At 40.5% G+C, this 72,089-nt stretch overlaps 1 protein-coding gene across 1 annotated transcript; it reads left to right on the top strand.

Moving 5' to 3' along the window:
* Positions 1 to 29,824: 29,824 nt before the first annotated feature.
* LOC131997059 (uncharacterized) lies at positions 29,825 to 71,834 on the top strand. Its single transcript, XM_059367331.1, has 6 exons — positions 29,825 to 29,845; positions 30,052 to 30,242; positions 32,495 to 32,611; positions 57,836 to 57,922; positions 63,230 to 63,316; positions 71,693 to 71,834. The coding sequence occupies exons 1-6, from the start codon at positions 29,825 to 29,827 to the stop codon at positions 71,832 to 71,834; spliced, it is 645 nt and encodes a 214-aa protein (XP_059223314.1).
* The last annotated feature ends 255 nt before the right edge of the window (positions 71,835 to 72,089 follow it).

Genomic DNA, 72,089 nt, shown 5'->3' with positions numbered 1-72,089 from the left:
GATGAAGAAAACCTGATCAAATAAAATCCCTCAGTTAACACACAAATGTCATTAGGGACAAATTGAACAAAGGCTAAACCAAAGAGCGAACAAATCACACACACACACACATAAATACACACTGGTACATATAGGGGCCTTCACACGCACTCGCTTAAAAGTTCAAAATGTTTAAGATATTATTATTTATTCAATGTCAAATGTCAGTGCAAATGAATTTAAAGGATTTTACATTTAAGGGATCCTACGACTTTTGGTAATATCCCTCCCTTTTCCACCTAGTTGTCTGATAACAAAATCAATTTAAAATGCCTGCTTGTATTCAAATACAGCAATAATGTCTGCTCTCCCACATGCGGGACAATTTTACTAAGGTTCACATTAAAAAAATGTAGACAGAAGGACAGACAGAGAGGGCAGAATGTTTTCTTCTTGTCAATATGAAGCACTTAGTGATGTGTAGGCATTATTGTTGTTGTTGGTGGTGTTGTGCAGCCTGCCCTCTCTGGCTCTCATTCTTTGCTTTAATTTGTGTCAACAACAGTAGCAGCAAGCAGCACAACAGCAGTCACAAAGCAAGTTGTCAAATGTATTTGTTTAGGTTTTTTTTTTTCATTTCTCCCTTTCTCTCTTCTCTCTTGCTCTGTTGCCTTCGGCGCCTTCTCTCTTTCGTATGAATAGCCATTTTATCTTTTATCAATTATTGCAACGAAAAGTTTATTGAGTTTTCTCTTCAACCATGACATGACCAATGGAACATGGCAAAATAATTGAAATGACAACCTTATCGATAACAGTGTGTGATGTATGGTTGAGCGGGCGTCTATGTTGTATGTGGATTAGGTCATCCGTTACAGACAAGAGTAATTTTGCAAAGCAAGAAACTTCGTTAAAGTGGATATCACAGCACATCATTGCAAAGATTTGGAAAATGTCAAAATGTCATTTAATGTTAGCAAAATTTATCATGGTGACATGTACGAACCACCAGGAAGCCATTATCCGTATTAAATTTGTATAGCCTTAAACATTGAATAAGGAGAGGGTTTATTAACTTGGTCAGTCCCTTCGATTTAACATTCTATAAAAAAAAACAATCTCGATAGCCATGAATTCAAAGTCCATGTGATACTGCACAGTGTTTCGAAAGGCAAAAACTAGAAATTTGTTCACAACTTTTGATATGATGTTCTGAGTAGCATAAAATTTTCTAGACATTTGTAAAGAAGAACAAAGGATACTCTCAGGCACTTTCAAGGCGAGCACATTTAAGACAATCTTACCAGGCCAGACCACTGCATGGTGTAACATTCTATTAAAAGAAAAATATCGATGACCATGAATTTCAAAGTCTATGTGATACCACACAGTGCTTCAAAAGGCAAAAACTAGGAATTCGTATACATCTTTTGATATATTCTTCTGAGCAGCGCAAAATTTTCCAGACATTTGTAAAGGAGGACAAAGCAAACTCTCAGGGACATTCTGTTAATTATAAGGTGAGCATATTTGTGTAAAAATTTACTATCTTCGACCCCTCGAACCTTCTGGAGACAAGGTCAGACCTTACTTCATTGTCTCTACAAGGACATTCGGCCGGGCCGAATCTTATATACCCTCCACCATGGATCACATTTGTCGAATTCTTTTCCCGGCATCTTTTCTTAGGCAAAACAAGTAAAAAGGCGTTAAGTTCGGCCGGGCCGAACTTTGGATACCCACCACCTCGGGAATATACGTAAACCATCTTTCAACAAAATCCGGTGAAAATTGTATACCTTTTGTCCCATAGCAGTTATATCAAAATATGATCCGATTTGGGCCAAATACTTATAAGTACAAGTCATTGTTCAAATGTGTATAAGAAAATATTGGTCTTTTAAGTAGCTTTATCTAAAAATAGACCGATCTGAGCTACGCACGACACGGATTTCGAAAAACCTACCATAAGTAACTGTGTCAAATTTCAGTGAAATCGGATTAAAAATGCACCTTTTATGGGGCCAAAACTTTAAATCGAGATATCGGTCTATATGGCAGCTATATCCAAATCTGAACCGATTTGGCCCAAGTTTCAGAAAAATTTTGAAGGGCCTTATTCAACTCACTGTCCCAAAATTCGGCGAAATCGGGCAATAAATGCGCCTTTTATGGACCCAAAACCTTATATCGAGAGATCGGTCTATATGGCAGCTATATTCAAATCTGGACTAATCTGGGCCATATTGCAGAAGGAAGTCGAAGGGCTTAACCTCACTCACTGTCAAGAATTTCGGCGACATCGCACAATAAATGCACCTTTTATGGGCCCAAAACCTTAAATAGAGAGTTCGGTCTATATGGCAGCTATATCCAAATCTTAACCGATTTGTGGCATATTGCAGGATTCTGTCGAGGGGCTTAACTTAACTCACTGTCCCAAATTCCGGCGAGATCGGGCAATAAATGAGCATTTTATGGGCTCAAAACCTTAAATGGAGAGATCGGTCTATATGGCAGCTATATCCAAATCTGGACCGATCTGAGCCAAATTGACGAAGAATGTCGAGGGGTCTAACACAACCCACTGTCCCAAATTTCATCAAAATCGGATAATAAATGTGGCATTTATGGGCCTAAGACCCTAAATCGGCCGATCGGTCTATATGGCAGCTATATGAAGATAAGGTCCGATATAGCCCATCTTCGAACTTAACCTGCTTATGGACAAACAAAGAGCCTGTGCAAAATTTCAGCTCAATATCTCTATTTTTAAAGACTGTAGCGTGATTTCAACAGACAGACGGACGGACATGTCTAGATCGTCTTAGATTTTTACGCTGATCAAGAATATATATACTTTATAGGGTCGGAAATGGATATTTCGATGTGTTGCACACGGAATGATAAAATGAATATACCCCCATCCTTCGGTGGTGGGTATAAAAACGATAAAAGAAAAGATTTGCTCTCCTATTAGAGCGATATCAAGATATGGTCGGCCCACAATTAAATTATATGTTGGAGACCTGTGTAAAATGTCAGCCAATTCGAATAAGAATTGCGCCCTTTGGGGGCTCAAGAAGTAAAATAGAGAGATCGATTTATATGGGAGCTGCATCAGGCTATAAACCGATTCAGACCGTAATAAACACGTACGTTGATGGGCATGAGAGGATCCGTCGTATAAAATTTCAGGCAAATCGGATAATAATTGCGACTTTTAGAGGCTCAAGAAATCAAGATCTAAGATCGGTTTATATGGCAGCTATATCAGGTTATGAACCGATTTGAACCTTATTCGACACAGTTGTTGAAAGTAAGAATAAAATACGTCTTGCAAAATTTCAGCTAAATCGCATAGGAATTGCGCCCTCTGGAAGCTCAAGAAGTCAAGCCCCCCGATCGGTTTATATGATAGCTATATCAGGTTATGGACCGATTTGAACCATACTCGGCACAGTTGTTGGATATCATAACAAAATACTTCGTGCAAAATTTCATTCCAATCGGATGAGAACTGCGCCCTCTAATCGGTCAAGAAGTCAAGATTAAAGATCGGTTTATATGGCAGCTATATCAGGTCATTGGCCGATTTGAACCATATTTAGCACAGTTGTCGGAAGTAATGGCGAAACAAGTCGTGCAAAATTATTGAGTGGTTATTGACCGATACGGACCTTACTTAACATAGTTCTTGAAAGTCATAACAGAACATCACATGGAAAATTTCAGCCAAGTCGGATAAAAAATGCGCCTACCAGGGAGTCAAGAAGTAAAATCGACAGATCGGTTTATATTGGAGCTATATCTTAATCTGAGCCGATATGGCCCATTTGCAATCTATAATGACCTACATCAATATCTGTGCAAAATTTCAAGCGGCTAGCTTTACGCGTTCGACAGCTATAGTAATTTCGACAGACGGACGGACGGACACGGCTAGATCAAATCAGAAGGTCGAGGCGATCACTTTATGGGGTCTTACACAAATATTTCGAGGTGTAACAAACGGAATGACTAGATTTGTATACCCCCAGCCTGTGGTGGAGGAGTATAAAAAGTGATGGATAGCAGCACTGGTTGATAATTGTGTTCAAACATCATCTGAGAAAGTGAAAAGTGTCCTCTCTACTCTGCCATTTCACCACAGAGAAACCCCGTAAGTGTGCAGCAACTGGAAATCAATAAAATTTATAATTTTCGTGCGCTGTGAGAAAGTTGATATTCAAACAAATCAAAGCGTACTAAGTTCGGCTGGGCCGAATCTTATATACCCTCCACTATGGATAGCATTTGTCGAGTTCTTTTCCCGGTATGTCTCTTTAATCAAAGAATGAACGCAAATAATTGCTATGCAATAGAGCTATATCAAGTTATTGTCCGATTCGGACAATAATTGATTGGAATGTTGGAGGCCATAGTAGAAGGCATTGCGTAAAATTTCATCCAAATTGAATAGGAATTGCGCACTTTAGGGTCTCAAGAAGTAAAATAGGAAGATCAGTTTATATGGGAGCTGTATCAGGCGGTAGGCAGATTCAAATCATATTTGAAACGTATGTTGAAGGTCATGGGAGAAGACATGACCTTACAAAATTTCAGCCAATTCGGATAATTATTTCGCACTTTAGAGGCTCAAGAAGACAATATCCCAGATCGGTTTATATGGCAGCTATATCAGGTTATGGACCGATTTTAAGCAGTTGTTCGAAGTCATAACGAAATACGTCATGAACATTTTCAGCCAAATCGGATACGAATTGTGTCCTCTAGTGGCTCAAGAAGTCAAGATTCAAAATCGGTTTATATGGCAGCTATATCGGGGTATGTCCCGATTTAAACAATACTTAGCACAGTTGTTGGAAGTCATAATGAAACACGTCCTGCAAAATTTTAGCCACATAAGATAATAATTGCGTCCCTAGAGGCTCAAGAAGTCAAGATCAAAGATCAGTTTATATGTCAGCTATATCAGGTTATGGACCGATTTGTACCATATTTCGCAGAGTTGTTAGAAGTCACGTCATGAAAATGTCCAACCTAATCGGATAGGAATTGCGCCCTCTAGAGTCTCAAGAAGTCAAGACAAATATCGATTTATATGACAGCTATACGAGATTACAGACCGATTTCAACCATACATAGCGCAGTTATCGGAAATCATAAAAAAAACACCTTATGCAACATTTCAGCCAAATCGGAAAAAAAATTGCGCCCTCTAGTGGCTCAAATAGTCAAGATCCACAATTGGTTTATATGGCAGCTATATCAGGGTATGTGGAGGCCACCGTAGCGCAGAGGTTAGCATCTCTGCCTATGACACTGAACGCCTGGGTTCAAATCCTGGCGAGACCATTATACAATTTTTAGCGGTGGTTTTCCCCTCCTAATGCTGGCGACATTCGTGAGGTACTATGTCATGTAAAAACTTCTCCACAAAAGAGATGTCGCACTGCTGCACGCCCTTCGGACTCGACATAAAATGTCACGACGATCAAGAATATATATACTTTATGGGGTTTCAGACGCATATTTCGAGATGTTACAAACAAAATGACGAAATTAGTATACCCCCATCCTAACGTGGAGGGTATAAAAGGAAAAAAACACATAAAATTCAGAAAAATGCTTGAAATCTTTATTTAAATCGATTGTACGGGCCATATAATTTAATGCTTGAAGATTATTTCATGCAAATGTTAACGGTGAATGCGCTTCAAATGATCCATCAACTTTGTCCAATTTTGGCATATCTTTCCAACATTTTGGCCGGTATCTCATGAATAAATGCTTCAATGTTGTCCTCCATTGACGCATTGGAAGCGGGCTTGTTTGTATAGACATGAACTTTAACATAGCCACACAAAAAATAGTCTAAATACGTTAAATCGCGCGATCTAGGCGTCCAATTGACTGGTACCGAACTTGAAACGAAATGTTCACCGAATTCGCCTCTCAAGAAGTATTGGGTTGCCCAAAAAGTAATTACGGATTTTTCATATAGTCGGCGTTGACAAATTTTTTCACAGCTTGTGACTCTGTAATTGCATTACGATTCGCATCATCTTTGAGGAAGTACGATCCAATGATGCCACCACCCCATAAACCGCACCAAACTGTGACTTTTTGTGACATACTAATTGATCCAATAATGGGCTTTGTTGCTGAAGAAGAAGCGCGCGATGATATTTCTAAGCGTTGTTCGTTTATAAGACAATTCATGGTTAAATATTGAGTTGCCCAAAAAGTAATTGCGGATTTTTCATATAGTCGGCGTTGACAAATTTTTTCACAGCTTGTGACTCTGTAATTGCATTACGATTCGCATCATCTTTGAGGAAGTACGATCCAATGATGCCACCACCCCATAAACCGCACCAAACTGTGACTTTTTGTGACATACTTATTGATCCAAAAATGGGCTTTGTTGCTGAAGAAGAAGCGCACGATGATATTTCTAAGCGTTGTTCGTTTATAAGACAATTCATTGTTAAATATCGAGTTGCCCAAAAAGTAATTGCGGATTTTTCATATAGTCGGCGTTGACAATTTTTTTCACGGCTTGTGACTCTGTAATTGCATTCTTTCTTCTGTCAGTTATCAGCTGTTATTTTTAGCTTCCTTTAGAAAAAAAGTGTAAAAAAGTGAATTTGATTAAAGTTCATTCAAAGATTTATAAAAAATGCATTTACTTTCCGCAATTACTTTTTGGGCAACCCAATAGTAGACCAAACTGAAGATGTTTGACAGTGAAACAAAACACGAAACGTGCGTGGGCTGTGTTTCCAAAAAGATAATAGCTAAAAAATTACCCTTCACTTTATAGGGTCTTATAAATAGAAAGACGCAGAATGACCAGTGTTAACCAAAAAGACAATAGCTTAAAAATCACCCTTTAGTTTATAGGGTCCTACAAACAGAATGACGCAGTTGGTGTATCCATATTCTACGGTAGAGGCTATAAAAAATCATGTATATTGGCCTTAAAATGGCATCTGCGTCAGTTCTGCTCAACAAAAACAAGGGAAAGTGTTTTCCCTGCTTCGCATTTCGTATTTTTATAATTCTTGGAATTTTCTGTTAGCATAACACCAAAATAGTGCCAACGAAAGTGCAATTTCAATATCAAGCAAATTTGCACTATCAGCTCTTTTGGTGGAAGTGGCACTTTCAATGGCTGGCAATCAAGGAAATATGCATTCGCCCAATGCTAGAAAACAATCCAAACAAAGGAGAAGCTTTCCAACAGGGATTCCACGAATACGTTTGCATTGTAATATTCTCTTCCGCAAATGGCATCAAATCATAGAAAAGACTATAGAATGCAAGAATTGCAGACAAAAAAAGTCCTTCAATAGAATCCTTGCAATGTATTCTTTGAACAGCTATAGCAACAATGTTTTAGCTGGGGCAGGCAAAAGCATTTCGATTATTCCATGGCACATTGCAATATTTACAATTTGAAAAATTCATATACCTATGCTCACACTTTTCCTTTCCCACCGCCCCCATGCCCGTGCCCCGATACTAGATTCCGTGTAGTAAAAGGAAATCCCATTGCACTATTTGTCCAAATGCTTTTGGTATTTCAATTTACCATCTGTCATTCTTTTATGGGAGAAAGAGATGGATGGCCATAGGAATACTCTGGGGAAGTGCCGATACAGAAATTTAATAAAAATTTCCTCAGAGCCTGCATTTGTCAGCAAAAATTGACCCAAAACTGAATGACCTGAATACAATTTTTGTGCTGGCTTGGCTTGTTTTCCTCAACATGGACTGACTGTTTGGTGCTCAAATTAAAGTTGTACATTCAATACATGTGTTTGATTGTATTTGTGTGAGTGTGTTTGCGTGTGTGTGTTTACCCATCAACTCGTTTAGTGGAACATTGGAAAATATTTGCTCAAATCCGATCCAAATCGATGGCAATCAAAGCTATTGATTTGATTGATGATGACAACAACAAGAACAAGAACCCAGAGAAACCCCATTCTCAGCTCATTGGTTCGTTCATTCATTCATTCAATCATTGCGAGCCCATAAGCTATTGGCTTAAAGGCAAAGTATTGGGGAAGTGACCAACATTCCATATCGCAACATGTTGCCAAAATCTATGTAAGCAAAAAATTTTCATTTTATTGTGCTTTAACATATTCGGCATTCGATATCTGACATCGTTGCATTGCGCTGCGTTGACTGCGTTCTCTGTTAGTTATCGTCATTGGCATTTTAGTTGGAAATATTTATTTTGAGCTTCCATTTATCACTTGGGTAATGTTTACCTTACTTTTTTATTATACCCTCCACCATAGGATGGGGGGTATACTAATTTCGTCAGTCTGTTTGAAACTACTCGAAATATTCGTCTGAGACCCCATAAAGTATATATATTCTTGATCGTCGCGACATTTTATGTCGATCTAGCCATGTCCGTCCGTCCGTCCGTCTGTCCGACCGTCTGTCTGTCGAAAGCACGTTAACTTTCGAAGGAGAGAAGCTAACCGCTTGAAATTTTGCACAAATACTTCTTATTAATGTAGGTCGGTTGGTATTGTAAATGGGCCATATCGGTCCATGTTTTGATATAGCTGCCATATAAACCGATCTTGGGTCTTGACTTCTTGAGCCTCTAGAGGGCGCAATTCTTATCCGATTGGAATGAAATTTTGCACGACGTGTTTTGTTATGATATCCAAAAACTATGTCAAGTATGGTTCAAATCGGTTCAAAACCTGATATAGCTGTCATATAAACCGATCTTGGGCCTTGACGTCTGTAGCCTCTAGAGTGCGCAATTCTTATCCGATTTGAATGAATTTTTCCACGAAGTATTTTGTTATGATATCCAAAAACTATGTTAAGTATGGTTCAAATCGGTTCAAAACCTGATATAGCTGTCATATAAACCGATCTGGGGTCTTGACTTCTTGAGCCTCTAGAGTGCGCAATTCTTAACCGATTTGGCTGAAATTTTGAACAACGTGTTTTGTTATGATATCCAACAACTGTGCCAAGTATGGTTCAAATCGGTTTATAACCTGATATAGCTGCCATATAAACCGATATTTGGTCTTGACTTCTTGACCCTCTAGAGGGCGCAATTCTTATCCGATTTGAATGAATTTTTCCACGAAGTATTTTGTTATGATATCCAACAACTGTTCTAAGTATGGTTCAAATCGGTTCATAACCTGATATAGCTGTCATATAAACCGATATTGGGTCTTGACTTCTTGAGCTTTTAGAGGGCGCAATTCTTATCCGATTTGAATGAATTTTTCCACGAAGTATTTTGTTATGATATCCAACAACTGTTCTAAGTATGGTTCAAATCGGTTCATAACCTGATATAGCTGTCATATAAACCGATATTGGGTCTTGACTTCTTGAGCTTTTAGAGGGCGCAATTCTTATCCGATTTGAATGAATTTTTCCACGAAGTATTTTGTTATGATATCCAACAACTGTGCCAAGTATGGTTCAAATCGGTTCATAACCTGATATAGCTGCCATATAAACAGATCTGGGAACTTGACTTCTTGAGCTTCTAGAGGGCGCAATTCCTATCCGATTTGGCTGAAATTTTGCATGACGTAGTTTATTCTTACTTTCAACAACTGCGTCGAATAAGGTTCAAATTGGTTCATAACCTGATATAGCTGTCATATAAACCGATCTTGGGTCTTGACTTCTTGAGCCTCTAGAGGTCGCAATTATTATCGATTTACCTGAAATTTTGTACGACGGATCCTCTCATGACCATCAACATACGTGTTTATTATGGTCTGAATCGGTCTATAGCCCGATACAGCTCCCATTTAAATCGATCTCTCTATTTTACTTCTTGAGCCCCCAAAGAGCACATTTCTTATTCGAATTGGTTGACACAAGGTCTCCAACATATAATTTAATTGTGGTCCAAACCGGACCCTATCTCAATATCGCGCTAATAGCAGAGCAAATATTTTCTTATATCCTTTTTTTGCCTAAGAAGAGATGCCGGGAAAATAACTCGACAAATGCGATCCATGGTGGAGGGTATATAAGATTCGGCCCGGCCGAACTTAGCACGCTTCTACTTGTTATCACTCGCCTTTGTTTCGAAATGTGGGAATAAAAATTGTGTTAGCAAAGGCTTTTTATGGCTTACGTGTGTATGTGTGTGTGTGTGTTGTTTGCCAATATTTACGAATATTTGCCTTTTGCCTTGATGTATAAATAAAACTAGTTTTTATGTAACAAATAAACATGGATGTTAATTCCAGCAAGCATTTTTATATAGCCAATACCATAGGATTATGGTTGTGTGCATTTTAATAGGGTGGCCAGGTGTCTTTTATCTACACCGCCATAGGATAGGGGGTGTATTCATTTTGTCATTTCATTTGCAACATAAATCCTAAGACGATTTTGCTATGTCCGTCCGTATTTCCGATTTATTGAAATCTTGTACAAACTACCGATTAAATAGGGTGGCCAGGTGTCTTTTATATATTTTTTTTGTCATTTCATTTGCAACATAAATCCTAAATCGATTTTGCTATATCCGTCCGTCTTTCCGGTTTATTGAAATCTTGTACAAACTACCGATTAAACTTCTTGAGCTCCGTAGAGGGGTATTTTTGTTCCGATTTTGTCAAAATTTAGTACAGTCGGTTGTTTTGGCACCCTATAAACACATGAAGATGGATATAGCTGCCATATAGACGAGGTGAATCTTTTAAGTTACTGTAAACGACACAAACAGCGCTCTTATGTCAAAACTTTGTGAGTACGGCAGATTACGACACAAGGGTTGTCCAATCCCGAAATATTTTATGTTCGGGGAGTTCGTACTCGAACTCCCGTATACCTATGGAACCTCTATAGAGCGCAAATCTTATCCGAGTTTTGTAAAATTTTGCACAGCGACTTCTATTTCGACCTTCAACTTACGTGTCGTATATGGGTGGAATCTGTTAATAGCCTGATATCTTATATATAAAAATTAATTTGTGTTTGTTTGTAGGTTTGTTTGTTTGTTTGTGTGTTCCTTAAAGACTCAGAAACGGCTGAACCGATTTTCTTGAAATTTTCACAGATGGTGCATAATGACCCCGTGGTGAAAATAGGGTACTAAATTTTTTTTGATATTTGAAGGGGGGCGGACCCTCCCCCTCACCCTAATTTTTAGAAACGCCAGATCTCGGAGATGGGTGGTGCGATTTAAGCGAAATTTTGTGTGCTCTCATATAGTACCCTAAAAATAAAAATTTGGTATCCAAATTTCGGATGGGATACCTAGGGGGGCTGCCCCACCCTAAAACCTACCAAACATATATTTACACCAATCACGACAATATGGGATTTGAATCCCATATTGTCGTGATATCCTATCCTATATCCTAAAGGTATTTAGGATAAGAAAACGTATCTGATATCCAATTGTCGGACCAATTGTTAGGGGGACCACCCCAAGCCCCAAAACACCCCTAAATCGGACATATTTACCGACCATGGCAATATGGGACTCAAATGAAAAGTATTTGCTAGTAAAATACGAATCTGATATTCAAATGTGGGACCACGTTTCTGGGGATACAACCCCTTTCCCAAAACACCCCCGAACAGGACTTATTTACTGACCATGGGAATATGGGGCTTAAATAAAAGGTATTTGAGTGTAGAATACGAATCTGATATCCAAATATGGGATCAAGTGTTTAGGGGGCCGCCTCTCCCCAAAAACATCCCCAAAGGGGACAAATTTACGAACATAGCGATATGGGGCTCAAACAAAAGGTCTTTGGGAATAAAGCACGAATCTGATATCAATATTCGGGAAAAAAGTCTATGGAGCCACCCCACCCCCACAACACTACCCAAATAGGGAGTGTTTGCTGACTATTGCAATATGAAGCTCAAATAAGAGGGCTTTTAGAGTAGAATACGAATCCGATATATATTTTCAAGGCCAACTAACTTAGTGGCCGCCCATCCCTCAAAACACACCCCAAGCCTGTCATGTTTACCAAATGCCAATTGCAAATTTTGCCCATGAACATTCCACTGAGGAACAGGGGCAAACTTCTCACATATTAATGAGTGCAGTTCGATTCAAGTTTAAGCTCAATCATAAGGGGCTTCCTTTTTATTTACCATAAAGAGATACCGGGAAAAGACCTCGATAAATGCAATCCATGGTGTTGAGTTCCCAAGATTCGGCCCTGCCAAACTTAGCACGCTTTTGCTTTTCCATACCCACCATCGAAGGATGGGGGGTATATTCATTTTGTCATTCCATTAACAACACATCGAAATATCCATTTCCGACCCTATTAAGCATAAAAATCTAAGACTATCTGGACATGTCCGTCCGTCTGTTCGTCTGTCTGTTGAAATCACGCTACAGTCATCAAAAACAGAGATATTGAGCAAAAACTTTGCACAGACTCTTTCTCTGTTCATAATCAGGTTAAGTTCGAAGATGGGCTATATCGGATTATATCTTGATATAGCCCCGGTAGAGACCGATCGGCCGATTAAGTGTCTTAGGCTCATAAAAGCCACATTTATTAATCGATTTTGCTGAAATTTGGGACAGTGAGTTGTGTTAGGCCCTTCGACATCCTTTGTCAATTTGTCTCAGATCGGTCCACATTTGGATATAGCTGCCATATAGACCGATCCTCCGATTTAGGGTCTTAGGCTCATAAAAGCCACTTTTATTATCCGATTTTGCTGAAATTTGGCACAGTGAGTTGCGTTACGCCCTTCGACATCCCTTGTCAATTTGGCACAGATCGGTCCAGATTTGGATATAGCTGCCATATAGACCGATCCTCCGATTTAGGGCCTTAGACCCATAAAAGCCACATTTATTATCCGATTTTGCTGAAATTTAGGACAGTGAGTTGTGTTGGGCCCTTCGATATCCTTCGTCAATTTGGTTCAGATCGGTTCAGATTTGGATATAGCTGCCATATAGCCCCTTGACATACTCCTGCATTATGGCTCAGATCGGTCCAGATTTGTATATAGCTGCCATAGAGACCGATCTCTCGGTTTTACGTTTTGAGCCCATAAAAAGAGTTAAGTTAAACCCCTCCACGTATTTCTGCAATTTAGTCTAGACCTATCAAGATTTGCTTAAAGCTGCCATATACCCCATATCTCCTTTTAAAGTCTTGATCCCAAAAAATAGTCGGAAATGGATATTTCGATGTGTTGTAAATGAAATGACAAAATGAATATGAATATAAAAAAAGTGTTCTTTATAGCGTGGAACAGTCTAAACCTTATAAGGTTTGAGATAAACATTTCGATGTATTGAAAAGGGAATGTTAAAATGTACATGCCACCCCCTTGCTATGAAGAAGATGGGTATAAAACCATCACCAAGGCATCATAACTCAGCGCAGTAAAAGGTATTTCTCTTATGAACGGTGTTAATTCCAAGAAAACAAACAGAAACCTAAGCTAAAGGATGACAACGAACAACAAAAACGTTTGAAAGTGTTTTATTTGAATTTTTTTATGAATTCCAATTCAGTTGAGTTGTGTTTGAAATGGGCTTTGTGACATTATTAATGTCACTTTCAGTGTCGCTTTTGTTTGCCGCTCTTATTTTCCTTGCTACACTTGCTGTCCTGTCTGTCCTTTTGGCCTCCTTACAACAATGGAAAACATATTTCTTTATGCTTTATTCTAGTGTGGGTGTGAGTGTATGCGTTTAAGTATGAGTGTGTAGCGTATGATGCCTATGTGCCGCAAAAGGGGGGTTAGCTATGCGTGGCCAAGCGACAGACTATTGACACAGAACTTTTGTGTAGGCAACAATTATGGAAGGACTATTTTTAAATTGTTTGTATGTTTGTTACCTTTCAAGCGAGCGCCACTTCATGATGGTTATTTTAAGCTTTGTTGTTGCTTTTTTGCTTTTGTTGTTGTTTCTCTAGGCCAACTGGGCTCGGGAAAAAACAAAGTCTTCTTTGTGTAGAAAATGAAGGTAATTTCTTGCTGTTATATGTCATGTTAACTAAGGAACTGTTTTTAAGGCAGGAGCTATGAGGATGTCGTGCAATAAACATTTCATTGTTATGAGAAAAAAAATTAGGAAAAAAACATTGAAAGCTACATGACAAACATAAAAATTGGCATGTTGTTCAAGGGGCCATTGAAAAAGGTCCATTGCGAGAAAACATAAATTATTTGGTTTGTGACAGCAAAAACAGGCGAAAAGTCATTGAAAATACCCAGGATTACCACCTGTATTATTTGCAATGTGCAAATTTTGCCCATGAACATTTCACTAAGGAACAGGGGAAAACTTCTCACATGGCACAGAGTGCAGACCGATTGAAGTTTAAGCTTTATGATAGGGGGCCTCCTTTTTATAGCCGAGCCCGAACGGCGTGCCGCAGTGTGACACCTCTTTGGAGAAAAGTTTTTACATGGCATAGTAACTCACAAATGTTGCCAGCATTAGGAGGGGAAAACCACAGCTGATTTTTATACCTTCCACCATAAGATGGGGGGTATACTAATTTCGTCATTCTGATTGTAACTACTCGAAATATTCGTCTGAGACCCCATAAAGTATATATATTCTTGATCGTCGTGAAATTTTATGTCGATCTAGCCATGTCCGTCCGTCTGTCCGTCCGTCCGTCCGTCTGTCTGTCGAAAGCACGCAAACTTCCGAAGGAGTAAAGCTAGCCGCTTGAAATTTTGCACAAATACTTCTTATTAGTGTAGGTCGGTTGGTATTGTAAATGGGCCATATCGGTCCATGTTTTGATATAGCTGCCATATAAACCGATCTTGGGTCTTGACTTCTTGAGCCTCTAGAGTGCGCAATTCTTATCCGATTGGAATGAAATTTTGCACGACGTGTTTTGTTATTATATCCAATAACTGTGCCAAGTGTGGTTTAAATCGGTTTATAACCTGATATAGCTGCCATATAAACCGATCTGGGATCTTGACTTCTTGAGCCTCTAGAGGTCGCAATTATTATCCGATTTGCCTGAAATTTTGTACGACTGATCCTTTCATGATACGTGTTTATTACATACGTGTTTATTACGGTCTGAATCGGTCTATAGCCTGATACAGCTCCCATATAAATCGATCTCTCTATTTTACTTCTTAAGCCCCCAAAGGGCGCAATTCGAATTGGCTGACATTTTACACTGGTCTCCAACATATAATTTAATTGTGGTCCAAACCGGACCATATCTTAATATCGCTCTAATAGCAGAGCAAATCTTTTCTTATATCCTTTTTTTGCCTAAGAAGAGATGCCGGGAAAAGAACTCGACATACGCGATCCATGGTGGAGGGTATATAAGGTTCGGCCCGGCCGAACTTAGCACGCTTTTACTTGTTTTTTCTAATGGTTTTGTCAGGATTCAAACCCAGGCGGACATGCAAACCTTTCCGCTACGGTGGACTCTTAAGAGGGATATAACAAATAAGAGCATGCTAAGTTCGGCCAGGCCGAATCTTATATAGCCTCCACCATGGATCGCATTTGTCGAATTCTTGGCGTGTTATCTCTTTTTAAGCAAACAAAGAATAATGGATAAGAATTTCTATGCTATTGGAGATATATAAAGTTATAGTCCGATTCTTACCATAAGTGAATTGAATGGTGAAGGCCATAGTAGAAGTCACTGAGTTATATTTCAGTCCATTCGACTAAGAATTGCGCCTTGTAGGGGCTCAAGAAGCATAATCGGGAGATCGGTTTAAGTGGGCCCTGAATGAGGCCATAAATCGATTAAGACTGAATAGAACACGTTTGTTGAAGGTCATGGGAGAAACCGTTGCACAAAATATTAGCAAACTACGATAAGAATTGCGCCCTCTAGCGGCTTAAGAAGTCAAGATCCCAAATAGGTTTATATGGCAGCTACATTAGGTTATGTACAAATTTGATTCATATTTATCGCAGTTGTTGGGATTCATTACGAAATACTTCATGCAAAATTTCAGCCAAATCGGATAAGAATTGCGCCCTCTTAGGGCTCAAGAAATCATGATCGGTTTATATGGCAGCTATAACAGGGTATGAACCGATTTAAACCATACTTTGCGCAGGTGTTGAAAGTTATAACAAAACACTTCATGCTAAATTTCAAATCGGATGAGAATTGCGCCCTCTAGCGGCTCAAGAAGTCAAAACCCAAGATCGGTTTATATGGCAGCTATTTCAGGTTATGCACCGAACCAAATATAGCACAGTTATTAAAAGTGATACCAAAACACCACGTGCAAAATTTTAGCAAAATCGGATAGAAATTGCGCCCTCTATTGGCTCAAGAAGTCAAAATCCAAGATCGGTATATATGGCAGCTTTATCAGGTTTTAAACCGATTTCAACCATACTTAGCAGAGTTGTTGGAAATCATAACAAAAAACTTCATGCAAAATTTCAGCCAAATCGGATATGAATAGCGCCCTCTAGATGCTCTAGAAGTCAAGACGCAAGATCAGTTTATATGGCAGCTATATCAAAACATGGACCGATTTGGCGCAACCGACTTACCCTAATAAGATATATTTGTGGAAAATTTCAAGCTCCCAGCTTTACTCGTTCGAAAGTTTGCGTGCTTTCTACAGACGGACGGACGGACGGACAGACGGAAGGACATGGCTAGATCGACTTAAAATGTCATGGCGATCAAGAATAGCTATACTTTATGGGGTCTTAGACGCATATTTCGAGGTGTTACAAACGGAATGACGAAATTAGTATACCCCTCATCCTATGGTGGAAATAGTAAAAAGAGAAAATTCTCTTAACAAATCTTCCCACGATGCAGCTGAGCGAACAAGACCTAAAAGAGGTTATAGAGAATTCCCGCGCAGGGGAAGAATCCCCCTACAATCCGAGCTAGCGAACAAGCTCCAGGGTAGGTTGCAGGAAAACTATAAGAGTGACTCCTGACTTCGTCCAGCCATGTGGACAAGCTCAAGGGAGAGGAATAGAAAAAGAACCAGGACTATCTTTTGGATTTTTACACTCAGTAAGCCTAGGCTAGCAATGAAAGTTGGAATCTAAAGGGTAGCTGGAGCAAAGTGTTACCATTTCTAACCACCACATTTTTGCGTGTGCAAATATTTTTTATGAATTCAATTGACAAAAATGTGAAGAAGTAAAAAATTCAGAATTTACTCACTTTTGCTCAATATTACAATTTTTCACCTGTCTATTGCTCTGAGTGGGCCAAAAAACAAGTAAAACCGTGCTACGTTTGCCCGAGCCTAGAATCTTCGAAACCAACAACCATCTTCTAAAAGTTTTCACAAAGGATTTGAACCATACGTGACATAATTGTTGGAAGTCAAACCAGAATACTATGTACAAAATTTCGGCCCCATCGCATAAACATTGAAGGTTCTCGGGGGCTTGAGATGTCATATCAGGATATCGGCTTATATAGGAGCTATATCAGGTTATACACCAATTTTAACCACACTTCTCACGATTGTTGGAAGTTATAAAAGAACCCTACATGAAAAACGTTAGCTCAATCGGATAACAACTGCAGCTTTTAGAGACTCAAGATGTCAAATCGGGAAATTGGTTTATATGGGAGTTATATCAGGTTATGGACCGATTCTGACCATACTTGACACGTTTGTTAGAAGTCGTAACGGAAGACTATGTTCTGCCCAATCGGTTAATTGCAGCTTCTAGGAGCTCAAGAAGTCAAGTCGAAGAACCACTTTATATGGGAGCTATATCGAAATCTTAACCGATATGGCCCGTTTGCAAACCCCAACGTCCTACATCAATAGGAAGTATCTGTGCAAAATTGCCGTGCTGCTAGCTCTACGCGATATCCACAGATGAACGTACACAAGGACGGACGGACAAACAGACGAACATGGCTAAATCGACATAGAATGTCAAGACCATCAAGAATTTATGTACTTTATGGAGTCGCAGATCAACATTTCGAGATATTACAAACGGAATGACTAGATTACTGTACCCCCCAACCTATGGTAGTAGGTATAAAAGTGTGTTGCAACCTGCACGAATACAATCTGCCTGTATTTTGGCCCACTCTCGATGATTTTCGTCATCGCATACATACTGGAATATTTTTAGACCCATCATCGGAGAATGGGGGTATATTCATGGGGTCATTCCATTTGCAACACATCGATATATCTATCCATTTTCGACCCTATGAAAAATATGAATTCTTGATCAGCGTAAAAATCTAAGACGATCTAGCAATGTCCGTCCGTCTGTTGAAATTACGCTACTGTCTTTAAAAATAGAGATATTGAACTGAAACTTTGCACAGATTCCTTATTTTGTCCATAGGCAGGTTAAGTGCGAAGATGGGCTATATCGGACTATATCTTGATATAGCCCCCATATAGACCGATCTGCCGATTTAAGGTCTTGGACCCATTAAACCCACATTTATTATCCGATTTCACTTAATTATGGGACAGTGAGTTATGTTAGGCCCCTCAACTTCCTTGTTTAATTTGGCCCAGATCGGTCCAGATTTGGATATAGCTGCCATATATACGGATCTCTTTATTTAAGGTCTTTGCCCCATAAAAGTCGCATTTATTGTCCGATGTCGCCGAAATTTGGTTCAGAGAGTTGTATTAGGCCCTTCGACATTCATTGTCAATTTGACTCAGATCGGTTCAGATTTGGATATAGCTGCCATATGGACCGATCCTCCAATTTAGGGTCTTAAGCTCATAAAAGCCACATTTATTATCCGATTTTGCTGAAATTTGGCACAGTAAGTTGTCTTAGGCCCTTCGACATCCTTCGTCAATTTGGCCCAGATCGGTCTAGATTTGGATATAGCTGCCATATAGACCGATCCTCCAATTTAGGATCTTAGGCTCATAAAAGCCACATTTATTATCCGATTTTGCTGAAATTTGGCACAGTGGGTTGTCTTAGGCCCTTCGACATCCTTCGTCAATTTGACTCAGATCGGTTCAGATTTGGATATAGCTGCCATATAGACCGATCCTCCAATTTAGGGTCTTAGGCTCATAAAAGCCACATTTAGTATCCGATTTTGCCGAAATTTGGAACAGTGAGTTGTGTGAGGCCCTTCGACGTTCTTCCTCAAATTGCCCCAGATCGTTCTAGATTTGGATATAGCTGCCATATAGACCGATCTCTCAATATAAGGTCTTGGGCTCATAAAAGACGCATTTATTATCCGATTTCGCCGAAATTTGGAACAGTGAGTTGTGTGAGGCCTTTCGACGTTCTTCCTCAAATTGGCCCAGATCGTTCTAGATTTGGATATAGCTGCCATATAGACTGATCTCTCGAATTAAGGTTTTGGTCTCATAAAAGGCGCATTTATTGTCCGATCTCACCGATATATGGAACAGTGAGTTGTGTGAGGCCTCTCGACATCCTTCTTCAATTTGGCTCAGATCGGCTCAGATTCTCGATATAAGATTTTGGGCCCATAAAAGGCGCAATTAAACCCTTCGTCATCCCTCATCAATTTGGTCCAAATCGGTTCAGATTTGGATACATAGCTGCTATATAGACCGATTTATCGGTTTCTTTGCCCCATAGAAGACGCATTTATTGTAAGATTTCGCTGAAATTTGACACAGTGACTTATGTTAGGATTTAGGATAGGTATATGGTTCAGATCGGTCTATATTTGGATATAGATACCGAAAGGACCAATATTTTGTTCTACAAAATTGAACAATGGCTTGTAATTGATATCTTGAGTCTCTAGAGGGTACAGTTATAGCTCGATTTAGCTGAAATTTTGGATATAGTGTTTGGTTATCATCCATGACAAGTAAGGTCTTCGTTCTTTAACCTGGTAAACCATATAAAACCATATAAACCGATATCCGGATTTGACTTCTTGAGTCGGTAGTGAGCAATGTTTTGTTCCAACAACCGTGCCAAATACAAACCAAATCCTTCCATAACATGATATAGCCCTCATATAACTCCTAATTTACCTTTTTCCCCTCTAGAGGGCGCAATTACTTGCCAATTTGGTTGAAATTTTGTATATGGTATTTTATTGTGATTTTCAACAACCATGGCTAGTACTGTCCATAAATTGATACAGCTGCTATATGAATCTATCTACTTGTTCGATTCATGGTCGACCTCACAACACTGAAGAAGAAAAAAGAAAAAAAATTCTTCATAGTAATTTCATCGCCATTAAATTTTCTCCGAAAAATTTTGCCTAAAATTGGCTTTGATTGAAAATTTCTTGTTTTTCATATGCTTCGTTAGTATTTAAAGAGAAAACTAAGCCTAACATCATGAGTGGCAGGCGGCAGCAATGTCCCGCTTTCATTTTGTCTTGGCCTTATTTTCATGTGATGCTCTGATGCGGATGGGCATCAAACAAGAACTTTAACTAACTAACGCTGAGACGACAAAACTTAATTTTCCTTTAGTAGAAATAAAAGAAGAAAAACATTGAAGAAGAAGAAGAAAAGAAGAAAAAGAAGCAGCAACAGAACAAAGCATTAGTCGAGTGAGCAAAAAAACAGACACAACAATGCCACGGGGGCTATGCTGCTGCATAACAGTCGAACGAAGAGTCCACTCAACCCCAACTCGGGCATACCATGCAGAAGCCCTGCCAGGAGAAGTCTGCTGAGGCAACATTTGCTGCGTATCAACGTCACACAATAATACTTGACACGCTTTTCATTTCATTTTCCGTTGAAGTGCAGAGCCAAGTCAAACACGGGGCAGGGCAGGGCAGGGCAGTGCAGTCGAAGTGCTGAGGTCTCCCCCTCTCTCTAATACTTAAAGTTGAATGTTTGATGCATGATAGGTGGTTGGTGTTGATGGTGATGACGATGTTGATGTTGTTGCCATCACCCGCCCCTTGGTCTTTAGGTTTATTTTGGTGTTAAAGCTTTCAGAGTTCATATTCTGTCATTGTTGCTTGCATTGCATTGGGTCAGGATTTGTAAAGTTACCGGTGAGTACTTAGCTTTACTAGGGACAGTGTGATACCTGCGATGGTTGAAAGAAAATGGAAGTGGCTTTTCAAAGACAAGGTCTATTGTGGTCAAAAATCCAAAAACATGAAAGGAGGGCGGCAAAAAAAGTCAAAAAGGCGGATAGATGAAGGAATAGGCAACTGACATACCATGGACAATGAAGGGAATAGATATGGAGATCTACACAAAGGCAACCATCCGGTATTATAGACAGCACAAATGGGCGGACAAACAACTGACAAAATATTCAATAGATGTATGGACCTACCCACAGGCAACAAACACGCCAATTACGGAACAGATGGCAAACCTTTTAAATGATACGCACATATTTGAGGCGAAATTTTCAGATGGTTATATTGGGATTTTAATTTAAAACTGGCGTTTGTTTCAAAGGAGGATGAGCGGAAAATGTGATACAGAAACGGTCTGATAACCTAGTTTGCAGGCATATGAGGGAATAGATGCCTGACCGACGGGCAATCTCAAATGACAGATTGTTAAAGGGACTTCCTATCATTTTTTATACCCACCTCCTTAGGATGTGAGGTTTACTAACCTGGTCATTCCGTTTGTAGTAAAGGTAAGGTTGAAAAGCGGGTGAGGATATTAATCCGCCCCATGCCACTATGAACATAACCTACTGTCCCAAATTTCAGCGAAATCGGGCAATAAGTGCAACTTTTATGGGCCCAAGACCCTAAATCGAGAGATCGGTCTATATGGCAGCTATATCTAATCTGATCCGATCTGACCCGTGTTGAACTAGGATGTCGAGCGACATAACCTAACTCACTGTTCCAAATTTCAATGAAATCGTACAATAAATACGACTTTTATAGACCCAAGACTCTAAATCGAGAGATCGGTCAATATGGCAGCTATATCTAAAACTGGATTGATCTAGGCCATATTGAAAAACAATGTCGAAAGACCGTATATAAATTACTGTTCCAAATTTCAGCGAAATCGGACATTAAATGCGCCTTTTATGGGCCTAAGTCCCTTAATCAAAAGATTGGTCTATATGGCAGCTTTATCTAACTGTCCCAAATTTCAACCAGATTACAGTCTTCTCTGGATAAACACTGACACTTCTAGGTCTAGCCCAGTCGTATGCCACCTGCAAGACCCAATCGATCCTTCTGTATAGCTGGTTCAGATCTTTACCGCTTAGACGGGTTCAAATCCATTCTCAGTCAGCATCCATAATGGATTATTTATGGTGGTCACCCATAGGAGTGACGATAAAATGCCCTCCTGTGGCGTGCCCTGTGCCTTTTTCTCCCTTATATTTACGTCATGGGACCCACAATCAATCGACCTGTTACTTAGCATATGGTTTACTTAGTCTCTAAGGACCCGGTCCACCCGGTACTGGTCTAAGGGTTGGATTTGTGTGTCGTTCCGCACATTGTTAAAGGCCCCCTCGATGTCAATGCATACCGCCAATGTCTTGGCATAGAAGGATTCTTCTGCACAACCTCGTGCAGGGAAGTCTCCACTGACCTTCCCTTGACACAGGCATGCTGTTTGTACCTGTACAGCACCTGAACAGTTCCGTTTGTGACACCTCGATATTGATTTGCGGCCCCATATGATCGTCTTGACAGTTTAAGTCGATATAGCCATGTCCATCCGTTCCTCCGTATGGCAAAATCACGATAGCGGTCTAACAAATAAAGATATCAGCTTTAAATTTTGCATAGCTACTTTTTGTCAATGTAGGTCATTGGGAACTTCAAATAGGCCATATCGGTTCAGATTTTGATATAGCCCTCATATGAACCTATCTCCGATGTTGAATTCTTAAGCCCCTAGAGGCCTCCGATTGGGCTAAAATATGGCACAAAAATTCCTCTCTAACTCTCAGTGCCAAATATGATTCCAATCGACTTATAAACTGCTATAGCCCCCATATAAACCGATTCGCGGATTCGACTTCTTAGCCCCTAGAGGCCTCAATCCGATTTGGCTGAATTTTGACACAAAGACTTCCGCTCTGACTCTTAACTTTCGTGCCAAGTGTGATCTTAATCGGCTTATAAACTGATATAGCCCCCATATAAATCGAATCCTGGATTTGACTTCTTAAGCCCCTAGAGGCTACAATTTCCATCCGTCAAAAAGACTTTTGCTCTAACTCACAATATCCGTGCTAAGTATGGTCCTAATCAGTCTATCACCTGATATAGCCCCCATTTAAATCGATATAAAGTTTTGAAATCAATTTTCATCCGACTTGGCTGAAATTTGGCTCAAAGACTTCTGCTATGACACTCCACATCCGAGCCAAGTATGATCTTCATCGGTTTATAAACTGGCATAGGCCACATTTAAACCGGTTCCCGGATATGATTTTTGAGCTCCTCAAAACCGCCATAGTCATCCAATTCGGTTGAAATTTAGCACACTGTGTTTTGTTAGGACTTCCAGTAACCATGCAAAGAACGGTCCAAATCGGGTTATAATCTGATATAGCTTCCACATAAACTAATTTTCCGATCAGTCTCTATGGCCCCTAGAAACTTAAATTTTTGTCTGAATTTTGTAGAAATTTGGTACGTAAAGTATACATGACACCTTCAACTAAGTCCATTTGTTCCAGAATCTATGGCGGTGGGTTCCGAAGATTCGGCGCAGCCGCACTTAGCACATCCTTACGTGTTTATAGCCATCACCATAGGATGTGAGGTATACTAATTTAGTCATTCCGTTTGTAACACCTCAAAATGTAAATCATTTGGACAATCTAAGTCGATCTAACCATGTCCGTCGGTTCGTCTGTCCATCGGGCCGGCCGTCCATCTGTCCGTCCGTCCATCAGTCTGTAGAAATCATGGTAGTGGTCGAACGCGTAAAGCTAGCCACTAAAAATGTTGCTCAGATACATCAACTGGGCTATATCGGTTCAGATCGGGATATAGCTCCCATATCCCTTCGACTTGACTTCTTATGCCCCTAGAAGCCGCAATTGTTGTCCGATTGAGCTGAAATTTTTTACGTGGTATTCCGTAACGACTATCAACAATCGTGTCATGTATGGTCGCAATTCGTTTATAACCTAACTGTACCCGGCCCGCTCTGCTGCGCCTTCATTAGCACTACGCGAAAAATAAGTTTCGTACTTACTACCGTGGGTACCTCCCCAGTACAATTTGTTTATGACTACTACCAAATACCTTTTAATGAGCTCCATGTAATCATGATCGACAAACACTGAAATTTTTAGAGGTGTTTTGAGGGGTAGGCAACCTCCTTTTATTTGAACCAAATTTTTAATACCACATTCGTAATCTACTCCACACGTAATCTACTCTTTCATTAGAGTCCCATATTATCATGATCGTTTAATATGCCAATTTGGGACGCTTTTTAGGCTTGGGGCCCCCACTTGGTAATTGCACCCAATTTTTGATATTCGATAACCATATCCGTACTCTACTCTCGAATACCTTTCATTGGAGTCCCATATTGTCCCGATCAGTCCACTTTTGAATTTGGGCGGCACTTTTGGGGCGGTTTTGGGCTTGGGGTGGCTCTGTATGTATTTTGATCCAATTTTTGACATAATATCTGTAATCTACTCCCGAATACCTTTCATATGAATCCCATAATGTCCCGGTCGGACCACTTTTATTTTTGGGTAGTAAACCGATCATGGGTCTTGACTTCTTGAGCATCTAGAGGGCGCAATTCTCCTCCGATTTGACTGAAATTTCGAACATAATGTTTTGATATCACTTGCTAAGTATGGTTCAAATCGGTCTATAACCTGATATAGCTGCCATATAACAGAACTTGGGTCTTGACTTCTTGAGCCTTTAGATGGCACAATTCTCTTCCGAGTTGACTGAAATTTTGCACATAGTGTTTTGATATCACTTCCAAAAACTGTGAGTAGTATGGTCTTAATCGGTTCATAACCTGATATAGCTGCCAAATAAACCGATCTTTGGTCTTGACTTCTTGAGCCTCAAGAGGGCGCAATTCTCATCTGATTTTTTGTACAACGGCTCCTCCCATGGCCTTCAACATACGTGTGCAATATGGTCAGAATCGATCTATAGGTTGATACAGCTCCCGTATAAACCGATCTCCCGATTTCGCTTCTTAAGCCCCGAATCGGACTATAGCTTGATATAGCTGCTCCTCCGTCCTTATTATACCCTCCACCATAAGATGGGGGGTATACTAATTTCGTCATTCTGATTGTAACTACTCGAAATATTCGTCTGAGACCCCATAAAGTATATATATTCTTGATCGTCGTGAAATTTTATGTCTATCTAGCCATGTCCGTCCGTCTGTCCGTCCGTCCGTCTGTCTGTCGAAAGCACGCTAACTTCCGAAGGAGTAAAGCTAGACGCTTGAAATTTTGCACAAATACTTCTTATTAGTGTAGGTCGGTTGGTATTGTAAATCGGCCATATCGGTCCATGTTTTGATATAGCTGCCATAAAAACCGATCATGGGTCTTGACTTCTTGAGCCTCTAGAGTGCGCAATTCTTATCCGATTGGGATGAAATTTTGCACAACGTGTTTTGTTATGATATCCAACAACTGTGCCAAGTATGGTTCAAATCGGTCCATAACCTGATATAGCTGCCATATACACCGATCTGGGGTCTTGACTTCTTGAGCCTCTAGAGTGCGCAATTCTTATCCGATTGGGATGAAATTTTGCACGACGTGTTTTGTTATGACATCCAACAACTTTGCCAAGTATAGTTCAAATCGGTCCATAACCTGATATAGCTGCCATATAAACCGATCTTCGGTCTTGACTTCTTGAGCCTCTAGAGTGCGCAATTCTTATCCGATTGGAATGAAATTTTGCACGACGTGTTTTGTTACGATATGCAACAACTGTGCTAAGTATGGTTCAAATCGGTCCATCACCTTATATAGCTGTCATATAAACCGATCTTGGGTCTTGATTTCTTGAGCCTCTAGAGGGCGCAATTCTTATCCAATTTGAATGAATTTTGGCACGTAGTATTTTGTTATGATATCCAACAACTGTGCCAAATATGGTTCAAATCGGTTCATAACCTGATATAGCTGTCATATAAACCGATCTGGGATCTTGACTTCTTGAGCCTCTAGAGGTCGCAATTATTATCCGATTTGCCTGAAATTTTGTACGACGGATTCTCTCATGACCATTAACATACGTGTTTAGTATGGTCTAAATCGGTTCATAGCCTGATATAGCTCCCATATAAATCGATCTCTCTATTTTACTTTTTGAGCCCACAAAGTGCGCAATTCTTATTCGAATTGGCTGACATTTTACACAGGTCTCCAACATATAATTTAATTGTGGTCCAAACCGGACCATATCTTGATATCGCTCTAATAGCAGAGCAAATCTTTTCTTATATCCTTTTTTTGCCTAAGAAGAGATGCCGGGTAAAGAAATCGACATATGCGATCCATGGTGGAGGGTATATAAGATTCGGCCCGGCCGAACTTAGCACGCTTTTACTTGTTCATTATACTTTATTTGCCTAAAAACAGATACTGCGCAAAGAACTCGACAGATGCAACCATAGTGGAGATTATATAAGATTCGACTCGGCCGAACTTAGCACGCTTTTACTTGTTTTTTGAGTAATGTTGGCAGAAATTTGGTATATACACATTTTTAGCACAATCCATAGTGATTTGTTCTCAAAATTTGGAACAGCCAAACTAAGGAGGTATTAACTTGTTACTGTTATTTGAGCTCTCCAAGTCCAAATTTGATTTGTCCTCAAAACTTAAGATTCTTAGCACATTGGCAATAAAAGTTTACCAGCCACTTACTTGCTCTGCAATATTTTCCTTCATTATGAGACAGACAGATAAACAAGCAGACCAGAAACCATTTCCCAATATTTATATCATAACAATTTAAGCCATTTCTTGGGGAAATGTCACGTATTGCTGCAAGAGTTGGCATCACAACAACAATCGAGTCCTTAGAAATTCATAACTTTTGCAGAACCAGCCAGCAAAATGCAGGGAAAGCAATCAAAAATATTTTGCCAACCATTTCTGTTGATGCACTTGTAGCTGACTTGGCAAAAGCGAAATAGAAAAAAAAAGCTTTAAAACTTTAGGAAAATAGCTCCAAATGTAGTCATAAGAAAAATGTTTTGGCTTGTTATGGCTTCAGGTTATTGCCTAGGGCAATGCTGTGTTTCTATCGTAGCCCATTTGCAATGAAAGCTGGCTGCACCATCTCCAAGTCATTGCTCAATTTTTTTTTTTTTTTGATAACTGGAAGAGAAGAAAATCAACAAAATATGACCACCAGCTATGCTCTAAGAGACCTGAGAAGTTGAAAAGTAGACAAAACAAAGCTGTAAACGAAGTCAATGATTTCTAAAGAAGAAATGAATACCATGAAATGAGAGGCAGTCTCGGCAACCAACAATCATTTGTGGGCAAAGAAATGTTAAGAGAAGATATCAAATTATTTAAATGGCAGTGATGGAAGAATCTAATTTCTGAAAACTTATCAAAACCGTATTAAAGCAGAAGCAGTGAGGTGAGGCGATATCTATGATGGTACCTTCCCCAGCGAGTCAAACTACGGCTTAAGAAGAGAATATGAAATGCTAAGGTTGGGGTTAAGTTACATTGTAAGGCAACCTCGGTTGCTAGCCGATTCACTTTTAGATCTTACATCCATTCTATTGACAGTAGAAGAGAAAAAAAATAAGAAAACCTCATAAAGATACACCATAGTGAAGTACAAATAGAAGAAACGATAGAAGAAGGGAAGAGGTAACCAACGCACAAGATAAGCAAGAGCAGTGTCTGGTCCGCCAAATCAGGCATTAAAAAAGGATCAGGAAGTAATTAAGGCACTGAAATAGACCCAGTGCCTTGAGTATCCATTATCCTGCGTCTTTTCCTCGCAGTTGTGGGGCAGTGACACAAAAGGTGCTCTTCAACGAGTTCTCTTCATCACTTCACCGACTCTGTAGCACAATATGCGCTCAACAGCGATCCATTTCTGGCCAACTTTTCGGTCAGCTCGTTCCCCGCCACTCATTGATTGGCCCGGACCCAGCAGAACCGGACCACCTTCCCCATTAAGGTGAGTCAATTTGTTAACCGACAAAGCGGATATGAAAATCAACGACAAATTGTTAAAATTTTCTAAATTTGACCAAGGAACCATAGATCTAAATTAAAAACAAAATTCCGCCCCTGGTTTGGTATCTTTATGTGGTAGCTACACTCATATTTTGACTAAATGTAGGATAAGCTTTTAGTTGGGTAATAGCATATTCCCATCTGAAGGCAGTCCGGCTTTGCTGGGTCCCGGTCATGCTCATATTGCCGGTAAGACTATTGGCAATTGTGTGTCAGTGACAAAAAAGCCGCTCCACAACTCAGAGAAGTACTGCGATCAATTTCTTGCAGCTCATCGGTGGCCTTTTCCCCTCTGCCTATTGATGGCTCTAGACCCAACAGAGGTTGATTGCCTCGCCCATGGTTCACGAAGCTCCCTTGCATCTTCCAACCAGTCTCGAACGCACATGGCCGATGCCAGATGCTACAGCACCGTCTGACTAAACACGTATATCATAATAGTCCCATCGGGCAAACGGTCATGGCCTTCAGAACAGCTTAGATTTCCCCCTAAAAGATGCTAAACCCAACCGAAAGCGGCGATTTTCAAACCGGCTGCCTAAGGATGGCCCGAGACCCAGCAGAGGTTGATTGCCTCTCCCATGGTGCAAGAAGCTCCCTTGCATCTTGCAACCAGTCTCGAACTCACATGGCCGATGCCATATCCTACAGCACCATCTAACTGAACGCGTATATCGTAACAGTCCCATCGGGCAACCGCTCATGGCCTTCAGGACTGCGAAGATTTCCGCCTGAAAGATGCTATACCCAACCGAAAGCGACGATTTCCAAACCGTCATCAAGGAAACACTTTCCTGATAAACAGCCCATCGCGTACCACACTGCATCGCCCCATTCCCCAGCAGAACAGAAAAATGGACATTTTTTGAGGAACAGCAGGTTACAAACTCTCTCAGTCTCACGGCAATCTTCATTGAAGCACATCCAACATAATAGTGAAAAGCCTTAGATCATGCATTGAGTTCGAAGCCCCTCTCACGGTACTTTTCTTTGCTTCAGAGATCAGCACCGCCACAGTACCCACTGACTCCTCGGTCATTCGGCGAAGAGCACTATTGTCCACTGCCCGATGTCATAATCGGTCGAACCACCACCGAAATCATTCAATGTACCGTCCTCGTTCCAAGCCCGAGCTGCGACATGAGTTGAACGCATTCTGCCCTATTTTGATAATTTCCTTCCACGTCCCTTCTCTAGTTTAGCCTCTGAAAGCCTCTTACAAACGGAAGGGCGGAAGTACATTCGAACATAAGGACAAACGGACCATAAAAAGGAACCGAAGGTTGGACTGAAAGGCAAATCAAGGGGAGGATCGAAGGAAAGACTGAACTGAAGGGCGGATCAGAAGACAGACCAAAGTGTAGACAGAGCGACAAACGGAAGGGCGAAAGGACAGACGGACCATAAAAAGCAGCTGAAGATCGGACTGAAAGGCGGACCGTAGAACAGACCGAAGACCACACCGAAGGACAGACTGAAGGACGGACTGTAGAACAGACCGGAGGACAGACCGGTGGAAAGACCGGTGAACAGACCGGTGGACAGACCGGAGGACAGAACGAAGTACAGACCGGAGGACAGACCGGAAGACAGACCGGAGGACAGACCGGAGGACAGACCGGAGGACAGACCGGAGGACAGACCGAAGGGTTGACAGAACTGAAGACAGACCGAATTGTTGACAGATGGATAAATGGAATGGTGGAAGAACGTGCCAACGTAAGGACAGACAGACCATAAAAAGAAACTGAAGGTCTGACTGAGGGGTGTGCTGAAGGGGGGACTAAAGAACAGACTGAAGTACAGACCGAGGGACAACGAAAGACAGACCGAAGGACAGGCCGTTGAACAGACAGAAGGACAGACCATAAAAAGAAACTGAAGGTCTGACTGAAGGGGGGATTAAAGAACATACCGAAAAACAGACTGAAGTACAGACCGAGGGACAACGAAAGACAGACCGAAGGACAGACCGAAAGACAGACCGAAGGACAGACCGAAGGACAGACCGAAGGACAGACCGAAGGACAGACCGAAGGACAGACCGAAGGACAAACCGAAGGACAGACAAAAGGGCAGACCGAAGTGCAGACCGAAGACAAACGGAAGGGCGGCAGTACGTACGGACGTAAGGACAGACGGAAGCACGGCCCGAAGGGCGGACCGATAGCTAAGCGGAAGTATGGAATACGGTACGGTACGGATGGGCGGACAGACAGACCATCAAGAGAAACCAAAGGAATGACTGAATGGTGATCTGAAGGGTGAACTAAAGAGCGAATCGAAGGACAGACTGAAGAACATACCGAAGGACAGACCAAAAAGCGGATCGGAGGACAGACCGAAGAGCGGATCGAAGGACAGACCGGAGGACAGACCGAAGAGCGGATCGAAGGACAGACCGGAGGACAGACCGGAGGACAGACCGGAGGACAGACCGGAGGACAGACCGGAGGACAGACCGGAGGACAGACCGGAGGACAGACCGGAGGACAGACCGGAGGACAGACCGGAGGACAGACCGGAGGACAGACCGGAGGACAGACCGGAGGACAGACCAAAGGACAGACCGAAAGACAGACCGAAGGACAGACCAGAGGATAGACCAAAGAGCGGATCAGAGGACAGACCAGAGGACAGACCGAAGAACAGACCGGCGTACAGACCGGAGGACAGACCGGAGGACAGACCAGAGGATAAACCAGAGAAGAGACCAGAGAAGAGACCAGACGACAGACCGGAGGACAGATGGGAAGACAGATCGAAGGGTTGACAGAGGGATGAAGGGAATGGCGGAAGTACGTGCAAACGTAAGGACAGACAGACCATAAAAAGAAATTGAAGGTCTGACTGAGGGTGAACTAAAGAACAGACCGAAAAACAGACTGAAGTACAGACCGAAAGACAGACCAAAGGACAGACCGAAGGAAAGACCGAAGGGCAGGCAGAAGAACAGACCGAAGCGCAGACCAAAAAGTAGACCATATGACAACGGAAGGGCGGCAGTACGTGCGGACGTAAGCACAGATGGAAGCACGACCCGAAGGGCGGATCGAGAGATAGTCGGAAGGGTGGAACAACGTACGGATGGACGGACAGACAGACCATCAAGAGAAACCGAAGGTCTGACTGAATGGTGATCTGAAGGGTGAACTAAAGAGTGGACCGAAGGACAGACTGAAGAACACACTGAAGGACAGACCAAAGACCGGACCCGAAGACAAATTACAGGACAATTGGGAGGTCGGAAGTACTAAGGACATAAGAACAGACGGAAGCACGGACCAAAGGGCGGACAGAGGGACACAAGCAGAAGGGCAGACCGAAAGACAGACCGAAGGACAGACCGAAGGACAGACCGAAGGACAGACCGAAGGAAAGACCGAAGGACAGGCAGAAGAACAGACCGAAGCGCAGACCAATGGGCAGGCAGAAGTACAGACCGAAGCACAGACCAAAAAGTGGATCATAGGACACACCGAAGGCCAGACAGAAGACAAACAAAAGGGCGGCTGTATGTACGGACGGAAGCACGAGCCGAAGGGCGGATCGAGAGATAATCGGAAGGGTGGAACAACGTATGGATGGACGGACAGACAGACCATCAAGAGAAACCGAAGGTCTGACTGAATTGTGATCTGAAGGGTGAACTAAGGAACTGACCGAAGGACAGACCGATGGGCAGGCAGAAGTACCGACCGAAGCACAAACAAAAAGTGGACCATAGGACACCGAAGGCCAGACCGAAGACAAACGGAAGGGCGGCTGTATGTACAGACGTAAGCACAGACGGAAGCACGAGCCGAAGGGCGGATCGAGAGATAATCGGAAGGTTGGAACAACGTACGAATGGACGGACAGACAGACCATCAAGAGAAACCGAAGGTCTGACTGAATGGTGATCTGAAGGGTGAACTAAACAGCGGACCGAAGGACAGACTGAATAACACACCGAAGGACATACCAAAGACCGGACCCGAAGACATATTGCAGGACAAACGGAAGGATAAAAGTAGTACAGACGTAAGGATAGATGGAAGTACGGATAGACCGAAGGACAGACCGACGGACAGACCGATGGACAGACCGATGGACAGGCCGAAGGACAGATCGAAGGACAGACCGAAAGACAGACCGAAGGACAGACCAAAGGACAGACCGAAGGACAGACCGAAGGACAGACCGAAGGACAGACCGAAGGACAGACCGAAGGACAGACCGAAGGACAGACCGAAGGACAGACCGAAGGACAGACCGACTGACAGACCGAAAGACAGACCGAAAGACAGACCGAAAGACAGACCGAAAGACAGACCGAAAGACAGACCGAAAGACAGACCGAAAGACAGACCGACTGACAGACCGAAGGACAGACCTAAGGACAGACCGAAGGACAGACCGAAGGAAAGACCGAAGGACAGACCGAAGGACAGACCGAAGGACAGACCGCATATATTATCCGATTTCGCTGAAATTTTTGAAGCAGTAAGATGTGCTAGGCCTCTCAACATCCCTGTTCAATATGGACCAGATAGGTCAATATTTGTATATAGCTGTCAAATATACCAATCTCCAGCTTTAAGGTCTTGGGCCCATAAAAGGTGTATTTATTAAAAGATTTCACGGAAGTTTGGCACAAAGAGTTGTGTTAGGCCACTCGACATTCGTACCGAATATGATCAACATCGGGCTATATATGGATACATCTGTCACATATACCGATGTCCAGATTTCCGAAATGTGGCACAATGAGATGTATTAGACCCTTTTATTTTCTTCCCAAATTTGGTCTATATCAGGTTACATTCGGATATTATTGTCATATATAGCAATATTCCGATTTAAGTTCTCGTCCCCATAAAAACCGCATTTATTAAAAAAAAATTGCTGAAATTTAGAGCAGTGCTTCAAAAATCGTGACATTAGGTGGACAATGTCAATTAAAGAAATCAAATTTCACTATGGCTAAAAAAAACCTGTAAGGAACGCATATTCCGATAAGAAACAGGCGCCAAGCGTCATAAACATCGCTGATGATTTTTTTTTTTTTTTGCGATATTCTCCCCAGAATTCAGCGTTACGGGTTGACATGCTTACCTGTGTTCCATGGCGCTAAATTTTGTTAACATTATCAGTAGCACTTGGCACAATCTAATCGAATGCGTCCCTTATAAAAGCCAAAATTTTGTTCCCACTTCATAAAAGTCTACATAACCCAATTCTTATCAAAATGAAATATGGACTTCTGTGATGACATGCAATATCCATATGAAAACCCTATGTTAACATATTCTGTTAAAACCTCAAATAAATCTGATTATGATTTACCTACAAAAAATATGACCTGGAGATCTTGATAGCATACGTCCTAGACAATGAAAACTTTTTCCAACTTTTCTATTTAAAATTGTTACAATAGAAGTTTTTTTCAGTGTATTTTTTTTAATTTTTAAATTTGTCCCCAGGGCTATTAAGAACCTCATTTATTGAAAGAACCCAAACAAATTGAAAACAAAATGTCTGTTTTTTTTCTATTTCTAGGAAATTATTATAGCCAACGCGTGGCCAGTAACATGCTTGAGCAGCACAAAGATAAGAAAATATCCCAAAAGGATGTTGCAGCAAAAAAAACCAGAGTCCTAAGATAAATGGTGGCTTGATTACAAATGAAGTAAAAGCATTTGCTGAAAAACTATTTCTTCCCTCAAGGCACTTTGATTATGGAAATCTTGGCCGCTTGGCTATCCTAAGGCTAAGAAGGAAAAAAAAAACACCCCCAATGGTTCTTAGGGGAATATCTTATTCCTCAATTTCACTTACCCATTTTCCAAATCGGTGTTCGGTGTTCTTGTAAATCTCTGACATGCAAAGCAGTTATCCATGGGATAGAGTGGTTTATGCTCTGTGCTCTTTGGTGATGGTTTTTAATGTGGTATCAATACGACCAAGAGGCGATGAAATGATAATGCGATGTCCTGCTAAGCGTCGCCCGGGTTTTTTTTCTTTTTTAAAGGCAGTCACACTTCAATTTTATGGAATTTGGTGGAAGAAGTGGGTGGATGACATTATTTAAATGCGACACCATTTTCAATTTTTCAACATTAACAATCTGCGCTTAACATGAACGAAAATTTTACTTGAACTTTTTTCACTCCCACTCTTCGTTTGCTGCTTAATATTGTATTAAATATTACGAATAAAAAAACACTCTTTAATCACTCCATGTTATTGAGCACACATTTCAAAGGCTATTGCTTTTTATAACTTTTCACTGATGTAATCATTATCGATATTGGAAATTTTCTTCAACGCTCTTACTTGCCAACACTCTATTCTTCACTTTTCACTTTTCTTTCTGCAAGTAGGCAAAAGGGATAATCATTTAAATTGTTAACACTTTAATGCACATTGAGAGTGACGATGGTGTAGAGAATGACATTAAATCAAAGAATCAAAATTAAAAAGTTGATAGAGAAAAAGCTTAGAAAGGGAAAAGCGGAGAAAATTTTATTGGATTTCCTTCTCTGTTTGTCACTGAAATTATTTTTGCTTTGATAAGACTATACTTGAGAAAAATTGCGTTTCGTTTGTAACTCATAAAGGACAGGAGAATGACAACAGCATGGAGTGAAAGTTAGGAAAATCTGTTGCCTTGATTTCCATTTCTGAATTAGGGCCACTATGCACTTCAAGCGAAATTTTCGGCAGCACACAAGACGACGAAAAGGACCAATATGCCATACCACTCTTTGAGACGAGTTCAAGGACTACCAGCCGACTCGCTGTCGGAAGGTAGGTTTTAAACCACAAGGTGGGAAAAGTGAACTACTAACTGCTCAAGCCTTACAGGCAAATCAGTCACTCATCCGTTGTCTTAAAGACCCTGAAGGGAGTACTTCACAATTGTTGTACGGATCGTCTCCACGCTGCACTGGTATGTTACTATCAGCATGCTTACACAAAGGGTCTGATGATTGAGAGGACCCTTCATGAAATTTTTGGATACATCGGAGGAAATTTGGATGTGGGCGACTTCACTTTATGTAATCTCCTGATAAGTGCCTTCCGACTATCAATTCTCATGTTATTTGAGAATGAAGATATGGCATAATACCTCATAAATGTTGCCAACATTAGTAGGGGAATATCACAGTTGAAAATTTTTTTGCTGATGGTCTCGCTAGGATTAGAACCCAGGCGTTCAGCGTCATAGTTGGCCTCCATTTGAACGTGTGGAAATGTTAACCTCCGCTCTACGGTGACTTTCATTTGGATGGACGATTCATTTTCAGAGAAGGTGATAGCTGAGTTTTTAAGAGGACCTGCCTTTGATGGGGTAGAACTGTCCCTCTCTTTGGCGGCCAAGTATGTGAGCTTTGTTCTTGATTAGAGACTTATTTGTAGAAGAAATATCAAGGAAAGGATCAAAAGGCACTCTAATACTGTTGCAGCTCGAAAGTAAGGAGTTGAATGCTTAGGCCGGGGATGGTGCACTTGATTTTTAAGGCAAAACTGTCCTTGATGTCCTAGACATAAAGCCGGAGCTCTCTTCGGAAATCATGTATATGGGTGTGATTCATGATCTGGGATTAAGTTGAAGAAGGAACTTCAAGAAAAGGATCAAAAGGATACTAAACCCCTCTCTGATGCCAATTTGACAATGAACATTCCATTAGGGAACATGGGCAAACTTCTCATATAGCAATGAGTGCTGTCTGATTCAAATTTAGGCTCAATGATAAGGGGCCCCCTGTATATAGCCGAGTCCGGACGGCGTCCCGCAGTGCGACACCTCTTTGAGGAGAAGTTTTTACATGTCATAATACCTCATAAATGTCGCCAGCATTAGAAGGGGATAACCACAGTTGACTTTTTTCCGATGTTCTCCCCAGGAGATAGGAAAAAGTAAAAGTCTTAGGCCGATTGCGATGCTCTGTATTGCTACGATGGTGGTAAGGCCAATTCTTAGCTATGGATGTCTGGTGTAGCACGGGACTCTGTACAACTATGCCCCGCCCAGGAATATGAAAAAGGTAAAGGTAGCGAGATGAAACTAATCTCTGGAGCTTGGAATCAGGGAGTCATATCGGCATCTGGACAGGTGTAGTATCTTTCAGCCGGAGCTCATTACTATTCAGAAGATGCTGAATACGATTTCGATGCGAAAGCAGCGGTTCGATCGTACTGTTATAATATACGTGACCGAAGCTGAAGGCTCTGGTGTTGGAGCATGTTTGGTCAAGACTGGTTAGAAGATGCAAGTAGAGAATATGAACCATGGGGAAGGCTGTTAAGGTCTGTTTGAACCCGGGCCATCAAAGATTAGCAGGGAATGAGACAGCCGATTACACCATCATTAAGAAGCTTAAGCTAGATTAGAAATCCAACGTTTACAATGAAGGCTGTATATGTGTAGCCGAGCCTACTGTGGCCCAATAATTGACCTTCAGCTTAAGTTTAAGCTGAACCGTTTTTTGCCTAAGTTTCTAGCGCTCATTTTTTCCGAACTTAAGAAATATGGTTCATATCTGCCATATGTGGTACGGATATGGGGAGACCTAGTGCAAATGGTATAGACTTTAGGCTAAAAATCGGGAGATCGGTGTTTATGACAACTAAATCTAAATGAGGAGTGATATTTCCTACAACATATTCGGTTCTAATATCGGGGCGCCTAGTGCACCCCACAATAAATGCGTATTTTTTTGGCTGATGAACCTATATCGGGAAATCGGTAAATATAGTAAATATATATCAGGAAATTGGTAAATTTTGGTCGAAAATTTATATTTCGATGTTTTGTAAATGGAATGACGAAATAAATGTTCTCCATTCTGTGGTGGTGGGTATAATAAAATAACAATTAAAGATCATGTGAGCCCGGAGAGCTTGAAAAAAATTTTTAAGTTTAGGTTAGGTTGAAAAGAGGATGTAGATATGAATCTGTCCCATGCCACTATGGACATACACCTAAACCAGTAATCGGCTTGTTGTGCGCTCTAAGAACTAAAAAGTAACCTCGAAAAAGAAAATCTAAGTTAGCAATTCCGTGCTACTTGGAAAATCCTTAATTGTTTTCCATGCCACGCCCCTTACTTGGTTTATGTCTGGTGTTATGTCCCCACCTAAGTGCCGGTATCTGTTTGACGGGCAAACCGGGCAATGACAAAGGAAATGCTCCAACGTCTCATCATCTTCCCCGCATGCCCTACACATGCTATCACTTGCCGCACTGATTTTACATAAACGAGCTCGTAGTCCTATGTGTCCCGCGATGAAACCAAAAGCTATACTGACCTCCTTCTTACTTCCTCTCAGTAATAGCCTCGTCTTCTCACGATCTGGATCCCCCCGTAGGATTTTCGCCGTCCTTCTGACCGTTTCGCTGTTCCACAGGGTTGCATGCTTATTCATCGCCCACTTCCTTTACTCGGACTACATCAACACGAAATGCTGCGGGTTAACCAAGTTTATTGCCGGCAGTCCTCTGGCCTTCACCGCCAAATCATCTGCTTTCTCATTCCCCCAAAATCCGCTATGGCCCAGCACCCAAACGATGACGATCGTGTCATCCTCAGAAAAGGCGTTAATCTCCTTCTTACACTGCAAGACTGTTCGTGGCCTTACCGTCCTGTTTGTTATTGCCCTTTGCTTTGATCCATCCGTGTAACATGATCTTCCAGATGACAATACTAAGGATCCGTCAATCCAATAGGGTGCCGCTGACAGCAGTGCCTCGCACTCGACCTCAAATGTCGTCTCAGGTATCCGATCGGAAACCTCTTCCTTTCCATCCAGGTTTCCTATCGTCATCTGAATTTTACGGCGATGGTGTGAGCTGCTCCCATCGTCTTAAGTCGGATAGCCTCACACATAATCTGTATGTCAATGGATCGAAAATCTAGAATAGTCTCCAGTGCCCCAGGGGACCTGGTCCTCATCGCTCCGCTATGCCAAGACAACATGTTCTCTGAACCTGTTGTAAGGTTCTTATGTTGCACTTTTTCTCCATAGCAAATACAAATTTTTGCAAATTTTGCTTTTCACATATCAATGAGTGCAGTCCGTTTCAAGTTTTAAGCTCAATGATAAGGGGCCTCCTCTTTATAGCCGAGTCCGAACGGCGTGCCGCAGTGCGACACCTCTTTCGAGAGAAGTTTTACATGGCATAGTACCTAACAAATGTTGCCAGCATTAGGAGAGGAAAACCACCGTTGAAAATTTTTTCTGATGGCCTCACCAGGATTCGAACCCAGGCGTTTAGCGTCATAGGCGGACATGCTAACCTCTGCGCTACGGTGGCCTCCATAGCAGTTCACCAAACTACTGAGGCGTAAGTAAGTATTGGTCTAACCACGCTCCCATAGAGCCAGTGGACTATCCTCGGATTGAAGACCCATTTCGAAACTACGGCCCGTCTACATAGTGTCCAACATCTGTGAGCCTTCTCAGTACGCTCCTGAATTTGACTCTTTTAATTCATTTTCCTGTCCAAGATCACACCTTAGTATTTGACCTGGTCAGATATCAAAATCGTCTTATTGAGGAAACGTGGGGCGTTAAATTGACCCACCTTCGTCTTCCTCGTGAACCGGCACATTTCAGTCTTGTCTGGGTTAACATTGAGACCTCTGGGTCTAGCCCAGTCATATGCCATATGCAAGATCCTTTCGGCTCTTCTTCATAGCTGGTTCGGCTCCTTACCCCTTAGAAGTATTATAACATCGCCTGTGTAGGTTAATTTTTTTATATAGAGCGCACAAGAAACCAATTACAGGCTTAGGTGTATAGCATAGGGCAGATTAAGTTCCGCACCCCAACCTAATCTATGTCATCCTCATTCTTCATAGTTAATCGTTTTGTTGGCATATCATTTAACATATTAAATTGAACTAAATTCGTCTAGCAAACACATTGAACCATCTATTTTGGGATATCCCGTCGTATACGCAACATTACAAACACTGTGTTATTCATACGCACCATAGGCCATGAAACAATGAACCATTTAAACCATAGATGGGGAACAATACACAACCACACATAAATTCCTATGCGCGGGCATAGCATCAACGCAAAGAAGCACACGGATAGTGTGAATAACTAGTGTGCCTTCGTTCAGTCGACGCTTTGTTGTTTTTATTGCATACCATTGTTGTTATTTTGCACGTGGTTGATTGGTCGTAATGTACTGCCTCTCACAATTTATTATTTTTAACTGCGTAGTGTTACTACTGAGGAAAAAAGGCCACTCGGCTATACTTTTATGGTGAAAATCGAGCCTCCTGATTTTGATTTGCAGTTTTTCTCAGATTTTTGTCAGGACTTTTTTTTGGATATTTTGACCTATAACATCCAAACCATTGAGATTTTCGATCCAATACTCAAAGGAAAATTATAGCCAAGGCAATAGTTAAGCACTCTTTAGTACATTGCAAAAGAATTGAAACGCTCCTTTAGGCACTTTTGGCCTTGTCAAAGTGTAAATTTTAAAATTGCACATTCACAAGGCCACAAGGAAGGAGCATTCCAATGCTTTTGCGATGTACTAAAGAAATATCAACTATTGTCTTGGCTACAATGTTCGTCCAAAAACAAGTAAAATCGTGCTAAGTTCGTCCGGGCAGGGTGTTGTGTCCGCTAAAAATTTACCCTCATTAACTGAGTTTGTATTTTAAATATTTTGATACCCTCCACCACAGGATGGGGGGTATACTAATTTCGTCATTCTGTTTGTAACTACTCGAAATATTCGTCTGGGACCCCATAAAGTATTGGGTTGGTAATTGCGGATTTTTTAAAAGAAAGTAAATGCATTTTTAATAAAACTTAGAATGAACTTTAATCAAATATACTTTTTTACACTTTTTTCTAAAGCAAGCTAAAAATAACAGCTGATAACTGACGGAAGAAAGAATGCAATTAGAGAGTCACAAGCTGTGAAAAAATTTGTCAACGCCGACTATATGAAAAATCCGCAATTACTTTTTGGGCAACCCAATATATATATTCTTGATCGTCGCGACATTTTATGTCGATCTAGCCATGTCCGTCCGTCCGTACGTCTGTCTGCCGAAAGCACGCTAACTTCCGAAGGAGTAAAGCTAGCCGCTTGAAATTTTGCACAAATACTTCTTATTAGTGTAGGTCAGTTGGGATTGTAAATGGCCCATATCGGTCCATGTTTTGATATAGCTGCCATATAAACCGATCTGGGATCTTGACTTCTTAAGCCTCTAGAGGGCGCAATTCTTATCCGATTGGAATGAATTTTTGCACGAAGTATTTTGTTATGATATCGAACCTGATATAGCTGCCATATAAACCGATCGTGGGTCTTGACTTCTTGAGCCTCTATAGTGCGCAATTCCTTTCCGATTGGAATGAAATTTTGCACGACGTGTTTTGTAATGACATCCAACAACTGTGTCAAGTATGGTCCAAATCGGTTCATAACTTGATATAGCTGCCTTATAAACCGATCTTGGGTCTTGATTTCTTGAGCCTCTAGAGGCCGCAATTACTATCCGATTTGAATGAATTTTTGCATGACGTATTTTATTCTTACTCTCAACTACTGTGTCAAATATGGTTCAAATCGGTCCATAACCTGATATAGCTGCCATATAAACCGATCTTGGGTCTTGACTTCTTGAGCCTCTAAAGTGCGCAATTCTTATCCGATTTGCGGGAAATTTTGTACGACAGATCCTCTCATGACCATCAACATACGTGTTTTTAGGGTCTGAATCGGTCTATAGCCCGATACAGCTCCCATAAAAATCGATCTATCTATTTTACTTCCTGAGCTTCCAAAGGACGCAATTCTTATTCGAATTGGCTGAAATTTTACACAGGTCTCCAACATATAATTTAATTGTGGTCCAAACCGGATCATATCTTGATATAGCTCTAATAGCAGAGCAAATCGTTTTTTATATCCTTTTTTGCCTAAGAAGAGATGCCGGGAAAAGAACTCGGCAAATGCGATCCATGATGGAGGGTATATAAGATTCGGCCCGGCCGAACTTAGCACGCTTTTACTTGTTTTGTTCTCAAGAAGTCATATCAGAATATCGGTACTAAGGGGGGGTCTATATCACCACATTGACCGATTTGGAGAAAACTTGGCAATGGTGTTATAAGGGTTTTTCCAGCCAAATCGGATGAAAATTGAGGCTTCTAACGGATCAAGAAGTCATATCGGGAGACCGGTTTATATAGAGCTACTAGCTGGACAGGGCCCGCTCCGCTGCCACTTCGCCCTGAATATGGATATCGTGCTACTGTAGCCTATGTCCGCCTATGACGCTGAACGCCTGCGTTCAAATCCAAAATTTAAAGCAGAGGTTATCCCCACTTAATGCTGGCGACATTTGCGAGGTACCATACCATGCATGGTCATATAAAAAAAATCTCCCCAAAGAGGTGTCGCACTGCTGCACACCGTACGGACTCGGCTTTAAAAAGGCCCCTTATCGTTGATAAAGTCAACTTGAATCGGAAAGCACTCATTGATGTATGAAAAGTTTGCCCTTGCTTTTCTTTTGAGCCCCCTATTACTGTAGTGGTAAATATTTCGGGTTTAGGTCGTATTTCGGGGGAGGTCACTTGGCCATTAAAGTAAATATAAGATTCGTGGATTTGGTGTAAGGGGAAGGGAAGGGTCAGCCACCATCGATATCTAAAAATTATATAACCTATGTTTCCTTTTTTGATTCTACGGAACAAACAAACAAACCGAGTCTCACATAGTCACTCCCATTTGGGGAGTTTTTAGGGGATGGGGTGACCCCCTACACTTCGATCTGAGTTTGTATGGCAGATTCGTAATCTACTTCCAAATACCTTTCATTTAAGCCCCATATTGATATGGACGACCGATTTTTCTGTTTTTTGACATTTTGGGGTTAGGGCGAGTTAGGACTTAGCATGGATGTTGTAAGTCATAAGGTAGGGTTTTAGGCCAAATCGGATGAAAATAAAGGGATCGGTTTATATGGGGATCGGTTTATATGGGGCTTTATCTGTTTATACATCGATTAGGATAATACTAAGCATGGTTGTTCGAAGTCATAACTCAAGTTTCTGTTCCAAATTTCAGCCAAATCGGATGAAAATTCAGGCTCAAGAAGTCACGACGATCGGGAATATATATACTTTACGGGAACGCAGATCAATATTTCAAAGTGTTACAAACGGAATGATCAGATTAGTATACCCCCATCCTATGGTGGGGGTATACTAATCTAATAATCCAGTTTTTTCTCAGTAAAATCTGCAATTAAAAATGTGGAGGCTTGCTTTCCACCATAGACCTAAGGTCTAGTGGACTTTTTTCTTTAGAACAATCCCAAGAATCAGAAACGCGAAGAGCCCTTTAAAATGTTTTTCTTTCCATACTAATCGCCCCACCCTAATACATATATTCTTGATCGTCGTTAAAATCTAAAACGATCTGGCCTCCGTCCGTCTGTCTGTGGAAATCACGCTACAGTCCTTGAAAGTAGAGATATTGAGCTGAAACTTTGTAGTGATTATTTTTTTATACATAGGCAGGTTAAGTCCGAAGATGGGCTATAACGGACTATATCTTGATATAACCCCCATACATACCGATCTGACGATTTTAGGTCTTAGACCCATAAAAGACGTATTTATCATCTGATTTCGCTGAAATTTGGCACATTGACCTATGTAGCGCTGCTAGATATCTGTGCCATATATGGTTCCGATTGGACAAAATTTTTTATATAGTTGCCAAATGGGCCGATCTTCCGATTTAAAGGTCTTGGGCCCATAAAAGGCGTATTTATTATCCTATTTCGCTGAAATTTGGCACAGTGGCCTATGTTAGGCTTCTCGAAACCCTTACCCCATATGATTCCGATCGGACTATATTTGGATTTAACTGCCATATGAACCGATTTCGCTATTTAAGATCTCGGTCCTATAAAATCGCATTTATTATCCGTTATTGCTGAAATTTGACACAATGTGTTACGTTAAGCCCCTCGACATCCGTACCGAGTATGGTCAACATCGGGCTACATTTGTATATAGCTGCCATATACACCGATATCCCGATTTAGGGTCTTGGGCCCATAAAAGGTGTAATTATTATCCGATTTCGTTAAAATTTGGCACGTTAGGATATTGCTAAAATTTTACACAATGTGTTGCGAAAAGCTGGTCGAGCTTTGTACCAAGCAAGGTCAAGATCGGGCTATATTTGGATATAGCTGCCATATTGATTATCCAATTTCGGCTCCCGACACCCAAAACCAAATGTGGTCCAAATCGCACCATATATAGATATAATTTCCATATCCAATTGTGCAAAATTTCAAGTGCCTAGCTTTATTCCTTCAAAAGCTAATTTACTTTCGACAGACAGACAGACACACAAACTTTCCTAAATGGACCAATAATGTCAAGACGACCAAGAATACACATATATACTTTTAATATCCACCACCATAGGATTGCGAGTATGCTAACCTGACTGACTGTGCCAAGTATGGTAAAAATCGGTCATTAACCTGACATAGCTCCCATATAACCCGATCTCCCGATTTCAGATCTTGAGCCCCTGGAGTCCATAATTTTTGTTCGATTAGGCTAAAATTGAAATCGATTTCTCGATTTAACGTCTGGATCCCCTAAAAGCTACAATTTTGACCGATTTGGCTAAAATTTGTACATGGTGTTCAGTTACGACTTTAAACAACTGTGCCGAGTACGGTTCAAATCGGTCTTGAACCTGATGTATCTCCCATATAAACCCATCTCTCGATTATCCTTGTTCGGTTCCGAGAACCTTTTATTTTTGTCTGGTTTGGCAGAAATTTGATACGAAGAGTAAAACTATGCCTTTCAACTAATTTTGGTTTAAGGCAACTTAACGTGGAAGAGGAAGCCACCGTAGCACAGAGGTTAGCATGTCCGCCTATGACGCTGAACGCCTGGGTTCGAGTTCTGGCAAGAACATCATGAAAATTTTCAGCGGTGGTTATCCCCTACTAATGTTGGCGACATTTGGGAGGATGTTAAAACTTCTCCACAAAGAGGTGCACTGCGGCACGTCGTTCGGGCTCGGCTATAAAAAGGAGGCATCTTATCATTGAGCTTAAAACTTGAATCGGACAACACTCATTGATATGTGAGAAGTTTGCCGCATGTTCCTTAATGGAATGTTCATGGGTAAATTTACAATTTTTGCAATTTAACGCAGAATCCATGGAAGATTCAGCCCGGCCGAACTTAGCATGTTTTTACTTGCTTGAGTCTCAGATCAAAATTTCAATGTGACAAGCGGAATGACGAAATTGGTATGCCCCCATCCTATGGTGAAGGTTGCAAAAAGGATAATTAATATCCATAGTGGTGGGTACTTTTTTTCTTCTCATTCATTTCATGACAAATTCTAATAAAACAATTCTCAAATGATTTTCCTCAATCTTCTGAACATGAAAATGGAAAACCCTAAGAGGTTTTGGTTCTTATTTCTTTGAAATAAAGAAAGTTATAAAAAATTTTCCACAACATTTTCCTGTTGCCGCTTAGGGAAACAGTTAACAGTCACTCATTTCCCAATTCACCAAAAACAAAATAGCCCAAAAGACAACTGTTCAGTTAATTGTTTTCTTCTACAGAAAAAAAATGTTATCCTAGATTACCAATGTGGTAAATTAAAAACAAAAATTAATTGGGTCACTTTGGGAGAATTTTTAATTTATTCTAGTGTCACTTTTAACCTTTGCCATCATAATTTTTTTCATTCTACTTATTTCGCTTTCCTCTTTAAGTCAAAGCATGGAAAACCTTCTCGCCTGTCAGCTGAAGCTTACAAAAAAAAACGGAAATTTCAGCAAATAGGAAAATATTTTGTAAAACAACATTGCGGAAGGACAACGAAAAGGACATTCATTTCATGCTAATTTGCATATTTGGTTTTTTTTTACGACTTGTAAAATGTGTGTAGAGTATCACCGCAAAAATAGGTAAAATAAGAAAAAAAAGCCATTAAAGATGTTAATTAAGAGTTAAATGGCAATTAATGGCCATTTAAATTAGAAATGTTGTGGTGGAAAGCAAAATTTCTGGGAAAAAAAAACATTTTGAAGAGGTTCTCTTTGTAGAGTAACAATAATTTGTTGGCTGAGTGACTACAAGTCCTAACATTAGAAATGATTTTTGTCTTAGTATTCTAAGTGATGTCCAATGGCATAGGAATAAGGTATACTAAGGTCATAATAGGTCTGTTCGCGTACTTTTCCAATAAATTGCAGGAGGGTAAGAACTGCCTTAATTTTTGAGTACGCGAACACTTAATGTAAGCACAATGTCACGTGTTCGTCTTTTTTCGTCATGGGAGAGGCACATCCCGGAGTGCCTTCTCCGCACGCCTCTGGTCCGTGCCGGGATTGAAAAGAACCCCGGACCCTGGTTCTGTACGATTTGCCAGAGCCGCCTTCATCATCGGTCGGTGTCGGTGAGGTGTAACCGGTGCATGGAGTGGGTACATTTCCGATCTTGCTCTGACCTCACTTCACTACGGGAGTGACGTATCCTGGCATCATCTCTTTGGGGTCAGACCACCTCCCCATAATTCTGACCATCGACCGACCACCCGACTTCATAACATCTGAGATCCGGACGTTTATCAATTTTAAGAAGGCCGATTGGACTTGCTTCAGAGAGTATACCAATCGGTGCTTCAGTGAACTGCCACCCCCCCTCTGATGAGCTTGTAGCCGAGAGGAAATTCCGAGACATCATTAACTCAGCAGCCGCTCGCTTTATACCAGCCGGTCGAATACCCCAAGTGTGGCCCAATTTCCCAGTGCAAGCAGTGGTACTTGCAGACGAGCGTGATGGGATTCGTACTATGGATCCCGCTAACCCCAGAATCAGCGAGCTGAATCTGGAAATAAACAGGGTAGTCAACGAACATAAGCGGAATTTGTGGCTGGAACACTTGGAGCAATGTAACTTAGGCACCGTGGTCTACTGTTAAGTCACTCTCGAGCCCCGGTAGACGGGATGACAGGACCTCAGTCACTTTTGGCGAAATAACCGTGACTGATCCGAAGAGATCAGTCACGGTCACGAGGCCACCGTAGGGCACTGTAGCGCAGGGGTTAGCATGTCCGCCTATGACACTGAACGCCTGGGTTCGAATCCTGCAGAGACCATCAGAAAAAAATTTCAACGGTGGTTTTCCCCTCCTAATGCTGGCAACATTTGTGAGGTACAACGCCATGTAAAACTTCTCTCCAAAGAGGTGTCGCACTGCGGCACGCCGTTCGGACTCGGCTATAAAAAGGGGGCCCCTTATTATTGAGCTTAAACTTGAATTGGACTGCACTCATTGATATGTGAGAAGTTTGCCCCTGTTCCTTACTGGAATGTTCATGGGCAAAATTTGCAATATGACCCGAAGAGATGCGCCAGGTTGTTCAACCGTCAATTTCTTGTGCATCCCGAGAGAGACATTGCAAGGAGGAGAGCCATTATTCGTGGTCTCCGAGCCGATGAACAGCCATCACAATTTACCGTGGGCGAAGCTACGAATGTCATCCGTGGCGCCATATCATCTAAGGTATTGGGCCCCGACGGAATCTCTACATTGATGTTGAAGAATCTGGATTCACCTGGAGTTGAGTACCTTACCACTGTCCTCAACCTGTCATTGAACACTTTTATAGTTCCCGATGTCTGGAAAATGGGCAGAGTGATCCCGCTACTGAAGCCTGGGAAAAAACCGAGTTTCCAGGGAGTCGTACAGACCGATCTCCCTTCTCTCACCAGAGGCAAAGAAGCTCCCTCCCGAGCCTCGTAGGAGAATTTCCATTCACCGAGCATCAACATGGATTTCGCAGACTGCACTGCACAACAACAGCTTTGCATGCCATCACCGCACACATTTGCGGTGGCTTCAATCAGCCCAGGCCATGTTGTAGGACGGTCCTCGTGGCACTGGACCTATCGAAGGCATTCGTCAGCCATGCCAAATTATTTGAGGACATCGCCAACACGTCCTTCCAGCCAGGCCTGAAACGATGGGTCGCGAATTATCTGTGTGGTCGCCAGTCATTTGTGGAATTTGGGGATAGAAGGTCGAAACACCGTAGCGTGAAACAGGGAGTTCCCCAAGGTGGGGTGATATCTCCGGCATTGTTTAACCTCTACCTATCCCCCATTCCACCCCCTCCAGACGGCATGGAGATCGTATCATATGTGGACGATTGTACGATCATGGCATCAGGCCCCCACCCATTGATGACACCGTAGAGTGAAACAGGGAGTTCCCCAAGGTGGGGTGATATCTCCGGCACTGTTTAACCTCTACCTATCCTCCATTCCACCCCCTCCAGACGGCATAGAGATCGTATCATATGCAGACGATTGTACGATCATGGCATCAGGCCCCCCACCCATTGATGACATTTGCGATAGGTTTAACGTCTACCTCAACGAGCTTGCCTCATATTTCGCTGCAAGAAATCTGAAGATATCCGCCACCAGCCACAGCCACATTGTTCACTACAAATACGCGTGAGGTGAATACTGTGCTGACTGTGATGGTCGATGGAGAAATGATTCCGACCATCAAGTGTCCCAAAATACTTGGAGTCACATTTGACAGCTCTTACTGGGTTGCCCAAAAAGTAATTGCGGATTTTTCATATAGTCGGCGTTGACAAATGTTTTCAACGGCTTGTGACTCTGTAGTTGCTTTTATTCTTCTGTCAGTTATCAGCTGTTACTTTTAGCTTGCTTTAGAAAAAAAGTGTAAAAAAAGTATATTTGATTAAAGTTCATTCTAAGTTTTATTAAAAATGCATTTAGTTTCTTTTAAAAAATCCGCAATTACTTTTTGGACAACCCAATACATATTCTCCCCAAATGCCAAAGCAATCCTCAAGTCACTTGCTGGCAGCACTTGAGGTGCAGACAAAGAAACCTTGTTGACCACATACAAAGCAATTGGCCGGTCTGTGGTAAGTTATGCAGCGCCAGTGTGGTCTCGTCAGCTCTGTGACAGCCAGTGGTATAATATTCAGATCTGTTATAATGCCGCCCTATGAACTGCGACGGGCTGTCAGTTCTCATATGGATCACCTTCATCAGGAGACAAAAATCCTACCTGTTCGAAGACATAACTACATGCTGTCCAAGCAATACCTTTTGGGCTGCTATCGCAGAATCCATCCAAACCATCATCTTGTGGGTAGATATCCACCGCCCAGAAGCCTCAATGTAGATCTACATGATCTAGAGCGTGAAGTTCAGCGCTAGTAGAGAGAACTTCTAGATCAAGCGGCATATCAAGCGGGTCTAAACTACATTCATACAGACACGGTAGCAGACACGGTAGCAGACACGGTAGCAGATGCGTTAATTGGCTACCGGGTGCATGTAGTCCTTGGAAAACGACCGCCACCCATTGCACCCGAAGAAATCGAACTCCCCCGGCAAACCAGAGTAGTTCTGGCTCAATAACGTTCCGGCAGATGTAGCCGCCTCAATTCCCACAGAGCTAGGATTGATGCCGAAGTGCAAGATGTATGTAACCCGGCACCGCGCGATACACGTCACCTGTTTAACTGCCCGGCCAGACCCACTCGACTCAGACCCAGATCCCTGTTTACGCACCGCATCTTAGTCGCAGGGTTCCTGGGTCTTGACACTCAACAGAATCAAGCAGACGAAAGATAGAACACAATAAACTGCTACAACAAGAACAACAATGTCACCTTTGCTACTTTTACTGAATTTTCTGGCCTAACCCAACTGCAATGTCAACTAACGGCCTTATCTTGTTTCCCTTTGATCCCTTGTTTCTTCCCCCCTTTTTTGTGTTTGTAAACGACAAGTTAATATTTTTCCCTACTCTTTTTAATCCTTAACCAGCATCAATCGTGATTTTTCATTATTCTGTGTTATCTCAAAGCAAAAAAAAGAAGTCCAACAATCCTAAGCCTTGCATGCCTTCGTCACAGGGTATGCCATTTAAAATCTTTCTTAATTGCTTTCTATCTCTAGGCCAAGGAATGGGCAGCTTTAAAGGAGCATAGAAATCACTCTTAAATTAAAAATGAAGCTCATACATTATGTTAAGCTGCCAGCTATTTAGACAAGAGATTTTTAAATATTTTTACAATTCCTGGAATGTTTTGAGCATCTTTTGTGTGTTGCAAGCAAAGCCTCAGAGAAGAAATGTTAAACCTTATCGTAGGTACCTTAAACTTTATATGGGGGGATCATATTTCTATTTGTATTTTATTTTGCTATATATACACGACGGAAATGAATTATTTTCAGTATTCTATTGCCTTATCCTGGCTAAACATTAATTAGCGACATCACAAAGATTCAAATAATGAGAATTTCGAGGAAATTTAATTCAATAGATTTTATTTGTTATCTACAAATATATGGCATGTCATGTCATGGCGTGACAAGGCATTTCATTAAAGCCATCATTTGAGATTATTCAAATTAAAATTTAATTTATTAATTGCCCATCACTATTAATTTCATGTTGGCAGAACGGATCTTAACACAAGGAAGTCATTAAATATTGATAGTCATCAAATTTAGTAGAGAAGCTTAAAAACCTCAAGGAAACAAAGATTCTCGAATCTACCATACACCACCCTTAACACCCAAATTGAAAACCAGATTAACACCCACATTGAAAACCTGATTCTATTCCACAATTGTGATTTATAATGCCATTATAATTATTTGCAATTAATTTCATGTTGGCAGAACGGATCTTAACACAAGGAAGTCATTAAATATTGATAGTCATCAAATTTAGTAGAGAAGCTTAAAAACCTCAAGGAAACAAAGATTCTCGAATCTACCATACACCACCCTTAACACCCAAATTGAAAACCAGATTAACACCCACATTGAAAACCTGATTCTATTCCACAATTTGTTCATTGAGATATCAAGCATCGGACTGAGACCCGTATTGACATTCTAAATCGATTAAGCCCTGTCCGTCCGTCTGCCCGTCCGTCTGTCCGTCCGTCTGTCCGTTCGTCTGTCCGTCCGTCTGTCCGCATGAAATTTTGCACAAATACTTCCTATTTGTGGAAGTAGGTTGAGATTGTAAATGGGTCCATGTTATGATATAGCTGCCATATGAACCCATCCTGGATGTTCACTTCTTGAGTCGCTAGAGGGAGCAATTCTTATCCGATTTGGTTGAAATGTTGAACCAGGTATTTTATATTTTCTTCTAATAACTATTTTAAGTATGGTTCAAATCAGTTCATAACATGATACTATAGCTCCCATATAAACTGATTTCGGTTCTTGACTTCCTGAACCGCTAGACGCAATTATTATCTGACTTGACTGAAATTTTGTACAAAGTGTTTTGATTTGACCATCAACAACTGAGCCAAGTATGGTCGAAATCGGTTCATAACCTGATATAGCTTCCATATTACCGATCTCGGATATTAACTTCTTGAGCCGCTAGGGGGCTCAATTTGGTCGCATTTGTCTTCGGAGTTTTCTGAACTTGCCGCACTAGCCAACGCACATCTCCAACTGAAAGTGCTTTTGGTCGACCAGATCTTGGTTTATTGTCAACAGTTTTCGTTTCTGTCCACTTTCTGATGATGGATTGTATAGTAGATCGTGGTCTATTTAATATTTCACTGATAGATTTTTGAGTTAAACCATTCCTGTGGTGTTTTATTATCAAAACTTTTACCTCATCAGAAACCTCGTTTTGCTTACGACCCATTTTGACAAAAACTATATTTTCAATGAAATTAAATATTTGCTGTCAAGGGCAAAGCCTCCTTTACTAAATAAAACAGAAAAGGGGGATTCCCAAATAATATTTGAATTTGACTTTGATGATAGCACATCAATGATGAATACTTTTTTTGTTCTGTTTTTGGTGTTATTATATAAAATTGCATTTTTTGCGCTAATTAAATTTATTTTTTGAATTTATTTTAAAACATATTACGAAAAATAAACTATTGCATAAAACTGCATTATTTGTTTACTTTAAATTTTCTTCAATTACCCAAAATAAGTGAATTTATTATCAATTTTGCTAATGATGAATACTTTTTTTGACCGCTGTATATGGCATGTCATGTCATGGCGTGACAAGGCATTTCATTAAAGCCATCATTTGAGATTATTCAAATTAAAATTTAATTTATTAATTGCCCATCACTATGTCATTTATAATGCCATTATAATTATATGCAATTTATTTCAAGTTGGCAGAACGGATCTTAACACAAGGAAGGCATTAGATATTGACGGTCATCAAATTTAGTAAAGAAGCTTAAAAACCTCAAGGAAACAAGAATTCTCTTATCTACCATACACCACCCTTAACACCCACATTGAAAACCATAGGATTCCTGATTCTATTTCAAAATTTTGTTCATTGAGATATCCACCATCGGACTGAGACCCGTCTTGACATTCTAAATCGATTAAGCCCTGTCCGTCAGTCTGTCCGTCCGTCTGTCCGCATGAAATTTTGCACGAATACGTCCTATTTGTGGGAGTAGGTTAAGATTGTAAATGGGTCTATGTTATGATATAGCTGCCATATAAACGCATCCTAAATGTTGACTTCTTGAGCCGCTAGAGGGCGCAATTTTTATCCGATTTGGCTAAAGTTTTGCATTAAGTGTTTTGGTTGGACCGTCAACATTTGTGCCAAGTATGGTTTAAATCGGTACATAACCTGAAAGAGCTCCCATGTAAACAGATCTCGGGACTTGACTTCTTGAACCGCTAGAGGGCGCAATTTTTATCCGATTTGGCTGACATTTTGCATTAAGTGTTTTGATTTGACCGTCAATATTTATGTCAAGTACGGTTCAAATCGGTTCATATCCTGACAAAGCTCCCATAAAAACCGATCTCAGATATTGACTTCTTGAGCCGCTAGAGGGCGCAATTATTATCCGATTTGGCTGAAATTTGGCATTATGTGTTTTGGTTTGACATCAATATTTATGTCAAGTATGGCTCAAATCCGTTCATAACCTGATGAAGCTCATATGTAAACAGATCTCGGGTCTTGACTTCTTGAGCCAATAGAGGGCGCAATTGTTATCCGGTTTGAGTGAAATTTTGCATGAAATGTTTTTTTAACTTCTAATAAATGCGCCAAGTATGGTTCAAATCAATTCATAACCTGACAAAGCTCCCATAAAAACCGATCTTGGATATTGAGGGCGCTAGAGAGCGCAATTATTATCCAATTTGGCTGAAATTTCTTGAACCGCTAGACGGCGCAATAATTATGCGATTTGACTAAAATTTTGCATGAAGTGTTTTGTATTAACTTCATATAACTTCGCCAGATATGGTCTAAATCGGTTCATAAGCTCTTAAATCTCCCTTATAAACCGATCTCGGATATTGATTTCTTGAGCCTCTAGATGGCGCAATTATTATCCGATTTGGTGAAATTTTTGCATGAAGTGTTTTGGTTTGACCGTTAATATTTATGCCAAGTATGGTTCAAATTAGTTCATAACCTTATATAGCTCCCATGTAAACAAGTCTCGGGTCTTGACTTCTTGAGCCGCGAGAGGGCGCTATTATTATCCGATTTGGTGAAATTTTGCACGAAGTCTTTTGGTTTGACAATAACCAAATATAATAATGCGATTTGACTAAAATTTTGCATGAAGTGTTTTGTATTAACTTCCTATAACTTCGCCAAGTATGGTCTAAATCGGTTCATAAGCTCATAAAGCTCCCTTATAAACCGATCTCGGATATTGATTTCTTGAGCCTCTAGATGGCGCAATTATTAATTTGATTTGTCTGAAATTTGCATAAAGTGTTTTGGTTTGACCGTCAACATTTATGTCAAGTATAGTCTAAATCTGTTTATAACATGTTATAGCACAATGAATTCCACTTTGATCTCCAACAGCGAGACTAAGTATGAACCCAAACGGTTCTTAACTTGGAATTGCTCAAAAAGCATAGCTATTCTTATCCATTATTTGCTTATAAAGAGATATCGGCCAAAGAACCTGACATTGTCGATCCATGGTGGGGGGTATATATGTTTCGGTCCGGCCGAACTTAGCATGCCTTAACTTGTTTTTTTTTTTATACAAGTACCCATGGACCTTTGCCCAACCAAAGCATCTCAAAATCATATTCCAAGAGGTAAACATATGTGTCAAATATAGAAATAAATTGGAATATTCAACAAACTTTCAATCATTTTTCAAATGCATCAATTCAAAAATTTATTGAAAACTTGAATTAAAAATTTAATTACAAATTTTAAAAATTGCTATCATTTTTTTATTTTTCCAAGTTAGTTTGGCTGTAGGTCCGTAATAAAAAAACAAATAAAATACATTTTCTTAATAAAAAATGCATTTATTTTAATCGAAAATTTATTCAATTAAGTGGGCGCCCCGATATCCGAGTTGGTAGCGTGCTATGATTATCATTGCAGGGGTCGTGGGTTCGATTCCCGCCAGAAGCCTTGGTCTGTCGCTACTGTGGTATCACAATGGACCTAAAATTGTCTAAGTGAGTCTGTAAAAGGACTGCCACTCTTACCTAACCTAACCTATTCAATTACTTTTGCGAAATCGATAATTGATATAATCATTTTCGTGATTGAAGCAGTTTCAATTAAAAAATTATTTGGATTAATAAATTTCGTGATTGAAACCGATTTTTATTTTTTTCAGTGTATAACATTGCGATGAAACAAAACTTGGTCATTCACTGAAAATCTGAGAACGTTATCAACTCGTCCTTTATGTCAATATTTCGACTCCATTACTTTAACAAAAGTATTTCTTCTTTCTTTTTAATATTTCGGCTGAAAAGCTCCTGTGAAGTTAGGCATAATAATAAAGTTGAATGAAGCTGACTTAAACCAGTACACCCTGTCGTATACGTATTATTGTATTGGCTACATTATTCATACGCACTAGAGGACAAACAATGGTAGCGAGCATTTGCCAAATATTTGTACCCTAAACCACAAGTGTGTTACAACACAATACAACTTAGGTTTGTAACAGCAAGAGAGCAAAACCTATTGATAAGAACTATATGGCCGCTAAATTCGGCCGGGCCAAATCTTGTATACCCTCCACCATTTATCGAATTTGTCAAGTTCTTTGGCCGATATCTCTTTATAGACAAACAGAAGATAATGGATAAGAATTGCTTTGCTATTTGAGCTACTCCAAGTTATGAACCGATTGGGGTCATACTTGGTTTGGCTGTTGGAGACGAAAGTGGAATTCATTGTGCAAAATTTCAGCCAAATCTCATAAGAATTTCGCCTTATAGTGGCTTAAGAAATAAAATTGGCAGATCTGTTTATATGGGAGCTATATCAGGTTATGGACCCATACAAGTGATATTTAACAAGTATGTTAAAGGTCATACAAGAAGTTGTCGTGATTTTCAGCCAAATCGGAGAAGAATTGCTCCCTCTAGAGACTCAGAAGTAAAATCGGGTGATTGGATCTATACCAAGTTGTGGACCGATTTTAGCCAAATTTGGCGCATTGGTTGACGGTCAAACCAAAACACTTCAGCCAAATCGGAGAAGAATTGCTCCCTCTAGAGACTCAGAAGTATAATCGGGTGATTGGATCTATACCAAGTTGTGGACCGATTTTAGCCAAACTTGGCGCATTAGTTGATGGTCAAACCAAAACACTTCGTGAAAAATTTCAGCCAAATCGGATTATAATTGCGCCCTCCAGAGGCTGTCGAAACCAAGATCCGAAATGGGATAAAAATTGCTTCCTCTAGAGGATGACGAATTCAAGATTCCATATGGTATTATATGGAATCTATATCAGATTACAAACGAATTTCAGCCATGCTTGCCACAGTTGTTGATGGTCAAACCAAAACACATACAAAATTTCCGCCAAATCGGATTATATATGCGCCCTCTAGCGACTCAAGAAGTCAAGATCCGAAAACGGTTTATATGGCAGCTATAGTCATGGTCAAACCTAAACACTTCATGCAAAATTTCAGCCAAATCGGATAATAATTGCGCCCTCTAGAGGCTAAAGAAGTCAAGATCCAGTAGGGGATTTCAGCCAAATTGGATAATAAATGCCCTCTAGAGGCTTAAGAAATCAAGATCCAGTAGGGGATTATATGGAAGCTATATCAGGTTATGAACCGATTTTGATCATACTTGGCAGAGTTGTTGGAAATCAAAATAAAATTCTTGGGAAAATAATTGCGCCCTTAGCGGCTCAAGAAGTCAAGATCCGAAAGCGGTTTATATGGCAGGATATGAATCGATTTGAAACATACTTGCCAAAGTTGTTGTCAAGAGTCAAAATAAAACACTTGGTGCAAAATTTTAGCTAAATCGGATACGAATTCCGCCCTCTAGAGGCTGAAGAAGTCAAGATCCGATATTGGTTTATATGGCAGCTATACTAAATCATGGACCGATTTCCGCCAAATCGGATTATATTTGCGCCCGCTATCGGTTTAAGAAGTCAAGATCCGAAAGCGGTTTATGTGGCAGCTATAGTCATGGTCAAACCTAAACACTTCATGTAAAATTTCAGCCAAATCGGATAATAATTGCGCCCTCTAGAGGCTAAAGAAGTCAAGATCCAGTAGGGGATTATATATGGAAGCTATATCAGGTTATGAACCGATTTTGACCATACTTGGTAGAGTTGTTGGAAATCAAAATAAAATTCTTGGGAAAATAATTGCGCCCTCTAGCGGTTCAAGAAGTCAAGATCCGAAAGCCGTTTTATATGGCAGGTTATGAATCGATTTGAAACATACTTGGCAAAGTTGTTGTCAAGAGTCAAAATAAAACACTTGGTGCAAAATTTCAGCCTAATCGGATACGAATTCCGCCCTCTAGAGGCTGAAGAAATCATGATCCAATATCGGTTTAAATGGCAGCTATACCAGAACATGGATCGACTTGGCCCATATACAATCCCAACCGATCTGCACCTTTTAGAAGTATTTATGCAAAATTTTAAGCACCTAGCTTTACTCCTTCGAAAGCGTGCTTACGACAGACAGACGGATCGCCATGGAGAGAAAATTTCATTAAATTTTGTCGTGTCGATCGCCATGGGCAGAAAATTTCATTAAATTTTGTGGTGTCACGTGGCGTTATCCATTCCGAACATGCCTTCTTAAAAACTTCCGTCACAAAATCTCACCACTGGGTCATACCATCGCGAGATAAATAGCCGATGATAGAAAACCTGGATGGTTGGGAGAGGTTTCGGTTCGGATATGTGAGACGACACTTGAGGCCAAGTCCGAGACACTACGGCACGGTCCTGGATAGACGGAACTCGGATCAAATTTAGATATAAGTGTATTTTTTAAGTCCTAGTACGTCGGTTCAGATTTAGATATAGATCCCATGTACATCTGATATGGCCCTTTAAGGCTGTAGTGGCCGCAATTTAGGTCTTATCGATAAAAAATCTGACGAGTTTATAGTAAATTTTTTCAATGGGTATGCAAAATTAAAGTCTGACTAGATTTCAACAAAGGTTTCAAGTGTATTAAAATTAGTACTTAGACTCGTTAGTGTAGGGTACTATATAGCCGTGAGTCGGTCCGTCCGTCTGTCGAAAGCACGCTCACTTTCGAAATAGTGAAGCTAGACGCTTGAAATTTTGCACAAATATATCTTATTAAAGTAGATCGGTTGGGATTGTAAATGGGCCAAGTCGTTCCATGTGTTGATAAAGCTGCCATATAAACCGATCTTGGGTTTTAACTTCTTGAGCCTCTAGAGGGCGCATTTATTATCCGATTTGACAGAAATTTTGCACATAATGCTGAGGAATGACTTCCAACAACTGTGCTAAGTAGTGTCTAAATCAGTCCACAACCTGATATAGCCGCCATACAAACGGATCTCTCGATTAGACTTCTTGATCTTCTAGAGAGCGCAATTCTTATCCGATTTGGTTGAAATTTTTCATATGTCGTTTGGTAAGACTTTCAACAACTGTGCCAAGTATGGTCTAAATCGGTTAATAACTTGATATAGCTTTCATATAAATCGACACTCTAAGCCACTGGAGGGCGCAACATTTACTCAATTTGCCTGTAATTTTGGAGTTGGCAATTTTCTAATATTTCTTATGGCCATTACAAGTACGGCCCATATCGGTCAATAACTTGATGTAGCTCATATATATATTGAAAAAGTCATCCAAAGAACTTGACAAATGCGATCCATGGTGGAGGGTATATAAGATTCGGCCCGGCCGAATTTAGCATGCTTTTACTTGTTTGCTATAGCTTCACAATAGTTATACCAGTGTATAAATATTCCAATATTTCATATTTCTTTCATTTAAGCACAATTTTTCCCACAACGCAAATATAATTCAGCTTAAATCCTCTTCATGTCATAAATGCAGCAGTAAAATCACCCTAATGTATAGACCGAATAACAAAAGTATATAAACACTCACATATGTTTCAATAGAAACCCCTTGTGATTGACATGAAATGTGTACACACACACACACACACACACAAACCCATAACAATCCACCTTCCGTATACAGGCACTGACAAAAGGCCTAACGCCTTCATGTAAGTCACACTGCCTTACAGCCCGCACACACTCTCATACTCAACCATTAGCAAATAACAATAATCCTCATTTCATTGCAGGCAGGTAGTACGTATCTCGTTGTTGGTCGATGGTAAATGGGTTGCCAGAGAGGGGCACGGTGAGAACAAGCAACTCCATTTGCCAAAGTACAGCAAATAAAGTTCACTCATACAAACGCATGCTGCGTCCTTCGCACAACAAAGCAAAACCGGAAGATATTTAGTCATAGAGTGATGGTGATGATAATGGGAAGGACTAGAGACAAAGGAAGAACATCATATAAAAAAAAAATACACACAATACAAAGGAGACGAAGAAAAAAACATTTTAACCACAAAATAACATTTGGCACATATAGGAAACCGTTAGAAGCACACATACACATACATACACGGTTGGCACAAACACACAAGAAATTCCCGCGAATTTTGTTTTAAAGAAGAATGCCTTAGAATTGAAAACACTTTCTGCCTTAGAATTTAAAAGGGATTTTTTTTTCTTAGTTTATGAACTGTAGGCTATACAAAAAATATTTTTTTTATCAATTCCTTTATTTTTTGTTTTCGTTTTTTTTTTTTGATTTTTTTGATTTTTTGGCTTATTTTTCTATTTTTTTGTATTTTCTCCTTTAAGGATTTAACAAAAAATGTGGGCCATAAAACACTTGCATTTTTCGGCTCCCTTTTTTTTGGTAGCCTTGTATTTTGAAGCCTTTTTTCTGCTTGTTTAGCTTTTCTCTTTTTATTTTTTGTAACCCTATGCTTTATTTTTGTATACACTTTGTTAGTATTATGACCGCCGAAGTCAACCGTTTCGTTGTAGAGTTAAAAGACAACTGAATTTTTGTGATTTTATCAAAGTTATAGACCGATCTTTGATATTGACTTTGCCGCGAGAGGGCGCTATTATTATCCGATTTGGTGAAATTTTGCACGAAGTCTTTTGGTTTGACAATAACCAAATATAATAATGCGATTTGACTAAAATTTTGCATGAAGTGTTTTGTATTAACTTCCTATAACTTCGCCAAGTATGGTCTAAATCGATTCATGAGCTCATAAATCTCCCTTATAAACCGATCTCGGATATTGATTTCTTGGGCCTCTAGATGGCGCAATTATTAATTTGATTTGTCTGAAATTTTGCACGAAGTGTTTTGGTTTGACCATCAACATTTTTGTCAAGTATGGTCTAAATCTGTTTATAACATGTTATCGCACAATGAAGTCCATTTTGGTCTCCAACAGCGAATCTAAGTATGACCCCAATCGATTCTTAACTTGTAATAGCTCAAATAGCATAGCAATTCTTATCCATTATCCTTTGTTTGCTCATAAAGGGATATCGGCCAAAGAACTTGACAATTTCGATCCATGGTGGAGGGTATATAAGTTTCGGTCCGGCCGAACTTAGCATGCCTTTACTTGTTTTTTTTATAAAGGTACCCATGGAACTTTGCCCAACCAACGCATCTCAAAAAAACAAATAAAATACATTTTCTTAATAAAAAAATGCATTTATTTTAATCAAAAATTTATTCATTTATTTGGGCGCCCCGAAATCCGAGTTGGTAGCATGTTAGGATTATCATTGCAGGGGTCGTGGGTTCAATTCCCGCTAGAAGCCTTGGTCTGCAGCTACTGTAGTATCACAATGGACTTAAAATTGTCTAAGTGAATCTGTAAAAGGACTGCCACTCTTACCTAACCTAACCTATTCAAGTACTTTTGCAAAATCGATTATTGATATAATCATTTTCGTGATTGAAGCAGTTTCAATTAAAAAATTAATTGGATTAAATAATTTCGTGATTGAAACCGATTTTTATTTTTTTCAATGTATAACATTGCGATGAGACAAAACTTGGTCACTCACTGAAAATCTGAGCACGTTATAAACTCGTCCTTTATGTCAATATTTCCACTCCATTACTTTAACAAAAGTATTTCTTCCTTTTTTAATATTTCGGCTGAAAAGCTCCAGTGAAGTTAGGCATAATAATAAAGTTGAATGAAGCTGACTTAAACCAGTACACCCTGTCGTATACGTATTATTGCATTGTCTACAATATTCATACGCACTAGGGGACAAACAATAGTAGTGAGCATTTGCCAAATATTTGTACCCTAAACCACAACTGTGTTACAACACAATACAACTTAGGTTTGTAACACCAAGAGAGCAAAACCTATTGATAAAAACTATATGGCCGCTAAATTCGGCCGGGCCAAATCCTCCACCATGTATCTAATTTGTCAAGTTCTTTGTCCGATATCTCCTTATAGACAAACAGAAGATAATGGATAAGAATTGCTATGATATTTGAGGTATTTCAAGTTATGGACCGATTGGGGTCATACTTGGTTTGGCTGTTGGAGACCAAAGTGGAATTCATTGTGCAAAATTTCAGCCAAATCTCATAAGAATTTCGCCTTTAGTGCCTTCAGAAATAAAATTGGCAGATCTGTTTATATGGGAGCTATATCAGGTTATGGACTCATTCAAGTAATATTTAACGAGTATGTTAAAGGTCATACAAGAAGTTGTAGTGATTTTCAGCTAAATCGGATAAGAATTGCTCCCTCTAGAGGCTCAGAAGTTTAATCGGGTGATCAGTTTATATTTGGCGCAGTGGTTGATGGTCAAAGCAAAACACTTTGTGAAAAATTTCATCCAAATCGGATTATAAATGCACCCTCCAAAGGCTCTCGAAATCAAGATCCGAAATCGGATCCTCTAGAGGATGACGAATTCATTATTTGGAATCTGGTATTATATGGAATCTATATCAACTTATGAACGAATTTCAGCCATACTTGGCACAGTTGTTGATGGTCAAACCAAAACACATACAAAATTTCCGCCAAATCGGATTATATTTGAGTCCACTATCGGTTCAAGAAGTCAAGATCCGAAAGCGCTTTATATGGCAGCTATAGTCATGGTCAAACCTAAACACTTCATGCAAAATTTCAGCCAAATCGGATAATAATTGCGCCCTCTAGAGGCTGAAGAAGTCAAGATCCAGTAGGGGATTATATGGAGCCGATTATGAACCGATTTTGACCATACTTGGCAGAGTTGTTGGGAATCAAAATAAAATTATTGGGAAAATAATTGCGCCCTCTAGCGGCTGAAGAAGTCAAGATCCGAAAGCGGTTTATATGGCAGCCATAGTCATGGTCAAACCTAAACACTTCATGCAAAATTTCAGCCAAATCGGATAATAATTGCGCCCTCTAGAGGCTAAAGAAGTCAAGATCCAGTAGGGATATATGGATGCTATATCAGGTTATGAACCGATTTTTGACCATACTTGGCAGAGTTGTTGGAAATCAAAATAAAATCCTTGGGAAAATAATTGCGCCCTCTAGCGGCTCAAGAAGTCAAGATCCGAAAGTCGTTTTATATGGCAGTTTATGAATCGATTTGAAACATACTTGGCAAAGTTGTTGTCAAGAGTCAAAATAAAACACTTGGTGCAAAATTTCAGTCAAATCGTATACGAATTCCTCCCTCTAGAGGCTGAAGAAGTCAAGATCCAATATCGGTTTATATGGCAGCTATACCAAAACATGGACCGACTTGGCCCATATACAATCCCAACTGATCTGCACCTTTTAGAAGTATTTATGCAAAATTTTAAGCACCTAGCTTTACTCCTTCGAAAGCGTGCTTACGACAGACAGACGGATCGCCAAGGAGAAAAAATTTCATTAAATTTTGTCGTGTCGATCGCCATGGAGAGAAAATTTCATTAAATTTTGTGGCGTGGCGTTATCCTTTCCGAACATGCCTTCTTAAAAACTTCCGTCACAAAATCTCACCACTAGGTCATACCATCGCGAGATAAATAGCCGACGATAGAAAACCTGGATGGTTGGGAGAGGTTTCGGTTCGGATATGTGAGACGACACTTGAGGCCAAGTCCGAGACAATACGGCACGGTCCTGGATAGACGGAACTCTGGTAGGTCTTGCTCCAAGGAAGAAAACAGAGTAAGTCTGGGGGTCCACATTAAGGACTCAAGGACTTAGATCATTTGCCGACTGCATGATCATAATACGGTAATACGGGCGGAGATTCTGGCTATCACGGCGTGCGCGAGGATTTCTTTAAAATCGGATCAAATTTAGATATAAGTGTATTTTTTAAGTCCTAGTACGTCAGTTCAGATTTAGATATAGATCCCATGTACATCTGATATGACCCTTTAAGGCTGTAGTAGCCGCAATTGAGGTCTTATCCATAGAAAATCTGACGAGTTTATAGTTAATATTTCAATGGGTATGCAAAATTAAAGTCTGACTAGACTTCAACAAAGGCTGCAAGTGTATTAAAATTAGTACTTAGACTCGTTAGTGTAGGGTACTATATAGGCGTCAGTCGGTTTGTCCGTCTGTCGAAAGCACGCTCACTTTCGAAAGAGTGAAGCTAGACGCTTGAAATTTTGCACAAATATATCTTATTAAAGTAGATCGGTTGGGATTGTAAATGGGCCAAGTCGTTCCATGTGTTGATAAAGCTGCCATATAAACCGATCTTGGGTTTTAACTTCTTGAGCCTCTAGAGGGCGCATTTATTATCCGATTTGACAGAAATTTTGCACATAATGCTGAGGAATGACTTCCAATAACTGTGCTAAGTAGTGTCTAAATCAGTCCACAACCTGATATAGCCGCCATACAAACGGATCTCTCGATTAGACTTCTTGATCTTCTAGAGGGCGCAATTCTTATCCAATTTAGTTGAAATTTTTCATATGTCGTTTGGTAAGACTTTCAACAACTATGCCAAGTATGGTCTTAATCGGTTAATAACTTGATATAGCTGTCATATAAATCGACACTTTAAGCCACGGGAGGGCGCAACATTTACTCAATTTGCCTGTAATTTTGGAGTTGGCAATTTTCTAATATTTCTTATGGCCATTACAAGTACGGCCCATATCGGTCAATAACTTGATGTAGCTCTTATATATATTGAAAAAGTCATTCATAGAACTTGACAAATGCGATCCATGGTGGAGGGTATATAAGATTCGGCCTGACCGAATTTAGCATGCTTTTACTTGTTTGCTATAGCTTCACAATAGTTACACCAGTGTATAAATACTCCAATATTTCATATTTCTTTCATTTAAGCACAATTGTTCCCACAAAACAAATATAATTCAGCTTAAATCCTCTTCATGTCATAAATGCAGCAGTAAAATCACCCTAATGTATAGACCGAATAACAAAAGTATATAAACACTCACATATGTTTCAATAGAAACCCCTTGTGATTGACATGAAATGTGTACACACACACAAACCCATAACAATCCACCTTCCGTATACAGGCACTGACAAAAGGCCTAACGCCTTCATGTAAGTCACACTGCCTTACAGCCCGCACACACTCTCATACTCAACCATTAGCAAATAACAATAATCCTCATTTCATTGCAGGCAGGTAGTACGTATCTCGTTGTTGGTCGATGGTAAATGGGTTGCCAGAGAGGGGCACGGTGAGAACAAGCAACTCCATTTGCCAAAGTACAGCAAATAAAGTTCACTCATACAAACGCATGCTGCGTCCTTCGCACAACAAAGCAAAACCGGAAGATATTTAGTCATAGAGTGATGGTGATGATAATGGGAAGGACTAGAGACAAAGGAAGAACATCATATAAAAAAATACACACAATACAAAGGAGACGAAGAAAAAAACATTTTAACCACAAAATAACATTTGGCACATATAGGAAACCGTTAGAAGCACACAAACACATACATACACGGTTGGCACAAACACACAAGAAATTCCCGCGAATTTTGTTTTAAAGAAGAATGCCTTAGATTTAAAATCACTTTCTGCCTTAGAATTTAAAAGGGATTTTTTTCTTAGTTTATGAACTGTAGGGTATACCAATTTTTTTCTAATTTTTTATCAATTCCTTTATTTTTTGTTTTCGTTTTTTTTTGATTTTTTGGCTTATTTTTCTATTTTTTTGTGTTTTCTCCTTTAAGGATTTAACAAAAATGTGGGCCATAAAACACTTGCATTTTTCGGCTCCCTTTTTTTTGGTAGCCTTGTATTTTGAAGCCTTTTTTCTGCTTGTTTAGCTTTTCTCTTTTTATTTTTTGTAACCCTATGCTTTATTTTTGTATACACTTTGTTAGTATTATGACCACCGAAGTCAACCGTTTCGTTGTAGAGTTAAAAGACAACTGAATTTTTGTGATTATATCAAAGTTATAGACAGTCAGTGGCTAGACACACGTTATGCACCGTTCTCTTGCATGGCCATTGTAAATATTTGTTAACTTCCTTTCGATTATGGCACCATTTCATCAAAGCAAAGCTTTTGCATGGAGAGCTGGTAAGAACTCTCAGGCAATGTCGCTCTCTCTCTCTCTTTCTCTTTTGCTTGCTCTGGCCTTTGTTACTCTTAAAAGCAGTTATGCTCTCATTTGATTTATTCAAAGCTTACTTGGGTGTCTGGATTTTGTTTTGTTTTGTTACCTTGCCCCTTCTGCCCTTTGGACAACCTTTCGGTAGGTAGCCATTGATGAAAGCTTTTTTCTTGTAGTAATTGTCTTATCGTATTTTCATTCATTTCTGTGCCAACACGTGTTTATTGTGTTTTTGTTTTCCTTTTTTTCCTGGTCTTGCTTTTGTGGCAGCATAAAAAGCTTTAATTTTATTTCGAAACAAAAGAGAAATTATGCCAATGAACAAGTGAGTTGATTGATGTCCTTGCATTTCCATAGCTACCCCTGAAATAAAAGCCTTAATAGCTAATTTTAAAATTGTATCTGGGAGTAGGTAAACATAAACAAAAATAATCTTGCTTCGAAAGGATATTTAAAATATGCAAAAATAAGAAAAAAATTTCAAAATTGAATTTAAGGTTGTTGTACTATAGTTATATATAAAGTGTTAATAAAAATTAAAAAAAAAAAAATTATGTACTAAGAACTGGCATTTAAACTATCAATTAAAATAATAGAAAATTTTAAATTAAATTAAAAATTTTAATAAAATCATAAAATTTAAATATGAAGCGTTGAAAATTCATACCTATGTTTTTGTCAAGTAAAACATGCTAAGTTCGTCCTGGCCGAATTTTTCGAAACCACCAGAATAAGATCTGCTAAAAATCTACACAAACTGAACTTAGTTAAAGGGCGTAATTTTGTTGTGTATACCAAATTGCTGCCAAAACAAGCAAAAATTTAAGCTTCTAGGAGCAGTAGAAGGCTAAACGGAAAATGGATTTATGTAGGAGCTATATCAGATTATAGACCTTGCACAGTGCTTAACATGTTGGTAGTCATAACAAAATACTACATGCAAAATTTCAAGCAAAATGGACAAAAATAGCGGCTTTCATAGGCTCAAGGCGTGAAATCGGAGACAAGTTTATATGGGCGCTATTACAAGTTATAGACCGATCTGAACCATATTTGGCATGAGCTTTGAAAGTCATAACAGAACAATGCGAAACTTCAGTCATATCGGACAAAAATTGAGGCTTCCAGGAGCTCAAGACGTCAAATCGGGAGACGGGTCCATTGTGTTCACCCTAGAAGAAAGTAGACCAGTAAAGGCGTTCTAAGTTCGGCTGGGCCCAATATTGGGAACCCACCACCAAGGATTCTGCTTAAAATTTATACAAAATAAATTTAGTTGAAGGGCATAGTTTTATTCTACATACCAAACTGCTGTCGAACCAGCAAATATTAAAGCTCCTAAGAACCGATCAAGGATGGTCGAGAAACCGCTTTACATGGGAGCGATATCAGGTTAAAGACTGATTTGGACCATGTTTGGCAGTGTTGTTGGAAGTCATAACAAAACATTACATGATCAATTTCAGCCAAATCGGACAAAAACTGAGGCTTGTAAAGGCTCAAGAAGTCAAATCGGAAGTTCGGTTTATATGGGAGCTATATTAGGTTATAGTCCAATTCAGACCGTACTTGGGACATTAGGAAGTCACAACAGAACACTATATGCAAAATTTCAGCTCAATCGGATAAAAATTAGGACTTTCAGGGTCTCAAGATGTCAAATCGGGAGATCGGTTTATATGGGAGCTATATCCAAATCTCAACCGATATGACTTACTTGCTTGCAATCCCCAACGACCTACATTAATATTAAGTATCTGTGCCAAATAGCAAGCGGCTAGCTTTACGCGTTCGACCGCTATCGTGATTTCGACAGATGGACGGACCGACAGACGGACATGGCTAGATCGAATCGGAATGTTGAGACGATCCAGAATGTATGTACATTATGGGGTTCGAGATCAATAATTCGAGGTCTTACAAAAGGAATGACTAGATTAGTATACCCCCATCCTATGGTGGTGGGTATAACAACAAGTGAAAATGTGCCAAGTTTGGCCCTCCACCATGGATCGAATTTGGCCTATATCTCTTTATAGTCAAACAAAGGATAATGTATAAGAATTGCTATGCAAGTTCAGATATATGGCTCAATGGGGGCCATACTTTGTTTAGCTGTTGGAGACCAAATTGGAATTCATTGTGCAAAATTTCAGCCAAATCGGATAAGAATTGCTCCCTCTAGAGGCTCACGAAGTCAAGATCCGAGATGGGAGCTATATCAGGTTATGGAACGATGCATATAGTGTTCTGTTATGACCTCCAACCACTGTGCCAAGTACGGTTTAAATTTGTCAAGAACCTGATATAGCTCCCATATAAACCGATCTACCGATTTGACAATTTCCTCAATTTTCATCCGATTTAGCTGAAATTTTGCATTCAGTATTCTGTTATAACTTCCTAAATTGGTCGAAAACCTGATATAAAGGGTGATTTTTTTGAGGTTAGGATTTTCATGCATTAGTATTTGACAGATCACGTGGGATTTCAGACATGGTGTCAAAGAGAAAGATGCTCAGTGTGCTTTGACATTTCATCATGAATAGACTTACTAACGAGCAACGCTTGCAAATCATTGAATTTTATTACCAAAATCAGTGTTCGGTTCGAAATGTGTTCATTCACCGTAACGTTGCGTCCAACAGCATCTTTGAAAAAATACGGTCCCATGATTCCACCAGCGTACAAACCACACCAAACAGTGCATTTTTCGGGATGCATGGGCAGTTCTTGAACGGCTTCTGGTTGCTCTTCACTCCAAATGCGGCAATTTTGCTTATTTACGTAGCCATTCAACCAGAAATGAGCCTCATCGCTGAACGGTGAATGAACACATTTCGAACCGAACACTGATTTTGGTAATAAAATTCAATGATTTGCAAGCGTTGCTCGTTAGTAAGTCTATTCATGATGAAATGTCAAAGCATACTGAGCATCTTTCTCTTTGACACCATGTCTGAAATCCCACGTGATCTGTCAAATACTAATGCATGAAAATCCTAACCTCAAAAAAATCACCCTTTAGCTCCCATATAAACCGAATTCCCGATTTGACTTCTCCAGACTTTGGAAGCCAACATTTTTTACCGATTTGGCTGAAATTTTGCACATAGTGTTCTGTTATGTTAAGTACGGGCCAAATCGGTCAAGAACGTGATATAACTCCCATATAAAACGATTGCCTGCCGATTTGACTTCTTAAGCCCCTAAAAGCCTCAAATTTTATCAGATTTTTCTGAAATTTTATGTTATGACTCTCAACAACTGTGCCATGTACAGTCCAAATCGGTCTTTAACCAGATATAGCTCCCATATTTTAGCCGAATCCATGGAGGTGGGTATATAAGATTCGGCCCGAGCGAACTTAGCACGCTCTTACTTGTTTTCTTTTGGTTCATAATCACCTTCGGGAGTCCTACTCCCTTCAGTCAATTCAGGTCTCTAGAGAACTCAAGAATAACAAGAGGGCTAAGAGCCCGTTGGGAATGCATGCTCAGCAAGAGATGTTCACCCATTATCTTGTGTGTGTGTGGGGGGGGGGGGGCAGTGACGCAACATTTGCTCGACCGTCTCCTAGTCCTCCTCGTCTTTGCACATCCAGCAGAAGTCTGCCTCTCCCTGCACCCAGCGCGGCGTCAAAGACCTGACGTTGCAATGACCAGTCAGGACTGCTATTAGCAGTCCTAAGTCATACATTTCTCAGCCCCAGGATAAGTGGCATCCTGTTTCGCATCATACTCGGCCACAGGGCCTTTGACACCCTACAACTAACAGCCCTAGCCCACGCCTTATTCGCGCAATTATCGTAGAAGGCGTCCACCCTACCAAGTAACTCGCGTACAGAAGGTTTCACTGATTCCATAACAAGGTCTGCGGCAATCAGCGATCCATTCCTGACCAGCTCGTCTGCTGCTTCGTTCGCTGCCACACCTTGATGGTTTGGGACCCAGCAGAGCCTAATAGCATTTCCCATGGTTTGGAAAAGCTCTTTGCATCTTTCAACCAGTTTCGACCTAACACCGCCCAACGCCAGAACCGTAAGCGCCGCCTTACTGTCCACGTATAACGTGACGATCTGATCGTGACTGGTGCATCCCCAGTGCCTCCCTGAAAGACGCTAAAGCCATCTAGAAGTCTATAAGATTCCCTGATGCCAAGGTATTCAATGTAAACTACTGCTTCAGTGGCGCCATTCAATTTAGACCCAGCCGTGTATATAGAGGGTCCCGAGAAGGGCGAACCATAGATCCCTTTCGGGAGAACGCCATAAATAAGAAGGACTCCCTTGGTATATAATCAGTCGCGCCGCATATAGCATGGCGCCACGCCTCTACAGAAACATCCCTCAGAACATAAGAATGGCCTTAATTTGAGGAGCGCCATGTACCAGACACCCTCAGTCTGATGACGATCTTCGTTGCCACACACCCAACATATAGGTGCAAAGGCATTAGATAGAGAATGACATCCAGAGCCTCTCTCGGGGCCCTTCAACTTGCGCCTGCAACTTCTCGATCATCCTGCGAATTGCTCAATTGTCCAGAACTTTGTGCCGCACCAGACAACCATAGGTGAGAAGTGATCGAACGACCACCATAAACATCCAATGCACTGACATCGGCCTTAGGCCCCAACTCCTTCCTTCAATCCCCTTTTTACTCTTTCTTCGATGTTTCTTCACCAACTTACTTTCTGGTCAAAAATCACACCAAAATACTTGGCCACCGAAGAGAGCAACAGCTCCACCCAATCCTGGTGAAAAGGACCAGTTCAGTATTTCTGGAATTTATGCAAAGCGAGTTAGCCCTCGCACATCTAGACAGCTCCTCAAAGCTCCTGAACTAAGTCTGTAATAGAAGAGAGGAAACGGCCACTCACCATGATAACGATGTCGTCGCCGTAGGCAACCACCTTCACTCACTTCTTCTCGAAAGAACCCAGAATCCCATTGATTACTAAAAGCCACAATAGAGGCCCTCTTTTGACTCTTTCTTCGATGTTTCTTCACCGACTTAGTTTCTGGTCAAGAATAACACCCAAATACTTGTCCTCTGAAGAGACCAGCAGCTCCACCCCATCCTGATGAAAAGGACTAGTTCAGTCTTTCTGGGATTTATGCCAAGACCCGTTGGCATAAATCCCCGTTGGCCCTCGCCCATCCGAACAGCTTCCACAAAGCTCCATGAACTAGGTCCGCAATAGTATAGAAGAAACGGCCACCTACCATGATGACAATTTCGTCCCCGTTGGCAACCACCTTTACTCACACACTCTAGAAAGATTTCAGAATCCCATTGATTAACAAAAGCCCCTTTTGACTCTTTCTTCAATGTTTCTTCACCGATTTAGTTCCTGGTCAAGAATCACACCCAAATACATGGCCTCCAAGGAGAGCAACAGCTCCACCCCATCCTGGTGAAAAGGTTCAATTCAGTCTTTCTGGGATTTATGTCAAGCCCGTTAGCCCTTGCTCATGCGGACATGTACCTCAAAACTCCCTGAACTAGGTCCGTAATATTAAAGAGGAAACGGCCACCCACTATGATGACGATGTCTTCCTCGTAAGAAACCACCTTCACCCTCGCCCTCTCGAAAGATCTCAGAATCCCATTGATTACCAAAAAGCCACAATAAAGGTCTTTCTGTTCAAGAATCACACCCAAATACTTGGCCTTCGAAGAGAGCGGCAGTTCACCCCATCCTGGGGAAAAGAACCAGTTTAGTTTTTCTGGGATTTATGCCAAGCCCCTTGGCCCTCGCCCAACCGGACATTTACCTCAAAGCTCCCTGAACTAGGTCCATAATAGTAGAGAGTCGTCTCATTAGGCAACCACTTTCACCCTCTACCTCTCGAAAGATCTCAGAATCCCATTAATTACCAAAAGTTCCCCTGATCACAATCTTCTTTATAGAGCCCTCTGCTAGTGACGCGTTAATAATCCGGTCCTTCAGCATCATTTCAACCCAATTTACCAGAAGAGGGGGGACCTTCATGTCCACCAGAGCGCTATGTGTGGACTCTAACTTCAGGTTATTAAAACCCCCTTCTATGTCGAAGAAGGCTGCCAAAGTGAAGTCGCCCATACCCAAATTCCTCTAGATGTAGCCAACCACGCAGGGCACTATCTACCGACCGACCCTTAGTGTACCCATGCTGATAGCCGCATACCAGCCAAGGATCGGGAGTCCCTAATACATATTTCAATTAGTCTCCATTATCTGTGCAAAATTTCGAGCAGCTAACTTCACATGACCATTATCGTGATTTCGACAGACGGAGGGAAGGACGGATGGACGGATGTAAAGACCAATGTGGTGTATAATCTGATATAGCTCTCATATAATTCATCTTCCGGCTTAGCATGCCCTGGTGACCGGAACTTTTGTCCGACTTGACTGAAAATTTTCTCACAGTTTTTTTTTTCATGACTTTCAACAACCAACAGACTATTACATCGGACTATTTGACATCTTAAGCCCCTGGAAGGCCCATTTGTATCTCATTTGGCTAAAATTTTGCATGTAGTGTTTTTTTATGCTTCCAACATCCGTGGTAAGTATGTTACAAATCAATCTACAGCCGTTTCCCCGATTAAACTTTTGCGGCTCCTTGAAACTTAAAATGTTGCCTGGTTTGGCAGAGATTTGTTGCGTAGAGTAAAATTATGCCCTTCAATTCAAGTTCATGTTGTGTAAATTCTTAACAGAATCCATGTTCAATCCTCATTTATTGCCACCCCCACTCCAACTCACATTTTTTCGACGTTTTCAAAATCAGATATTGCCCACGATACTCTGAAGCGATCCATTATTTTTGTGAACAGTATGCCATGCCTATTCACACATGCATCTCGGACAATCAGATTCACCAGGATTATAATGAGATCTCTCAGTAAGATGTCTTCCTGTCTGAAACCTTGTTTGGTTTTGAACAATTTGCAGAGGCCCTTTCCAGTTTTATCAATTTTACAGAGATATCAAAATCAGGCTCTATAACCACATTGTTTAAACTCAGTGATCTCTCACACAGTACGTATTTTGCATGTGATAGGAATTAGACCCTTGCTTCTGTAGGCTCAGACACATGTCCTTTCTCCTTTCTTGTGTATGGGACATAGCATGCAGAGATTCAAATCATCACCCCATCAGGGTGTCTTCTCTCAAAAATAGCGCTGCTGATAACCAATCGGCTACTGCTGTCTTGTTGGTCTTCAGCTAGTTTACTGCCACGCTAGCCTCTTTCTGACTTTTCAATAAAAAATCACTCCATCAGGGTGTCTTCTCTTAAGTAATTCTGCTCATTACCTATCGGCTACTGCCGCCTTGTTTGTCTTCAGTTGGTTTTCTACCACTCTGGCCTCTTTCTGACTTTTCATTGAAAAATTCACTCTGCCCAAACAATATCTTTAAAGACTTCACCATGACGCCTTAAACTCTACGCATATAAATGAAATTTGCCACCACATTATCGAAATAACGTTGTCATTATGCCAATCCTAAAACCAATGACAGATACAATGCCATTTCGCAGAGAACAAGAACAAAGTTTAACAGCATCAAGGCTGTCTATGAATGTGAGATCGTAAATACAATGCGCACTCAGACTCATTCACCTTCTACAAAGCAACTACAACAACAACAACAAACCAAATGACAATCAACAACACGCAAGCAATAACATTCATCGACCAAAAGCAAAAAAAAAGAACTCTTCGAATTTACAAGCACATTGACAGTAATTGAAGTTAAGTGTATCATCAAAGTACGCCTGCAGGTATCATCACCCTCACCTCTCATCTCTCTCATCGTGCACTCTCATTCCCATCATCTGTTCTTTGTTCTTCACATGTTTCACACACATAGATTTTAGCTTCTAATACTAACGAAATACTCTTGCTTTACTTTTCTT

This window comes from Stomoxys calcitrans, chromosome 4 (genome assembly GCF_963082655.1).
Source record: "Stomoxys calcitrans chromosome 4, idStoCalc2.1, whole genome shotgun sequence".
Classification (NCBI taxonomy): domain Eukaryota; kingdom Metazoa; phylum Arthropoda; class Insecta; order Diptera; family Muscidae; genus Stomoxys; species Stomoxys calcitrans.
Note: the sequence above shows the minus strand (reverse complement) of the source record. Positions and strands in the feature narration are given on the sequence as shown.

Bases quoted from the DNA above. Each gene is read 5' to 3' on its own strand.
- LOC131997059 (XM_059367331.1), top strand. From the start codon at position 29,825: ATGGTGGAAGAACGTGCCAAC. The intron at 30,243-32,494 runs GTACGTACGGAC...GACAGACCGAAG, and splicing joins AGACAAACGGAAGGGCGGCA to GACAGACCTAAGGACAGACC. The intron at 63,317-71,692 runs GTACAGCAAATA...AACCAATGACAG, and splicing joins AAGCAACTCCATTTGCCAAA to ATACAATGCCATTTCGCAGA.